The sequence below is a fragment of the Callithrix jacchus genome, chromosome 21 (assembly GCF_049354715.1).
Source record: "Callithrix jacchus isolate 240 chromosome 21, calJac240_pri, whole genome shotgun sequence".
Taxonomy (NCBI): domain Eukaryota; kingdom Metazoa; phylum Chordata; class Mammalia; order Primates; family Cebidae; genus Callithrix; species Callithrix jacchus.
Genome location: NC_133522.1, coordinates 44794386 through 44865041, shown reverse-complemented (window position 1 = coordinate 44865041; position 70656 = coordinate 44794386). Strand labels below are relative to the sequence as shown.

At 46.9% G+C, this 70656-nt stretch overlaps 1 protein-coding gene and 1 long non-coding RNA gene across 8 annotated transcripts; one reads left to right on the top strand and one right to left on the bottom strand.

Annotated features, from left to right (window-relative positions):
• The first annotated feature begins 10812 nt into the window (after positions 1-10812).
• Positions 10813-48662, top strand: LOC128930339 (uncharacterized). 5 transcript variants are annotated; one of them, XM_078358409.1, is made up of 6 exons: positions 10813-10938; positions 18758-18867; positions 42011-42064; positions 42189-42276; positions 44818-44907; positions 47037-48662. In XM_078358409.1, the coding sequence occupies exons 3-6, from the start codon at positions 42014-42016 to the stop codon at positions 47168-47170; spliced, it is 363 nt and encodes a 120-aa protein (XP_078214535.1). In that variant the 5' UTR covers positions 10813-10938; positions 18758-18867; positions 42011-42013; the 3' UTR covers positions 47171-48662. The 5 variants fall into 5 exon arrangements, 4 of the variants coding, with proteins under 4 accessions (XP_078214535.1, XP_078214536.1, XP_078214534.1 ...); XM_078358408.1 differs by lacking the exon at positions 10813-10938 and adding an exon at positions 16259-16733; XM_078358410.1 differs by lacking the exon at positions 18758-18867.
• Positions 48663-51638: 2976 nt separating this feature from the next.
• Positions 51639-55946, bottom strand: LOC118149939 (uncharacterized). Of its 3 annotated transcripts, none has more exons than XR_013530544.1 (3): positions 55796-55946; positions 52805-53507; positions 51639-52451 (listed from the first exon to the last, which is right to left on the bottom strand). It is a non-coding gene; the product is annotated as an uncharacterized LOC118149939 (long non-coding RNA). The 3 variants fall into 3 exon arrangements; XR_004737713.3 differs by having other exon boundaries at positions 53187-53507; XR_013530543.1 differs by having other exon boundaries at positions 51639-53507.
• Positions 55947-70656: the final 14710 nt, after the last annotated feature.

The following is a 70656-nucleotide window of genomic DNA, read 5'->3' as shown; positions in this document are numbered from 1 at the left end:
GAAAACTCAGCAGTGAGTGGTTGAAGTACGGCTGCTGGGATTGGCCAAGATTCAGCTATTGTTACAGATGCACACTCCTAAGTTAGGTTTTCAATCTCATCTACCTATTAAGCTAGGTTGCAGTTCATCCACAGGGACTCAGATATAGAAGTATGGAGTTCCTGCCAGGCATGGTGGCTCACGCCTGTAATTCTAGCACTTTGGGAGGCCGAGGCAGGTGGATTGCCTGAGGTCAAGAGTTCGAGACAAGCCTGGCTAACCTGTGAAACCCCATCTCTACTAAAAATACAAAAATTAGCTGGGCATGGTGGTGCGTGCCTGTAATCCCATCTATTCCAGGAGGCGGAGGCATGAGAATCACTGGAACCTGGGAGGTGGAGGTTGCAGTGAGCTGAGATGCCATATTTAGCTCTCTTTAACAGCTGTTAGGTTTCAGATTAAATGAATCAGTAAAATGCTTTAATCCACATTTTTTCATAAGATTGAGAATATCAATTCTTTATCAAGCAATGTTATTTTCATCATCTCAAGGGGTGGCTTTGAGGTTGCTGAAGGAAATGAAGGCAGGGACTAGCACGTCCCCAAGCCTCCTTGTCTGGATAGCAGGAGGTAACCTGCCACTTCTCTCCTGAAGTTGGTGAATGGCACACCTCAGACAGCTGCCCTTGTGTCTCTCAACCAGTCTCTTTGCAAGGACACATTGTCAATCTTCCGTGTTTTCTGACCTCCCTCCATACTCCATTAAAGGAGCCTGGAATTTTATCCAAGTTCTATCACTTGACAGCTGTGGGTGACCTTGAACAAGTCACTGACACTCTCTCAGCCTCAGGTTCCTTATTGATAAAATGAAAATCAGAATACTCTCTACCTCGTAGGGTGATGTTCAGATTAAATAAGATCATATCTGGAAAGAAGCTGCCACAGTGCCTGGCACATTTAAAACATTCTCACTACAGCCGTCATCATGGCAGCAGCAGCAGCAGAGTAGTAGGTATTCGTATGTGTTTTTGCAGCAGAGGCTAGAGTCTTGGAGAATGTTTAATGTGCTTAGAGGTACTAATGCATTGCCATATTTGCCAGAGAAAAGGGCCAATCTTAGCTGTGTTTTGTTATCTAGTTAAGTTCAAAAATGCCCATCTGAGATTTGGGGGGCAGTACACCCTTTTAAACTTTGAGAAGTGCAAATTAATGATTTCAGCAAAAAGACCACCATTGTAGTCAGAATGAGCTAGGCTCACCGTGCTCTAACAAACAACCCTAAAATCTCAGTGCCATAATATGCAACAGCTGATTTCTTGCTAGCTGCAAGAAATCATATGTCAGCAATGGCAGAGTCTGTGCTCTACCCCATGCAGGGGCTCTGGCTCTGCTCAATGGAATTTTGCTGGTTGCCATGGGGGAGAAAAGTGACACTGGGGAAAGGCCCAGTGAGTTTCACTGCTTCAGCGTCGAGGCGCAGGTCAGTTACACTTGCATTTCATTGGCCAGTACTAGTCACATGGGCTGAGAACTACAGGTTCCTATTGCTCCAGGAAGGAGCTGGAAACTGGACAGCTCTGAGCTCAGTTCATCCCTAGCGTATCAACAAAGAGCACAGCAAAGACCTTAGGCAGCGCCAGAAGCCATGTGGGCAGGAGTTTTGTTTAGAGAAGGAGCTGACAACATTTTCTTAAGGGGCCAGAGAGGAAGTATTTTGGGCTCTGAAGGCCACGTGGTCCCTGATGCAACAACTGAGCTCTAGAAAGCAGCCTGGGCAATATGTAAACAAATGGACCTGGCTGAGTGCCAACGAAACCTCATTTGCAGAAACAGGTGCGCCCTCCCTGCAGACCCTTGTTTAGAGCAGCCAGGAACATCCCTTAGAAAATCAAAATCATATTTTAAATAAAAACATAGTATTCCAAGTGACACCCCTCAATTTGCCAGATGAATAAGGCCGCTGTGAGAAGGAGAGGATAATGTGAAGGGTAATCAAAGAACCACAGTTACCATCTCAGCAACAGATGTGGACCCAAAAGTATCTGGGACATGTCTCAGTCAATTTAGAAAGTTTTATTTGGCCAAGGTTAAGGACATGCCCATGACAGCCTCAGGAGGTCCTGAGGACATGTCCCCAAGGTGGTAGGGGCACAGCTGGCTTTCATACATTTTAGGGAGACATGAGACATCAGTCAATAAGTGTAAGCTGCACATTGGTTTCGTCTGAAAGGGTGGGAAAATTGGAAGTTGGTGGTGGAGGCAGGGTGGCTTCCAGGTCATAAGTATGTGTAAAAATTTTTCCAATTGGCAATTGGTTGAAAGAATTGCTATCAATAGAAGGTCTGTGTGATGATGAGAGGTTGTGGAGACCAAGGGTTCATCATGCAGAGGAAGCCTCGAGGTAGCAGGCTTCAGAAAGAAGATATAGTACATGTTTCTTATCAGACTTAAGGTCTGTGTTGATGTTGGGGTGAGGAGGCACACCCGATCCCCACTTCCCGTGCTAGTCTGAACTAGATTTTCAGGTTAACTCTGGAATGCCCTTGGCCGAGAGGAGGGGTCCGTTCAGATAGCTGAGGGACCCTAGAATTTTATTTTTAGTTTATACAGACGGCGATGACTACTTTCTATCCTTGCCCCAGAGAGTCTTAAAGTACTTCTGTTATTCCACTGACTTTTTTTTTTTTTTTTTTTTAAAGAAAATGAAGTAAACTATTTCACTGTTTTGGAACTGTGAGTTTTTAGTTTGAAATAGCAGAACGGGATATTTAAGAGCAGAGGAGAAAAGTTAGCAACTGCAGAGTCTTCTTTAGCATAATTCATTTAACGTATAACCCAGGTAGCCCTTATTTTCACATATTTTAACTGTTCTAGAAACGCCTTTGGAAGCTTCCTCAAGGGGAAGCCAAACTTAGACGTTTCTTTTCTCTCTCTCTTCTGCCGTAAATACCCCAAAGCGGGCACCACACCGAGCCCTGTTCTATGCATGAGGATGTTGGAAGAGAGGCCCGGTGACAAGGTTGATGTTTCCAGGGAGGTCCCAATTCAGGCAGTAAGTGCACAAACAAGTAAACGCAGCACCTTTAAATACCAGTGAGCACAGCACAGAGCAGCTCAGCGAGAGCGGGGGTGGCGAGAGAGTGGACGACGCCCCTGGGGAAAGCATCATCTGCCTCGAAACGTGAGGCCGCCAGTGTCCCCCCGTGGAAAAGGAGTCCTGGCTAAGTTGAGCAGAAAAGGATTTCATGTAGGGTATTAGGTGCTTTCAGAATCCCTCAGAAAGCTGGGCCTCTGCAGCAGCTCCCCAGATCATATCCCAGTGGGCTGCTGGGAGCTGCGCTCACTACTGCTGTCAGGAAAGTCAGGAACCATTAGCTGGGGTGGCAGCCACAGTCTCAAGAACATGTGACAGGCCGGTCGCAGTGGCTCATGTCTGTAATCCCAGTACTTTGGGAGGCCGAGGTGGGAGGATAGGGGGATCACTTGAACCGCACGTGCATGCACACACACACACAAACATGTTACAGGCTGGATCCAGGGGTCTGGAAGTAGCCTGCTTGTAGCTATGCACTCACTCACAAAGTGAAGCCTCTGGACACTGTTGTAGGAACCCCCAGTGTTGCCACAACTGGGCCACCCAAGAGCAACACCCAAGCAGTAGCAACACAGCCGCCTGCCTCCACTCACCTCCACCCTCTGAACCTTACGCAAGGGCATTGAGTCAGGGGGCCTACTCTTCCAGAATCCCTGCAAGGGATCAGGAAATATGATAGCTTTCCCAGTATGTCAGCTCCCTAGAGCTGCCATAACAGACCGGGAGGCTTGAACAACAGACATTTATTGTCTCATTGTTCTGGAGACTGGAAGTCCAAGATCAAAGTGTCAGCAGGGTTGGTTTTCCTGAGGCTGCGAAGGAGAATCTCCTCCAGGCCTTCTCCTAGCGTCTGCTGGGTTGCTGGCCATCTTTGGTGCTCCTCGGCTTGTAGACACATGGCTCCGATTTCTGCCTTTGTCTTCACAGGGTGCTCTCCGTGTGTGTGTGTGTGTGTGTGTGTGTGTGTGTGTAGATTTCCCCTTTGCATAAGGATACCAGAATGTTGAATTAAAGCCCACTCTAATGACCTCATCTCACTTAATTACGTCTGCAATGACCCCATGTCCAAATAAGGTTTCATTCTAAGGTACTTGAGGTTAGGAGGCTGGCATGTGAAATCTGGGGGGATATGACATCCAGCTTCCCCAAGGCAGTGGGAAGTTGCCTTGGAGGAGGATAGAATGGCTCATGATCAAAGTCAACACACTCGACCCCAGCCCAGAAGGACAGCCCTGAGGATGGATTCAGCAGAGGGAACTGCTGGGTCCAGAGGCCTAAAGAACAGCCAGTGTCATATGAAGAACTGAAGAGAAAACCTTGGGCATACGGAGGATGAACTAAGGGGGTGAGGAGTGAGATGGGGTTGGAGAGGGAGCTAGGGTCATAGGATGAGGGCAGTGAGGCCACGTGAGCCTTGAATTTAACTCCGTATGTGCTGGGAAGCCAGTGATGGCTTCTGAGCTGGAACTGATGGGATTGGTGCACCTTCCGGGGAGGCCAGAAGGTGCATGGGCCAAGGGCTACAGCGGGCCCAGCAGGAAGTGGGAAGGTTGTTAAGGCAGCTGCTGTAGGTGTTCCGAGGAGGGACTATGGTGTCTTGGACTAGGAGGAGCTGTAGGAAAGAGAGAGGGGATGGATCTGGAATGTTTTGGTGATAGCTGTTTAGACTTGCAGTGGTAAGCACACAGGCCCACATAGACATGGTCGTTATTGAAGCTGGGCTCATGGCATCTGCAGACACCCTAGAACTTCTGAGCTGGCATTTGAATCCTGGGATGACACCCATAGTGCCGGTGGGCAGATTCCTGTCTGATTGCTGTGACCATACTTCTCAAATGCCAGATCAGGGTTCACGCTTGTGAGATGTCTCAGCTTTATGCCGGCCAAAATGCAGTGGGAGAGGAAGTAGACAGAGCAGCAGTCCCCAAAGCCACAGACGTGTCACCCGACACAGCAGAAGGGACTTTGCAGATGTGATTATGTGAAGGATCTTGAGAGGGGGAGATGGTCTTGTGTGATCTGGGTGGGTCCAGGGTAATCACAGCGACTTTATGAGAGGGACGTAGGAGTGTCCAAGTCAGAAAAGGTGATGTGACAATGGAACGAGAGAGAGAGAGAAGGTGGAGGAAACTGGGGTTTTGCTGCTGCCTTTGAAAGTGGATGAAGGGGCCATGAGCCAAGGAACATGGGCAGCCTCTGGAAGCTGGAAAGGCAAAGGAACGATTCACCCTTAGTTTCTCTGGAAGGAGCCAGCACCCCCAACACCTTAATTTTAGCCCAGTGAGGCGATTTTTGAGCTTCTGGCCTCCAGAGCTGTAGGATAGTATGTGTATGATTTTAAGCTGCTAAATTGTAGTGATTCGTAGGGAACTAATAAGGGTGGAGAAAAGGGAGATAATAAAATTCAATTCACCAAGAAACAGTAAAACAAATTGAGGAGTTTTGCTGGGGCCTGTGTGTTTCTTGAATGTACCAGTCACCTCGGTCAGTGACAGGTGTTGGGGAGAAGAATGGTGGGCAGGTGAGGTTAGGACCTCTGCCTGGAAGAACTTCATTGTGAGTTTCCCAGTGAGAGGGAGACAGAGGACTAAGCCAGTCATACACCACTGCATGATATATTATTATTTTTTTCTCTCTAGACAAACAGAATATAATTCTAGAAGCAGGTACGTGTTAGCCTAACTTCTTGTTAATCACACCAAGTAATATTGTCTTCGGCTTGCAAGCGCCGTTGCCATTCCTTATTAGAAAGGTCGGTGGCTCACGCCTATAACCCCAGCACTTTGGGAGGCTGAGGCGGGTGGATCACGAGGTCAAGAGATCGAGACCATCCTGGTCAACGAGGTGAAACCCCGTCTCTACTAAAAATACAAAAATTAGCTGGGCATGGTGGTGCGCGCCTGTAGTCCCAGCTACTCGGGAGGCTGAGTCAGGACAATTGCTTGAACCCAGAAGGCGGAGGTTGTGGTGAGCTGAGATCGTGCCATTGCACTCCAGACTGGGTAACAACAGCAAAACTCCGTCTCAAAAAAAAAGGAAAAAAAAAAAAGAAAGGTCATCTGAGTCGTGCACCTAGGCGGGTAGGTGTGAGGCCTTTGTGTCTCAGGTGTTGTGTTTCTAGTGAACTCTAATCTGCCTTCTCTGCATAATGGAGGGCTGGAAATGGAGCGAGAAGGAGAAAGAAGCAAGACAACGGGGAAAGGTCTTATTGTCACAGCAGGAGGAAACATGCCCTGTTCTTTGGCATAGAATAACGCTGATAATAGTTGAGTTTAACCTTCATCAAGGAGGCCTAGCTCTGCATGGTTGGAAAGATGTAATGAATTTGCAATGTATGAACTGGTCCACTGAGTTTTATTTTACAAATCTTCTTCAAATACATTTAGCAATTAAAAAATGTATTTGGAATATATCTGTGACCTGCCTGCGTACATTTCGGATTGACTGAAAAGGAATGCCCTTCCTGTCGGAGTCTCAGGATTCCTGTTAAATGCTGACATCCTCACTTTTTTTGCTTCCAGTTGATTTTTTTCTTAGATAAGCCATTCTCTAGTTTGGAGGAAGACTGTTTTATCTTTATGTGCACAGTCCCTCGGCCTTTGTTTGGCACTGAATGGGGCTCTCCTCTGACTGAGTGATGAGGCTGTGTCCCTCAGAGGTCCTTGGACCAGGGCTCTGCACAAGTCTGAGCTCACTTGCTGTCAGACAAATGCTGGGGCTTAGTGTGATTATCAGCATGGTAGGTATTTTTGAGAGCCGCCAATGTGTTTAATGTCACTGGAATCTGTTTTAAAACAAGCATTTCAACAGACTTGAATTTCCTTTGGAAAGAAAGTGGAGTGATATGGTTTTCTGGAGGGATTTATTCCTCTTGTGGAGATATCTGAAGGCCTGCGTCAGGCCTTATACTCTCCCCGAAATTCTCCAGGAAGGCAGGACCCCGCGTTAAAGAGCTGTTTGTTCACAGTGCACCCTGAGCTGGGACTTTCTGGACAACCTACCACCTCACCCTCAGCCTGGAGTCACTCATTAAAGGCCTTCCCTGGCTGTCTGGTTGGGCCACATGCCTTGCTGGTCACTCACATGACATCCTCACTGTCCTATCCGATTGCAATCCGAGTAGCTTAAAATGAGTGTGATAAGAGTTCTTGGTAAAACCCCTGGGAGGCTTTGAGTAGAGAGCTGTTAACAGTGACTACCCCAAGCAAGGCAGCTGGAGTGGGTTGAATGGTCACCCCCAAAAGGTCGTCCCTGTCCTCACTCTTGGACTCTGACCGTGACCTTAGTTGGAAAGAGAGCTTTTACAGATGTAACTAGGTTTGAGATCTCAAAGTGAGGTCACCCTGGATTACACAATGGGCCCTAAAGTCAATGACAAGCGTCCTTGTAAGAGACAGCAGAGAAGACACAGACACGGAAGGCAAGGCCGTGTGAAGGCGGAGAATGGAGTGACACAGGCACAAAGCAAGCAGCGCCTGGAGCCACCAGAAGCTGGAAGAGGCAAGGACAGGACTCTTTAGAGACAGCCGGGCCCTGCCCACACCTTAGCTTCAGACTTCCAGCCTCTGTGTATTCTCACAGTTCTGTAGGCAGAAACCCCTGGCGTGGTGGGCTCAGGGTCTTGCCTGTCTGAAATCAAGCTCTCATCAGAAGGGCTGTGTTCTCTTTTGGAGGCTGCATGCATTTTTTCCTGCTACTGTAATAAAGTGCCACAGCTGGGTGACTACAAACAACAGATATTTCTTCTCTCCCAGTTCTGGAAGCTGGAAGTCTGAAGCTAAGGTGTGGGCAGGGCCCGGCTGTCTCTAAAGAGTCCTGTCCTTGCCTCTTCCAGCTTCTGGTGGCTCCAGGCGCTGCTTGCTTTGTGCCTGTGTCACTCCATTCTCCGCCTTCACACGGCCTTGCCTTCCGTGTCTGTGTCTTCTCTGCTGTCTCTTACAAGGACGCTTGTCATTGACTTTAGGGCCCATTGTGTAATCCAGGGTGACCTCACTTTGAGATCTCAAACTTAGTTACATCTGTAAAAGCTCTCTTTCCAACTAAGGTCACGGTCAGAGTCCAAGAGTGAGGACAGGGATGACCTTTTGGGGACGACCATTCACCCCACCCCAGCTGCCTTGCTTGGGGTACTGTTAAAACCTCTCTACTCAAAGCCTCCCAGGGGTTTTACCAAGAAATCTTTTCACACTCAGTTTAACATGAGTCATGCCTGAAATAACTGCAGGGTAGAAAAGCAGCATCTTGAGAAACATAATCAAGAATTGTGTTCTGTCCAGTGGAAAATGGCTCAGGGCAGTGGTGCAAAACCCAGGTTAATCATCGCCGAGGTGAACTCCAGCAGCACCTCCTAGGATGTTTGCTTTGGAAGGTTTGCACTTGGGGGTTGAGCTTAAATTGCTTCTTCATCTCAGATCACTACATCGCTCGTTTAAAAGGCTCCATCAAGTTAGCTGGAATGGATTGAATTGTGGACCCCCAAAAAGATATGCCCGCATCCTAACCCTTGGACTCTGTTTGAAGTTTGGGAGTGAGGAGGGAAACCTTTATTCCATGTTGAGCTGTTGTAATTTCTACTTTTACTCTGATAAGCCCTGTGTAATAAGCCCCTGACGACTTTGAGACTTACCAGTTACTCATTCCTAATCATGGTCTGAAAAACAGACTGACTTTAGAGAAAGCAAGAATCAGTTTATAATGTGTCCTTCTACACATTGTTCTCCCACCTGGGAGCAAGGGGACTTGGCCAGCAGACAGGACTGGTGTGTGCTCTCATGACGGGCACAGAAGAAGAGACAGGTGGCAACCCACGGCTCCTGCATCAGCTCGAATCCTCCACTGAGCCTCCCTTCCTGATGGTAAACAGAGATAACAGCCTAATCCTGGGGCTGCTGGGAATGACACTGCCACAGCTCCAGGCACCTGTCAGCCCTGGCCAAGCACAGATGATGGCCGCTGCCACCCACAGGCTATCCCAGGGAGACTGTATGGTCAGACTCCTGGGTTCAGGAACACCCATCCATGGACTGATGTTGAGGGGATGCACCACCGGGGGGAATTGTAGAGTCCTTCTATTGTTCACACCTGCGGACACCTAGCTAGACCCTGGCCTCAGCTCCCACTCCACCATGTCCATCCTCTGCTCCATCATCTTACACCCCAATGTCAACATTCCTCTTCCTGCTCCCCCTTGGCCTCAGAGTGTGTCTGGCAAAAAGCAAGTCCAGTCATGAGTTTCCTCTGCACAGAGCCATGGCTGCCATTGCACCCAAAGGCAAAGCCAAGGTGCTCTTGGTGGCCACCTGGCCTCAGCATACCTGCCTCACCTCTCACCTGCTTGTCCTCATTTACTCCATGCCCGAGGCCACACGGCTCCCAGGCTCAAGCTGGCCCTACTTCCCCCTAGGGCCTTCCCACTCCTTCTGCCTGGAAAGACCACATTCTCCCCAGGTAACCACAGAGCTCCCTCTGCACCTGCTCTCCCCATTTGCTCTGAGGTCACCTTTCCACTAAGGCAGCCCCTCCTGCTGCCCCTCCCCAGCTGTCTTTACCTCGTAACTCTTAGAGTTTCCTTATCCGTTTCCTCTGTCTCCACCTGTAGAGTGGAAGTTCCAGGGAAGAAGTGGGGGTTTATTTTGTGCTTGGTCGCTATTTCCCCAGCGCCTACAGTGGTGCCTGGTGCTTCATAAGCCTGGGGGAATATTTGTTGAATGAATGAATGAGTGCAAGAATTAAAAGCAGCATTTTCTAAGTGTCCTGTCAACCCATCTGTTCAGAAATGGCTTTGTCATTTCTGTCTGAAATGAGTCACCTGCTTAGGGCCCTCACGATTCTTCTTTTCTCTTCGCCCACGGAATTTATTTTTTAATGATGAAAGGCTGGATCGTTTGAAATCACTGTGGGATGTGTGTTTTTCTAGCCCCGAGTGTGGCGCTGACCATGTAATTTTCCATGCACCAGTTTAAGAAGGCAGTAGATTTCCACCAAGAAAGAGGAAGGAGCTGGCGGCAAAGCCGGGAGTGGTGTTTTACTGGGGAAAAACAGGGGCAGCTGAAATACAAAGCAATCTGCAGGCTTGGTGCTGACACCATAGCCTTCCAGCGACCAGGTGCAGAGCTCAATATAGAAGGCTCCAAAAACAGAATGTTTATTACCTATTACCTGAGAAGTACGCACTTTCAATTTACCCTGCCCTGAAATGCATTTCTGGGAAAGCAGCCTTATCGCCAGTGTGGCTTGGTAGCAACAGCTCTGCTTAGTGTCATTATCTGGAGTGCAGCTGTCTACACTCACCTTCTAAAAAGGTGCTTCTAGCGAACACACCATCTAATTTGTTGAGCAAGCTGGCTTGGGCTGAGGGAGGAAGACAGGTGCTTTTATTCAGCTTGCTCACAGGGTATTGTTCTTATGCAGCTTCCCACTTGTTTGTTCTGTATCCCTTCAGTTCCCTGCTTGAGAGAGCTGTTTGCCCGGCATGCCGATTGACAGAGAGGAGAGCACTGGATTTATCTGTGGGTTCACTGGCCTCCCGCAGGGCTTATGGATGGTCTCGGTTTGAGCTGCATCACACGCTGCCTGATGAAACTGACAATATTCAGCCAAACACCAACTGCGTGTGGTTCAACCTAAGGGCATTTTACAGCGAAGGGCAAAGTTATAGATTTCAAAGCAAAAGAACGAAGTTCACATCTGATCACCTGCTGACTGGCTACATAACCTTGGGAAAGTTCCCTGGTTTCTCTGATCCTTCCTCGTCCTCACCTGTAAAACAGTTCCGTTAATAGCCAGCTAGGGAGCCATGATGGGAAACACTTGCAGCTACTTACATAAAGCACTCAGCCCAGTGCCTGGCGTGAAGGAAACTTTCAGTAAGTGGTGCTTATTTTCCAGCCACGACTTACCGAGACTGGAAGCTGCAGGGACTACGGTGCACGATGGTAGATGTTCCATGAATGCCGGAATAAGCGCGAGGGTGGGGGTGAGCCGCGAACTCAGAGCTCAGCTTCTTATGTGCCTGCTTTGTATATAGTTTTGCCCTGTCCTCAAGCTCAATGTGCACCGTGTTTTGCATCTTTCTGTTGTATGTGTTACTTGTCACTAGTCATGAGCTTGTGTATATCCAGCCACAGTCAGGAATTCTCCTCTCCCCTCCTCTGCAGGAAAATCCATGTCTGGTCTCTGGTGAAGAGGGTGGGGTGGGTGGTGGACGAGGAGGTTCTGGTACGTTTGGCCTCACCTTGCCCTGGGCATTCTGCAGCCTATGGCCTCCCCACAGCCACTTTGCCTTTTGTCTCTGGCTTCTCCAGGCCTAGAACAGGATCTGGCTTTGGTAGGTAGAACCAAATACACAATTTACAGGGCCCACAGTGCAAAAGGAAAATACAGGACTCTGTGTTCAAAAATTAAGAATTTCAAGATGGCAGCCGCCACTGAGTTAAACCAAGAGGAGGGCCTTCTGAGGGCACCCCCTGTGGTACTGGCAGCACGTGCCTGTGATTCCAGCCCTGTTGGTGGGCAAGAAATGTTTCTCGAGTTGAACTACATAAAAGCTACTTCAATGTACACAGATGCCTGGGCGCTCCCAATGTGTCCTGCTGTTTTGCAGCAGCATGAGTAAGTATCAGGCCTGAGGGACATGAGTCACCACAGTGACTGGAGCACTCCGCTTGTTAGGTGATGCTCTGCTGTGGTGCGGGCGTGACAGAGCCTCTAGAACATGCCTGTGCTCGGGCCCCATCCCAGGAGATCCTGGTCGGATTTGTCGGGGTGGACCTTGGGTGGTAGCAGTTTTACTTCTGCTTTCCCCACCCTCCCTCCCAGTGGATTCTAATGAGCACCAAAATTAGCAACAGACTTGAGTTGGTTGGGTCCACAATAGGAGGTGGTTTTTCTTTCTCCCCAGCAGCAATGACAGAATCATGGCAAACAGGTTATTTATTTATTTTTAGCATTATTTACATCATGATAAAATACACATAACATGAAATGCTCCAATGGAACTATTTTTACGGAGAGTTGGAACTAAGTACATTCACATCTCCACTCTCCGTCTCCAGGCTTCTGTCTTGCAAAAGTGAGATTTTCTATGCATGAAACCCTAATTCCCCATTCCCTACAGTCCCTGACAAACACCATCCTACTTTCTGTCTTTCTGGATTTCTTTCCTTTAGGTGCCTCACGTAAGTTGGAATCATGCAGTATTTGTCTCTGTGACTAGCTCATTTCGCTCGGCATTTCCCGTCAAGGTCTCTCCGAGGTTAGCCCGTGTCAGGAGCTCCTTCCTTTTTAAGGCTGAATGATACTGCATTGCCTGTAGAGCCCGCATTTTGGTTATCCACTCACCTGTTTGCTTCCACCTTTTGGCTACTTCGGGCAAACACATTCTTTGTTTTTTAATAGTGTTGTTTCATTGCCACCACCATCCACAGATAGAAAAATGGAGGCTAAGAGTGTTAGTAGCTTGTCCGCACAAGCAGAGAAGGCTCCCGACTCTAAGCTGTCTGCTTCCTGCGCCTCGCTCTTCACCTTTCCACACTTCCTTTTATTCCTGTAGAAGCTTGTTTTTTTTGCATTGAGATAAACAGTGACTATTTATCCAATGATTGGCTTAGTAGTTTTCCTCCCTTTCATACCCAATGGATGAGCTGCTGCTGGTAGGAAATTGGATACACACAGGTGTCCCTTTATTGGAGTCTTGTGTACACAACACCTGTGAGCACCTGGTTGCTTCAACGTCAGGGCTTGCTCGGCAGGTGAAGAGGTCACAGCGCCTTGTGCTTCTCCAGGGCCTGACATGAGGCGTGTGGAGAGCACAGATGCAGGGGAGGTTTCACAGCAAAGTGCAGCCCCACAGCAGATCTGGTGGCTGTTACATCTGTGAAGCTGTTAATTTCTACCAGTTCCTTTGAAGTGTGGTGGGCAAAGCAGAGCTTTGAGATTTCTAGCCTGATCTAGTGATTTCTAACATGGGAAGCTGGTGTTCATGACTTATTCTCCCCAGGCCTTAGTGTCCTGGTCTTCTCACCATTAGACAGATTACAGTGCACACGTTGCTGGGCTTTTGTGAATATTAAATCTGCAATGAGGATTAAGTTCCAGGATACACCAGCACCCACCATCAAGACACACACGTGTCTCCTGCTCTTATCTTTCTATTCTCCCTTGGAAGCATAAGTTTTTAATTTATTAATGTTTTAGTGTGTGCATTTTGAAGAAAGTGACCTGTTTTGTGGCCAAAAGAATGGAAACATCTCTTTATTCCTTATGTGAGGAAGAGATTGGCTCTGTGTGATAAACATCCGTGTCTTTTTTATTTGATATGAAAGACAGTGGGACATTATTGGGGGTGATGAAAATGTTTTGCAGGTAGCTAGAGGTGGTGGTTGCACAACGTTGTGAATGCCACTGAATGATTCTTTTTAAAATGGCTAATTTTATGTTCACCTCAGTTTTAAAAAAATGGGGCACTGTATTAAATCCAAGCATTTCAGCTTTCCTCTGTGGATCCTGAGGAATTCTGGGGAGAGGCCCCCACAGGGCGGGGGAAAGGTTTTAATTACCCCTGTCCTCTCTCTCCTTCGATGAGCACAGCTCTACTTTAAGTATGTGGTACCCTGGGAAGCCAGTAAAATTTCACGGGAAGAAAAGCTTCACGAGAACGTTTTCCTTTGTTAAAAAGGATGAAAGGTGAGCTCAGCTTTCTGGTGTCTTTGCTAGATGGAAAATTGTATCTTTTCTTGGGGTGGGGGATCGGCCACGTGTCATTTTCAGCATTACCTAGACCTCTTTGGGCTGTGGCCCTTCGAAAACAGAGCCTTCTATAACCTCATTTGGCAGATGAAAATGGCAAGTGCCCCTGGCTTGGTATCTTTGGAGAAATTTTGGTTGAGGAACTCTCTAGGCATGTGGGGCTTAGGTTCCAATGGGAAGGCTGTGGGCAGATGGGATTAATTCCCCTTTGCCTCCTCTCACCCTCAGCCTGCTGAACCAGAGTCTGCATTCTCCTAAGATTCCCCAGGTGTTGGTCACAGTGTTGAAGTTTGAAAAATGCTGGTAGCCAGGAAAGTTCAAAGGCCTGAAGGTCAGCACCTGATTCCATTTCCTTATGGTAACAAGAAGAAGAAAAAACAAAAACAACAACAAAAAACCCCTTGTAGAATCTAGCAGAATTTAAGAAAGATGCTACCTCCAGCCGAGTCCTGAGAACAGGGGAATCAATCACTCCTTGAAGGATCAGTTGACTCTCGCTCCAACATCTGTAGTTCTTAGGGCTTCATAGAATCTCTAGGAGTTGCCCTGGATATAAGTTTCAATGCTGGGAAAGTTCCCATTTCACTTTATGTTCAGAGTTGAAATCCAACTTTTGGGTCTAAAGATACTCAACTGGGTTTCTCTTAAGCAAACACAATTAGGAAATTGAAAACTACACACACAGACTTATGAATAGAGAGATTTTTTAGTTGATGTTTCCGGATAGTCTTTAAAGGGCTCTTTGCAGCTGTGTGTAGATAACACTCATGGACAATGTACTCTAACTGTCCCATAAACCAGGAGGGCCGGGCATGTTGTACAGTACATCACCCCATCACTTGACCATAATAAAATGATTACTTCCTTGATGAATGCATACCAGTCCTTTCATATGTTATTGAGTTAATGATAAAAGTGGCAATTAAGTTTTAATAGAATATGTTTCCAAATCTTTTTTTAAACCATTGCCAACATAAACAACCAACAATCTGTATATTTACATGCTCCGAGGTGGAGTCTATGTTACTTTTATGGTAAACATACGGAAATTTGCTGTACTTAGGATATTTTTTTTCTCCTGCCAATGAAGTTTTTCATTAACCAAAGCTTTTGTTTTGGTTACTCCATTTCTGTTCTCCGAATTAGAAATAAAATATCCCCTCTTAGTGCCAGCAGAAAGGCTAAAACCCTGGCATGCTATCTCTGAGACTGTTTGAGTGTTGTATTAGTCTGTTTTCACACTGCCAATAAAGACATACCCAAGACTGTTTAATTGACTCAGTTCTGCAGGGCTGGAGAAGCCTCAGGAAACTTACAATGATGGCTGACAGGGAAGCAAACATGTCCTTCTTCACATGTCAGCAGCAAGGAGAAGTGCTGAGAAACGGGGGAATAGCCCCTTATAAAACCATCAGATCTTGTGAGAGTTCGCTATCATGAGAACAGCAGCATGGGGGTAAATACCCCCATGATTCACTATCTCCCACTGGGTCCCTCCCATGAGGGGATTATGGGAACTACAAGTCAAGGTGAGATTTGGGTGAGGACATAGCCAAGCCATAACAAGTGTTTGAAAAGAAAGCAAGGTTTCTGAGATCCTAAGTACATTCACCTTTCTGAACCATCCTGCATTTCTGGAACACAAATGAGCTGATTAAAAATTGCTGATATTATGTGGATTACAAATGAGAAGTTTTCCTTCCATTATAAGATTTTGATCATTTGCACTTTTTGAGTTTTCTCTGCTGTAACTTGAGTTGTCTCATATACAGCAGATTTTTATAACAAATACAAAACGGTTATTCTTCAGCTTAAAATGTGAAACTAAGAATTGCTTATAACCAGCAGGTTTACGATGGATACTCGTGGTTAATAATACACGGTTAAATATCAAAGAGCAATCTCATATAACTGACACTTGTTACCTATGCTCTTTCAATCAATCAATGCTACTTCTTGAGCATGTGCGCTATCAGCCCTGAGTCAGATCTTGCCACGGTGCTGAAAATGCAAAGGTCATTGAGAGCTTCATCAATCTTACTATCTAAATGCTTTCTCTGAAGCCATGAAAATGAAATGAGCCATATGTTCTGTGTTGAATCAATGGAGTGAATGAGGCCCTCCTCTGTCATTCAGAACAAGCACAGAGCACTGATGCTTGGGGTGAAGATGCCACGAAGCCCATCTTTCATGCTAAAGTCAATAAGGCATTTTTTTCCCCCAGAAGCCAAACATGTCTTGAGATTCCATTTCGAAATAAGGTTGGCACTTGCTTTTGTTCATGTTCATGCCAAGGAGATTAAAAGAGCATCTCACTCAATTAATAGAAATTAAATCAAGACCATTTTGGTCCATAGATACTAGGCCTTTATAGAGTCAACGAATACTATCTAGATACTTGTTGAAATGGTCAGGACTTATTCAGGTGCAAGTGACAAGAACTGAGCTCAGACTGGCTTAAGAAAAAAGGGAAGGAAGAAGGGAAGGAGGGGCTTTGGGTCCAGCTGGATCCGGAGTTTCAGATGACATCATCAGGACAACTATCTCACTCCCATCTCTCAGCTCTAGCTGCCTATGCTTAACTTTGATCTTACAGATTTTCTTCATATGGCTTCAAGATGGTCCCTAGTAGCTTCTCTGACTACATAGTAGGACCTCCAGACCAAGTGTGACCTCTTACCTTAAGCTCAGTTCTGATTGGTCCAGCGCTGGGCCAATCACTGTGTGTGTGTGTCTGTGTGTGTGTGTGTGAGAGAGAGAGAGAGAGGAGAGACTGGGGTGGGACAATTTCAAAGGTCAGAGTGACTGCCCCCTCCTAGGGTGGGCGAAGTGGGTCACATGGCAATGACATCCAGTGGAGAGACCTGTGTGGAAGGAAGGGAGAGCAGTTTGGGAAGGAAAGGAGGAGAGGCAGGTAACACATGTCAGCATTGTACTATTCTTTGAGGAAAAGCAGTATTGCAGAGTAAATATTGAAATATCAGCATAATCTGGGAGTAAAATGGTTGATCTGGGCTCTATCCTGGCTCTACCACTTACTGGCGATATGGCCTTGAACAAATGAACAAGTTACTTGGCTTTTGTGTCTCAGTTTCCTTCCTGGGGGGAGGTAAGAATAGAACCCCACCTCATTGGATTGCTTTAAGAATGAAATGAGCTACTTCATACAATGCCCTTGGATTAGTGCCTGGCATATGGAAATGTTACATAGTTGACTGGCTTCTGCCTGGTGTTTAAACCACTTATTTTTGATATGAAACAGTTCCCTTAGTGGGGAAATAAGTATCCACCCATTGATTCATTAGATACTTATCAAGCACCAGTGAATGGTCAAGTACTTGCCTTGGATTAGGGATGCAGCAGTGACCTAGACCCAGACCTGCCCGAGGAGCTTGTAACTGTAGAGGCAGAAGATGCTGAGGAAAAGAGATTATAATGCAACGTGGCAAGTGCCATGAGGGGTGCCTCACCTGTGCCACGTGCATCTCACGGTAGCCATGGCTCTAGTCTGAGGTCTCTAAATGAGCATGTCTCTAATGGCACTCTCTCTTGACATCTGCCTGTCTCTCTCCCCAGTTTCCCACCTCTTCCTTTGTAATCCTGTGCCACCCTTGCCACAGAGAGAGGAGGTTCCAGCCCTGTCCCCATTTTTTGTGTGTCTTATGAAAATGGGTGCTTCAGCTGGAGATGGAGATGTAATTGATCTCGGGTTTGGGGCCGTGATTCTCACTGGAGAAGGGTGTGTGTGTATTTTACTCCCCATGGGATATCTGGCACTGTCTGGAGACAGTTTTGGTTGTCATACTGAGGGGTGCTCTTGGCGTCTTGTAGGTAGAGGACAGGGATGCTGTGCACAGGGCAGCTCCCTCAACAAAGACCCACACAGCCCCGAATGCCATGGACGCTCTTCAGTGCAGGGGGCTTGCAGAGGGAGCTTGCTGAGAGGAGGGATTGGAGATGAAGCCCCACAGGGCTCAGATTGTGAAAAATGGAGAAGACAGACTCTTTTTCTTGAGGCTGGCTATAGGCACCCAATGTAGAGGGGAGAGGGCTGACCATCTGCCTGTCTTGGCCTCTCCAGAGGTGTGGTGAGACGCACTGGCCACCAGGAAGGGTAGATGCAGGGAGGTGACCCCGGCACCAACACCCCTTGGCCAGGCTCTCTTGCTGCTCTCCCCTTCCTATGGAGCTGCCAGAGCTTATGAAACCATTCCAGGTATTTTTGTTTTCTGGAAATAGAACTACCACTTTCCTGCACCCTAAAGTGAAGGGCAGAATTTGCTGTTTCCCCCAAATCTTCTCCCATAGAGAGGAATTTTTGGCTCTGCACATGGCTGCCTAGAAGAAATCACTATGTTTCCTGGCTTCCCCTGAAACTAGGTGAAGACATGTGGCTGGTTCTGGCCAATGAGGTGACAGCAACAGACCCCACGGTAGATGTGGATGTGGATGTGGATGCGGTGGGTGGGAGCCACCTTGGGCCATAAGGCAAGGACCTCACCTTAGGGGTGGCCAAGTGGAAGAATGAAGAAGCCAGGCCCTGCAGGCTCAGTGAAGAGGAGCTGGATCACTTCTGCCACACTTTGCAGGGACAAGGAAACCCCGTCCCACGTTGTTTAAGCCACTGTGATTTGGTGTCTATGATTCTTGCAGCCAACCCGATCCTAACTGGTAAAACAGGCAAATTCATTCTTGGACTTTCAGACTTTTACCTTTTAAAAGTGTTGGGGGCCAAAGTCAAGGGCTGCCTGGTTAGTGACTGGAGACTGGTGGCCCTCCCAGCATGCTGCCTCTGAGAGCACGTGCCGTGGTGCCCACACCCAGGAAGGGGAGGGCTTCCACACATGCCCCAAGATTTCATTAGACTCTGGAAAGGAAAATCCCTTCAGTTACTCCCGAGAACGTTACTGACCTGTATCGTGTCTCTCTCATGTGCAGGGAGCTGCCTGAGAACACTGCACTGATGCCCAGAGCCCCTCAATAAAAAGGGAAAGCAGAACATCATCGTGATAAACCTGGCTCACAGGTGACAAGGGGCTGTTCTAAGTGTAAGTGACAAGCCAAATTAGAGGAGCAGAAAAAGCAAAACGGGAGGAACACTGTCCGGGGATCTCAGGGCACTCCGTCCTAGGCACCTCCCAGCACTTCATAAGCAGGGTTCTTTTCTGACCTGCTAACTCGTTTGAGGGGGTGTGCATTTCCATCATGGCTCCTGCAGGCTCATGCCCTGCCCTCCCCCGGGGGGCGGGGTGGTGTCTGAGCTGGGACAGAGGATGCAGCAGAGCACAGAGCCAGTGCTGGGCCATCTGTCCCCCTTCTCAGGTGTCTGGTTTTCTGAAAGGTCTGGGAGGAAGAGAGAGAGAAGGAAGAGGCTTTCCTTTTCCAATCTAAAGAGACCTTCAGCATTCTTTAATTCCCAGCACTCTTCCTATCTGTAGCCTTTTCTACCCACTCTCTGCCTCTTCCCTCCCACTGGTGGATGCCACTAGACAGAGCAGGCTGGGGAGGTGCTCTGTCCCTGGTCTGCCTCCTGGGACACGCCTGGCCGGGTACTGCCTTGTCCTGGTACGCCTGGCCGGGTACTGCCTTGTCCTGGTGCACCTGCCCTACAGGAGTGCTTGGTGCGCCCTGCTAGACCCCTGCCTTGTCCCAGCTCTCCTTCCTCCTCTTTTCCTTCTCAAGTCATTCTTCCCTACCCCTGGGGACAGGGCTGCCCGCATACCTTGTGGTCCCAGCAGATCCTCCCCACAGAGAAGAAGAAATGGTCTCAGAGGCTGAGGAATGTTCTGCAGACATAGATGGTAGATGGACGAGCTGGGACTTAAATCCAAGGCTTTTGGTTCCAGGGTGTACGCTCTCTTCTCTCTCTCACTCTCTCATGCTCTCTCTTGCTCTCTCATGCTCTCTCTCTCTCCCCCTCTCCCTCTCCTCTCTCTCTCCCTTTCTCCCTCCCCCTCCCTCTCCCCCTTTCTCCCTCCTTTCCTCCTCTCTCTCCCTCCCTCCCCCTCCCTCTCCCCCCTCCCCCCTCCCTTCCCCCCTCTCCCCCTTCCTCTCCCCCTCCCTCTCCCCCCTCTCCCCCCCTCCCTTCCCCCCTCTCCCCCTCCCTCTCCCGCTCCCTCCCCCTCCCTCCTCCTTCCCCCCTCCCCCCTACAGTTCTCTTGTCCATAAATATATGAGTAATATAGAAATATAGAAAGTTTAGATCAATATATCATAGTCAAACTTTAAGATGGATTATTTTTAATGGAGAATAGAGGTTTTTGTAATGACAGTATCATCAAATGCTATGATTAAGTGCTGAATCATAGTTGTTTAAAATAAATGTCTTTATCGAGCCAATTAGCAATGCTAAAATTACCCCAGTGTTCTACCTGAATGACCAAGAGGTTCCAAACGCAAAGTTCCGGAGCAGGAGAATTAGACTGACTTACACAATAAATTATTCTTTAGGAGGAAAATCCATTTTCAAAAAATGTATTCCCAAGAAGTGAGAAACGAAAATCAGCCTGAATGATGAAATGTTTTTTTCACATTGCTGGAAAAATGCAAGTCTCAGGAGTTGGCTTCAATGTCGGAGCCAGCGTTTCCATAGGGCCGAGGACTGGGCTGGTGGATGGCGCTGCCTGAGGGCCTGAGTGGGGACAGTTCCAGAGCTGCTCACGCTCTGCCTGGCTGAGTGGGTGCATTACCTCGCTCTCTAGAAATAATGGGAATTACCCACTTAATGCTTGGCACACGGTGCTGATAATATACCAATTAATGAGTAATTAGGTAGATTTTTCCAGAACATTAGGTTCTGGGAGAGTCTCATTTGAGAATGAGGCTTGCATGCCTTCTCTCCTTTTCCTGCAGTTTTCAGCTCAGCGGGTGACAAGTGAGTCTGGGTTTGTTTACAGTGACTCTAGGGCTGTTCCATTCATTGATTTGGTTCAAGTGCTGTGTCTAAATCATGCTACTCTGAACATGGTCATCCCACAGCCCACGTGATTAGGCATTGCTCTCCCACTGTGAGACACACTGGCATGGGACTCCTGCAGTGCAGAATTCTGGAATGTCGGCGAACATCAGGTAAGCCAGGGAAGGAAAGGAAGCCAATAGTCGGAAGGGAAGGGAGAGAAATGGCCCTGCCTTGGTTTCTTTCTCTTCCCTCCCTCCCTTCCTCTCCCCTTTCCTCTCCTCTCCTCTCCTCTTCTCTCCTTTCCTCTCCTCTCCTCTCCTCTCCTCTCCTCTCCTCTCCTCTCCTCTCCTCTCCTCTCCTCTCCTCTCCTCTCCTCTCCTTTCTCCTTCCTTCCGTTTCTTCTCTTCTTTTTCTTTTGGAGTCTTCATCTGTTGCCCAGGCTGGAGTGCAGTGGCACAATCTTGGCTCACTGCAACATCTGCCTCCTGGATTCAAGCGATTCTTCTGCCTCCACCTTCTGCGTAGCTGGGACTACAGGTACACACCACCACGCCCAGCTAATTTTTGTATTTTTAATAGAGATGTGGTTTCACCATATTGGCCAGGCTGGTCTTGAACTCCTGACCTTGTGATCCACCCGTCTATGCCTCCCAAAGTGCTGGGATTACAGGCGTGAGCCACTGCGCCCAGCCTCTTCCCTTCTGTTCTCCTTCTCCTTCTCCTTCCTTTCTCCTCTCCTCTCCTTTCAACAGAGTCTCACTCTGTCACCCAAACTGGAGTGTAGTGGTGCCCTCTTGGTTCACTGCAACCTCTGCCTCCCACGTTCAAGTCATTCTCCTGCTTCAGCCTCCCAGGTAGCTGGGATTACAGGCACCCACCACCACACCTGGCTAATTTTTGTATTTTTAGTAGAGACAGGGTTTCACCACGTTGGCCAGGATGGTCTTGAACTTCTAACCTCAGGTGATCTGCCCTCTTTGGCCTCCCAAAGTGCTGGGATTACAGGCATGAGCCACTGCACCTAGCCCCCTACCTTGGTTTCTTTCCTCCACTTCCTGCAGTAGAGACAGTGGGAATCCCACCATGTTCCACAGAAGATTCCTCGCTGGGGTGACAGAGGTGGGCAGAGGAGGATGGAGGAGCCCTGAGGCCTCTGCCCAGCAGCCAGGTGCCCCTGTGGAACCTGGAGGGGAAGCAGAAGAGGAAACATTGAAAGTGGTTCCAGCTTTCTGACTCTGGGGAAGAAAGCGACAGAGACGAGTAACCTCTGAGTGGCCAGTTCCGGGGGGACTGGCATTTACTGTGGCCTAGAGCACGCCCCAGTCCAGGTCCACTCCTTCAGTCCCATCCGTGCAGCCTCTGGTCCGGGGACCAGGACGCAGTCGTGACAAACACATCCCCGCTCTCACAGAGTTGATGGCGTGGGAGGTGATGTTTCTGCTGTGGCGCTAGCGGAGGTTTGCGCTGGACCATGCTTGGTGGCAGGGCCTCCTCTGCAGTGAAGGATGTTGAACAGCATATCTGGCCTCTGCTCATCAGATGCCAGGGGCCTCCTGCAGAAATGCCCACTGTCACCTGGGGGGAGTGAGGAACGATGTCACTGCCAGTTGAGAATCATCTGCTTAATAGAAAAGCCAGGCGATGAATAATATGTCAGTGAATAGATGCATGTGGGACCATAAGGAGAAGTAAGGCCGGGGAGGGTGGAGAGGGTCCTGACAGGGTCACGGTGGGTCCCACCGAGAGGCGGTCTGGGAATCAAGTCCCGAGGAGGGGAGAAGAGAAGCAGTGCAGAGCCAGTGTTGCATCTGTGGGAGGAGCGGCGGGAGGGGAGACCTTGGGGAGAAGACAGAGGCACGGGCTGGCTGTGAGGGACTTTGCAGAGGGTGTGGAAGGAGGACCCTGAGTGCACTGCAGTAACAGGGCAGTGGGCAGAGGCAGGTGAGTCCCTCTCACCACTGTCCTCTCACACGGGCCTGTAGGGCTGAAGGCCGGCTGGGCGCGGCTGGTTTCTCTGCTCCGGCTCTCACGGACTGTAGTCCTGGGGTTGACCAATTAGACTTTCGTCAGGAGGCTCTGGGAAATCCACTTCTAAACCATTCCAGGCCACTGGCAGCCTCCGGTTCCCTGTGGCTGCAGGGCTGAGGCCTTGTTTCCTTCCTGGCTGTCGGAGCTGGGAGCCGTCCTGAGCTCGCGGGCCTCTGGTCCTTGCACGTGGCGCCTGCACCGCAGAACCACAAGGGCCGGGGGAATCCTCCTCACGCTTGGAATCTCTCCCACCTTCCTTTTGCCTCCAGCCTGAGGAAGTTCTCTGCTTTTTTTTTTTTTTTTTTTTTTTTTTTTTTGTAGGCAGAGTTTCACAATTATTGTCTGGGCTGGAGTGTAATGGTGCGATCTCAGTTCACTGCAACCTCTGCCTTCCCAGTTCAAGTGATTCTCCTGCTTCAGCCTCCTCAGTAGCTGGGATTACAGGCATGTAGCACCAAGCCTGGCTAATTTTTTGTTTTTAGTAGAGACAGGGTTTCTCCATGTTGGTCAGGCTGGTCTTGAACTCCCGACCTCAGGTGATTGGCCCACCTTAGCCTCCTAAAGTGCTGGGATTACAGACATGAGCCAAGTTCTCTGCTTTTAAGGCCTCATGAGATCAGGTTGGGTCCACGTGGTGAATACCGATGATCACCCTTTCAAAAGGGAGATGAAGAAATTGCCTTCGTCTTACCAGCACAGTCTCTTTTGCTGTGTGACAGTGTATTCATGGGTTCCGGGGATTAGGATGTGAACATCTTTGGGGACTATTATGCCTACCAAAGTCTGAAACAAAAGACATGGTGTTATTTTTCTGAGCATGATACTTTAATTTATTTATTTTAATTTTTATTAGACAGAGTCTTGCTCTGTTGCCCAGGCTGGAGTGCAGTAGCATAATCACAGCCCACTGCAGCCTCTGCCTGCCAGGTGCAAGGATTCTCCCATCTCAGCCCTTCAAGTAGCTGGGAACACAGTTGGGCGCCACCACACTCGCCGTTTTTGTTTTTTTTTGTAGAGAAGGGGTGTCATTATGTTACCCAGACTGGTCTCAAACTTTTGAGCTCTAGTAATCCTCCTACCTTGGCCTCCCAGAGCGCTGGGATGAGGGGCCGGAGCCACCCCCCCAGGCCAGCACGATCCTTTTATAAAGGGGATGTTGGGTTGAGCTTGACAAGGGCAGATTCTTCACACTGACCTTCACTGATGCCACCTGTAGGCATGTGAGGCGGGTGTTGACAGCAGTAAATCCTGACTGGGCACCCATGCCATCTGCAAGGCATGGGCGTGATGGTCTCCGCACAGTTACTGGAGGTAGGGACCATTCTTAGCCTGAGTTTTTTATGGGGGAAGCCAGGCTCAGGAAGGCAAGCCTCTCTCATCTGACAGTGGGAGACGCAGGGTTCAGTGCATGCCCGCCTACGCGCTAAACCAAGATGTTCTGTGAGATTCTTCTCTCCCACTGCAGCCCCCGCGCATTTCATTCATGCTCACTTAAAAAGAAGCAAGAGGAGCCACCAGCTCTTGCTCCTCTAGCAGGAATGTGATTTACTGGGAGCCCCGGGAGGGGTGAGGGCTGAGAAGGGAGAAATGAGACGGAGGCGACAGTAGCTGACTTTGGGGGCTCAGGAAAATACGGCTTGTCTTCTGTAAAGACGAAATGGAGTGAACGTTTCCTAGCAACCAGACTGCTAAGGGACAGGCATATGTAGGTGGGAGAAACTGTGTGTGGAAGTCTGTGCTGAGTTCTCAGTGCATGGAGGACTAATGACACTATCTTGTCATTCCTGTGTCAACCAGACTCTTTGAGAGGTAGCTCGTGAGACGTGCACCTAGTTAGGGTAGAGAAACGCCTTCAAGCGGCATTGATGTAAATATCCTCGCAACCTCCCTGGAGCGCAGCAGATAGTCAATGCGCAGACAGCACTGTTTCTACCTTCCATGTTTATGAAGTTTTATCTGATTCCATTTCTACAAAGTTCTAGCAGAGGGAAGTCAAATCTCCCGTGTTGCTTCGGGCCAGGAGTGGGAATGATGGCAAAGGCCTGTAGAAAACCTTTGGGGGTAATGGGACCATTCTATATTGTTGTGATGGTCAAGTATGTTTACCTTTGTCACAGCTCACTGGGCTGTGCAAACGATGAATGCATTTTATTGTATGTCAGAAAGGAGTGCCGCAGACTTTGCGTGGAAGAAGGAAGCATTGCAGGACTGATTCAGATCTTGCTGAGCCAGGGCTAAGTCACTCGAACTCCACATTCCTCTTCTCCATCATCAGAATGAAGGGGTGGCTTAGGCCCAATTCCATGGGGCTGTGCGGATGGGCTTGCTGGTCACCATGTAGCTCTCAGAACTAAACACTGAGTGGGCGAGAGTGCTGAGCAGCAGCCTTACTTGCAAATGAAAGACCGGTCAGGGCAGGTGGCTGTTAAGTAGCCACGCGGGTCAAGATGGCTGATTAGATGCTGCTCCCGTTCTTTCATCTGATGCTGATTTGGGATCTGCACAACGGCTGTCCTTTGAAGGATGAAAATAAGCAAAGTCAGGAAAGTGGGAGTTTCCTCTTTGCCTCGCATTAATGGACAGGGTGGTGAGGCACACAGAGGGTTTCCCGAGGAGCCCAGGGCAGGATCTCACCAATCTCCCTGAACTCTGCTGCCTGCTTCCCCACCTGAACAGCGCCTTGGTGAGTTAGAGCTGAGAGTTAGAGTTCATGCCTGTATTAGTCCATTTTCATGCTTTTGATAAAGACATACCCAAGACTGGGCAATTTCCATAAGAAAGAGGTTTAATGGACTTACAGTTCCGTGTGGCTGGGGAGGCCTCACAATCATGGTGGAAGGCAAGGAGGAGAAACTCACGTCTTACATGGATGGCAGCAGGCAAAGAGAGAGGGAAGCAAAAAGTGAAATCCTCTTATGGAACCATCAGATCTCATGAGACTTATTCACTCCTGAGAACAGTATGGGGGAAACTGCCACCATGATTCAGTTATCTCCCTCCATGTGGGAATTATGGGAGCTACAAGATGGGAGATTTGGGTGGGGACACAGAGCCAAACCATATCAGTGTGCTCATTCAGACCACCTAGGTTTGAATCCTACCATTAGCTGTTGAAGACTAAGGGGAGCCAGAAGCAGGAAGGCCAGTGTGACAAGCCTCCCAAAATACCCACTGTGGGTGGGCTTAGGGGCTGAATGCTGGCTCCATCAATTGCTTGCTGTGGGAACTTCTCACAAGTTACTGAACCCTCGGTGCTTCAGTTCTTCATCTGATAATCTAGCACAGTAAGACTACCTTCCTCATGGTATTGTTATAAGGGTGTATTAGTCCATTCTCACACAGCTATAATGAAATACCTGAGACTGGGTAATTTATGAAGGAAAGATGTTTAGTTGAATCACAGTTTCACATGGCTGGGAGGCCTCAGGAAACTTACAATCATGGTGAAAGGCAAAGAGGCACATCTTATATGACGGCAGGCGCGAGAGAGAATGTGTGCATGGGAGGAACTGTCAAACACTTATAAAACCATTGGATCTTGTGAGAACTCACTCACTATCATGAGAACAGCACTGGGGAAACCACCCCTGTGATCCAATCATCTCCCACCAGGTCCCGCCCTCAACACATGGGGATTATGGGTATTACAATTCAAGATGAACTTTGGGTGGGGACACAGACCCAAACCACATCAAAGGATTATAGAAGGTAAGGCTTTTGAAGCACTTAGAATAGTGCCTGCCACAGGGGAAGTACTGTCTGCACATTTGTCAAATAAAATAAACCAATGATGGAATGAATGAATTAATGAATGCAAAACTCTTGGCACTGGATCTGGGCCTTCATGAGTGTCCGTTTATGTTAAAGAGCAGTATTCCTGCTTCAGTGTCTACTTGGGTAGAATGAATTGAAACAGGCCTAGGTTTTAACCAATAAGCATAATGGCTTCTGTGGTCTGTAATGAGCCTTGTGTTCTCTCTCTCGTATCTTGGGTCATAATTTTTAAAACATTTTTTCCCACTAGAAATCCCAGGCTAGCTTCACAAGTTCTTACTCTGTATGTCATATTGGCATCACTTTTGAGGCCTTCAATGGGAAAAAAATTAGAGATAAATAAACGTTGAAATCCTCAATTTTCTTGGCAAATAAATTATATCTACAGGTTTAGATACCTGTATATCTATATATTCTATAAATATCTTCAGAATTTTATGTCTGATTGATTGATATAGATATATATTCTTTTTATCGAGGGGCCAATGACTAACATCTTTGAATGGAAAAAACACCAGTAATAATGGACTATTAGATTCTTTTTTCTGGAGCCGTTTATGCCCTTGGACCTCTTTGGCAGTCTGTGAAAACTGTGGGCCACTTTTCAGAATCAGAGTTTTGAATGCGCAAAATAAAACACACAGGTTATAAAGAAACCACTTATATTAAGATACCATTATAAAACAATGAAGGAGGTAGCAACACATGTGCTGTTAATATCCCATCACCAGGTCTGTAACAGGCCTGGGGGTGGGACTAAAACCATGGGAATTCTGAAGCAGTGATGGGGTAAGCGGTGGGCAGGCGTAACATGGTATGAGACGATCCCTGATTTTTACTGGTGTCGAAGGCACAAGGACTGCTAACACGCCCCTGTGGTTGTTGTCTAGGTACCTGCCGGAAGGAAATGATACATTTCAGTTAAAGGCTGGTGAAAATGAAAATGTGATTTTTACCCTGTAAGTTCCTGGATCCAGATTCAGAGGCCCCTGCCTGCCTCAGTAGGGTCCTTTCCATTACCTCCCCCGTCCCCTCTTTCCTGTATCCTTCCTGCCTGCTTCTAAGGTGAGAACTGGGAAGGCAGGCCTGCCTCCCTAGCACCAGAGCCCCTGGATCTAAAAGAACCACAGTCGATTCTCCCTGGGCGTGCCTATAATGCACTGATTTTTGCAATGATCTGAGTATCTGTGTTCCCACAAAATTCGGAAACCCACAGCCCCAGGGTGATGGTATTAGGAGGTAGAGCCTTTTGGAGATACCTGGGTAGTCAGGGGAGAACCATCACGACTGGGATTAGTGAGCCCGCGAAAGGGACCCCCGAGACACCCCTCACCCCTTCCCACGTGAGGTTAGAGTGAGCAGAGCCCATCCTGAGGAGGCCCCCTCACCAGAACTGACTCCGCCGGCGCCTCGATCTCAGACTTCCAGCTTCTAGAACTGCAGAAAATATATTTCTGTTGTTTATAAGTCACTTGCTGGATGGTATTTTGTGACAGCAGCCTGAGCAGACTAAGACATTTTCATCTCAAAGACATTATTATTTACATTAAGTTAATGTGTCTCCACAGATGAAGGGAGCTCCTGCCTTGTGGGTGGAGTAGGAGGTGGCTTGCGGCTTTGCCTTAGAATCTCATCAAGTGCTACTTGGACGTAAATTTCCTATGGCCCAAATTGTGAGAAACGGCCGGTGTGTGTTCACAAGCTGCCTCTGAGAGGGGCACATGTAGCCCCAAGGGTTTACAAACGCCTGTTCTTAGCAGCAATGATGAAGACCCCCTCGCCAAAGCCAAGTTAATTAAAGTGCTTTATTTAATAATCTGTGGTGTTGCCGAGGGAGATGAAGGTGATGCTGAACACAGGGAGCCTGGGTGAGGCAGGAAGTGGAGAGTCACGTTACCATGGCAACGTTGTCCCTGGCCTGCCGTGTGAATGAAGCTCTTGCTCTGAAGACCTCCGTGGTTTTGAGACACCATCTGTGTGAATATGACATCGATTTGTCGCAATAAATCTAAATAGAACCTACTGGGGAGAGACAGAGACCCGGAGACACAGAGAGAGTGACAGAGAGAGAGAGAGAGAGAGAGAGAGAGAGAGAGAGAGAGAGAGACAAAGTCACAGAGATAGATGGAGGGGGAAGAAGGGAGGAGGGAGAGAGACAGAAGAGAAAAACAGAGAGAGGGTTGGATAGACAGATTAGGAGAGGTGTTTCTGGCGCTGCTGGTGGTGCTGGGAGAAGTCATGTTTCTCTTTGGACATGTGCTGCCAGTGCTAGAGTAGGCTGACTCTGTGTCTCTCTCCCTGCTCTGAGCCTGGCACCAGATTTGGCAAAACCAGGCAGAGCAAAAGCTGCTTCCAGCCCACAGCACCCAAGGCTGGTCTCCTCTTTCATCACAGAGCAGCTATGTACAGTTGCACAGGTTGTGGCCTGCACCAAGCACCCAGAAGGGGTACAAGAGCCTGCCTGTGCTCCCTACAGTATCCCTGAGCCCTGATGTGCACCTGTGTCTACCTGGAGAGAGGGAAGCCTCTGCTCACATGAGCAAAGGCAACAGGGGGACTGCATGGGCCTGTTCCCTCCCACAGTCTCCATTTTGCAATAGGGTGGGTGGGAGGCGCTTCCAAATGTATTTACATGCAACAAAAACCTCTTACCCCTACCTCCTTACCTTTGATGCAGACAGTAAAGGTGAGGGAGGGGTAAGAGGTTATCCCTGAAATATAGAAATACATGGCAGTTGGAAGGGAGTCTTGGGATCTGTGTAGACTTGAGGCGTGTCCTTGATGTTCCTGTCTTGGGGTTGCTGTGAGGAGCCTGTGGTTTCTTCATGGGAGAGGAACATCAGCTTCGCTGTCATGAGCTGACTGCTGGGAGATGAGTATTTAGCTCATGGAGCATCAGTGCACTCATCTATACAATGGGGTGAGTTGGTGATCTCCAATTCGTAGCAAAGGTTGTTGTGAGGATTCAAAGAGATACATCATGTGAAGTGTGTGTGTGTGTGCGTGCGTGCGCAGAGCCCTGATATCCCAGGGCTGGTCACCTTAACCACACACAGCTGTGTGCATGTTTCATGCCTGAGACTGTGCACACTCATGTGACTGGCTTCAGCCTTGGCACCAGGAGAGTGGGTGCATATTTCATGCCCGAGACTGTGCACACTCATGGGACTGGCTTCAGCCTTGGCACCGGGAGAGTGGGTGCATGTTTCATGCCCGAGACTGTGCACACTCATGGGACTGGCTTCAGCCTTGGCACCAGGAGAGTGGGTGCTACAAGGTGCTGTCCAGACATGAGAAAACCTGGATTTGCTAAAATGCCTGCTGCCTCAAGCTGACTTGACCCCTGGCTCCCAGGAAGAGGGGTTTGCCCTTTCCTTCCTCCTGGGGGTGTCTGGTCTCCCTCCTGTGCAGGAAGTGCCAGCCTGAGGGGGGAAGCACAGATCTGATGCTCTGACTGGCAGGACTTCTGATGCCACGTGTCCATGTGGGAGGGTCAGACTGACATGGGCTCCTGCGCCAGGTCAGACAAGGCCAGGTGCAGGATCTGCTCTGCCAGCCATGTGCCCAGAGTTAAAGTCACCTGCTCTGAGTCCCTGCTTCCACATCTGTGAAATACAGAACCAAACACCCTTGATACCTGAGGCAGAGACGAGACAGAGAAACCATGTTGGGGACAGAAGTTCCTACCATAGCTCTAAGAAACGATCATTCCATGTTACTATATTGGTTCCACGTCAACCCGTGTGATGGGTATGGGTGTGCTGAGGGGAGGAGCTTGCCCTTCCCTGAGGCTCAGTTTCCTCTGTGGCCCAAGTATTGGAGGGGCCTTGGCTACTGTGAACCCTGACATAGAGTTCAAAAAAATGAATCCCAGAAAATGGCATGCACCATGATAAACTTTTGTAAAAATATGAAACAACTAAAATGATAAAATGACAGTGTTCAGAAGAAAGGCCAAACACAGGTTCAGCATGAGTGGATCCTCTACAGGAAGAGGGGGCCGAAAGTGGGTGTGAATTGGCGGTAATGCTCGGGTCACACGGTGCTGGTGACCTCACCGGGCTGAATGTGTGCGAATGCATGTGGACGTGCACATACTTAGATGTGCTTCCAACAAGGAGAGGGTGGTAAGCTATTTCTGTGAACCTGACACTGGGGAGAGACTGAGAGAGACAGAGAGAGAGAGAGAGGGAGGGAGGACAGAGACAGAGAGAGACAGAGGGAGGAGAGAGGTGTTTGGAACTGTTTTTTTCCAAGCAGTCTTTCAGGAGTGGCTTGCATCTCACCTGTGCTTCCATGCAAGGGAGCGCTGTCCCTGTACTCAGCAGCCGAGATGCACATAACAAGGGTCCACGTGTGCTAAGCAGAGTTTGGAGGACGGGTCATGGAGATCGTGCACTTTAACTGGGCAGTAAGAGAACATAAGTAGCGGCAAATGTTTCAGCAAGGTTTTAAAAGAAATATGATTTACAAAAATATGATTTGGCGTCTCTATGGTTCAAAGCTGCTTATTTTTCAGATGAAGGAACTCCATTTATTTAGTAAAAGGAACAGAAAGGACTCTTCTGGTGCATTAAGCAGGTGGGTACCTGGAGCTTTGCTGGGTGCTTTCTGGAGGTCATCTCACTTCAACCTCACAGCAAACTCCGTGGAAGCTTAAACCTCATTGTGTACAGTGCTCAAGAGTGCAGGGGCCCGATAGTGAGTGCTGCGGAGGACATGAAGTTAGGGGAGCCCCTCACTGCAGGGGCGCCGTCAACTGGTAGGCGCTTAGGAAGACCAGCATGGCCCTTCCCTGTAAAATGAAACACACGCCACTCCTATGACCCAGCAATGCCACTCCTAGGAAGAGATTGCTCAAGAGAAATGAAGACACGTGTCCACAGAAAGACCTGTCCAAGAGTGTTCACAGCAGCTTCATGCGTCATAGCCAAAAACTGGAACCCAAGAGTTAATCCACAGTCAAACAATAGCAATCTGTGGAATAGTCAAGCCATCAATAGGAGAAGAGGAGGAAAGGAGCAATGCATGATTTTATTTGTATGATATTCAAGAACAGGCACATCCGATGGATGGTGATGGGAATCAGGACGGTGGCTGTCGCAGGACAGGGACTGCATCCACTAGAAAGGGGCAGGAGGGATTTTCTTGGGAATGATCTGTTCCATATCTTGATTCAGGTGGCACTACACTGGTGTTTAAATTTGTCAAATCATATTGTGTATTTCACTTAATGAAACTTTGCCTCATTAAGAATGTTTTAAATATGAAAATCTTTATTAATAAGTGCAAGTTCTGAAGACAGGTGGCCTGGCTTAAATCCTTTCTCCTCCATCTGCAGGAGTTGGCTGCCGCTGCTTTAGCAAATGACCACAAACCTGATACCTTCAAACAACACAGCTTTATTCTGTTATGGGTCTGGAGGGCAGAAATTCTAAGTTAGTGTTGCTGGGCTAAAGCATTGGCAGGGCCGTGCTGCTCTGGAGGGTCTAGGGGAGAATCTCTTCTTGCCTTTTCTGGCCCCCCGGTTTCTGCCAGCATTCCCTGGCTCATGGCCCCTCCCTCCGTCTTTAAAGCAACCTTGTAGCTTCTTGCTCTGTGGGAATAGCCGTTCTGCTCCTGTGGCATAGCTTCCTCTGTGTTCTTCTTTAGGGTCTCTTGTCATTGCATTTAGGACATGCCAGGACAACCTCTTCATCTGAAAATCCTTAAACCTAACTTGGTGTGGTGGTTTATGCATGTAATCCCAGCACTTTGGGGGGCCGAGGCAGGTGGATCACCTCAGGTCAGGAGTTCGAGACCACCTGGCCAATGTGGTGAAACACCATCTCTACTAAAAATACAAAAATCAGCCAGGTGTGGTGGCATGTACCTGTAATCCCAGCTACTCAGGAGGTGGAGGCAGGAGAATCCCTTAAACCTGGGAGGTAGAGGCTACAGTGAGCTGAGATCAGACCACTGCACTCTAGCCTGGGTGAGAGAGCAAGACTCTGTCTCAAAAAAAAAAAAATTCTTAAACCCATCATTTCTGAAAAGCCTCTAGCCATATAAGAAACTTCTGGCCCTGGGACAGTCACACTTAACCTTAATCACCTCTTTAAAGACCTGTCTCCAAATACAGTCACAGTCCGGGCTACTGGGGAACAGGGCTTCAAGAGATGAGTTTTGTTTTGTTTTGAGACAGAGACTTACTCTGTCGCCCAGAATGGAGTGCAGTGGCAGGACCTGGGCCCACAGCAACCTCCACCTCCCGGGCTCAAGCAATTCTCCTGCCTCAGCTTCCCGGGTAGCTGGGACTACACGTACGCAGCACTACCACCTGGCTAATTTTTGTATTTTTAGTAGGAACAAGGTTTTACCATGTTGGCCAGGTTGGTCTCGAATTCTTGACACCAAATGGTCCACCCGCCTTGGCCTCTCAAAGTGCTGGGATTACAGGTGTGAGTCACCGTGCTAGGCCAAGAGATAAATTTTGAGGGGGCCACAGCCCAGTTCATAACACAATATGTAGCAAAACAAATCCAAAAGGGAAGAACAGAGTAAACAGTGAAAGGTGGGGAAAGAAATGGCAGCTCCGGTGGGTGTGTCTGCTCATGCGAACGCAAGCTCAGGGACGTTCCCTCCACGTGAATGAACCGTGAACAGAGGGAAGTGGGGAAATGGACTCTGGGCACAGGAAGGATGGAGGGTGTGAGTGGCAGCACTCAGGCTACCACCTGGCAGAGGCAGCTAGCAAACAGGACCTTCTGGCAGAGGCAGCTAGCAAACAGGGCCTCCTGGCAGAGGCAGCTAGCAAACAGGACCACCTGTGGGTGGAGGGGGCTGAGGAAGGAGGGCCCCTGTATCTCCTCCATCCGTCATTTGAGGGCGCAGACACCAGGACTTGGCTCATACCCCATACCATCCCATGTTTACGCTAAGTGACAGGTCTCAAACTGTGGAACCTGGACTGACCTCTCACTGTTGCCTGGAAACGTGTTGGCAATGCAGATTCTCAGGCCCTACCCAGATCCCTGGAATCAGGAACTGTAGGGCGAGGAACAGCGGGTGTTACACCAAGCCCTTTGGGTGATTCTGCTGCCCCTGGAAGTTTGAGAACTGCTGCTGTAATTTTGCTGAACTGAGCTTGAACTGAGTGGCCCTGCACAGAACCTGGGCATAGAAGGCTGCCATAACACCAGGTCGTGGGGCAAATCTTCATGTGATCTTCAGAATTGGATCCCAGCCCAGACACTCTGCACCTATATAGAATGGGGACCTTTAGGGTGGAACTTAGTGTGTGAGCTTCCTGGAGCTGCTATAACAAAGAACCACAAACTCGGTGGCTTCACACAGCAAATGCCTCCTATCACGTGGTGTCCTCCCTGTGTGTCTTTACATCATCTTACATCTGTGCCTGTGTCCACATTTCCCTCGTAGAAGGACAGAGCTTTCAGATTTAAGGCACACCCTGCTCCAGCATGACCCCATCTTCTTATATCTGCAAAGACCCTTTTTCCAAATAAAGTCACATTCCCAGGAACCAGGGATTGGGACTTTAAGATATCTTTTCAGGGGGCACAATTCAAGCCTCCGCACTCAGCATTTCTGTAGCAGTGCCAGGAATGACGGCAGCTCTTTGAGCAGCCTTTGCTCTGCAGTGGCAGATGGGTAGGCCACAGGATCTGCCCAGTGATGAGTTTCTCAGAAAGCATTTGTTCCTCCAAGAAGGGGGACTTCACTCTGGAGAAACTGGCTGGACTCTCAAACCCTTGAGAGGTAAATGGCAGCTTCTCAGCACCTGCAAAATAGAGAAAATGAGGAAATACCTTAAGTCGTTTGAACCAACTATTGCCTGTTGAACTTCACTGAATGGAATAAAGAAAAAGGAGAAGCAGAAGTTAGATCTTAATGACTTTTTTATTTTGCCTGCAGGCAATTTAATAAAATGAGAGGTGGGTGGGAGCATTGGTGAGGGTGGTCTGAAAATAAATGTGGTAACTGTCCTTTGCATCTGGACGGAATGTACTGAAAGGAAGTCATATATGTTTAATGATGTGTTTGTTAGTATCTGAGTTCCTTGTGACTAGTTGGGGGCCATTCCTTTAAGAGCATGCTTTTAGGGGAAAAATCTGCTCTTGGGGAAGAAAAATGAATGAATCCAAACCTCCACAAACACTTTGCATATTGCACTGTGCTGCACTTTGGCTAAAGCGATGGTGAAGCGGGTGACCTCACTTCCCACAAGCAATATCTTGTACAACTTCAGAAGGAAGAATGGGGTCAGTCTGGGGGATGTTGCCCCATCTGGAGTTTTCTGAGTTTCTGGCTGCTTGAACATTGCTTGTCTGTTTCCTTTTACAGAGTGAGTGACTGCTGTCTCAAGGCAAAGGCTTTCTCCTTAATACTCCCCTTACCATTTGACTTTTAACTATTTAATCCAAAGCTATCTTCAAAAATATAAGTCGTCTTGGAAAGATATTCAGGGTAGGCAGGCCTTGCAGACATGGCCCAGCAGAGCATCTACAACAACTCAGTTTCTTGGGGTGCCTCCTGGTCCACAGGTTGCAAGTTAAGCTGTGTTCTGTGATTTAACCACTCTATCCAACACTAAGAAGGCCTGTCTTCCAGGCAGGCTGTCAGTCAGCAAACCGTCCCGGCATAAGAACTCTGTCTTAAGGCACGAAGTAGCCTGAACAATGTCCCCTCTCTTCCGCCAAAAAGCCTGGGTCCAAATCCCTGTGAACATGTTACTCTATATTGCTGATGTGATTAAATAAAGTATCCTGTGATGGGAAATGATGCTGGGTTATCTGAGTGGGCCCTGAAGCATAGAAGAATAACATGCCTCCCCAGTATATGCCATGTTGCCAACAGGATTATTTTAAGCTGAAGGCAATTGCAAAGAAGTATATCTAAGAAAAGCTCTCCGTCTTCCCCATTTGTTGAAAAGCAGAATATAAACTGGTAAAGGTATCCCCCTCCTTTCTCTTCTTAAGGAAGGACAGATGTTAATTGCCTGTCTTCCCCAGGACGGGCAGATGTTAATCTCCAGAGACAGCTCTAGACTCTTATTTGCCTGTGATGGCACCAGGGGAATCAACACATTTTATTAACTAGCCTTTATCTACTATTTGTTTTTCCATATGTTTGTCTTCCCATAATGGATCCTCCCCCTTGAAACTCAAAGTTTTTTTTCATTGTCTTGTCACTTCTCTACAAAATTGATTGTTCCTTTATTAAAATTCTGTGTAAGCCCAAGCTCTATCCACCCCTCTGAGTACTCATCACTGAGTGCTCTCATGCATAGCTAAGATGCACACATTCATAAACTTCTGTCTGCTTTTCTCTTGTTAATCTGTCCTTCATCAGTGCCTTAGTCCATTTCCCACTGCTATAACAGAATGCCACAGACAGATAATTTGTTTCCAAAAAGAGAGATTGGTTTAGGTCACAGTTCTGGAGGCTGGGAAGTCCAAGCACTTGGCCCTTGCAGCTGGTGAGGTTCGCCCCATGGCAGAAGGCAGAAGTGAGCATATGAGATAGGGAGAGGAAATCAGGCTGAACTCGTTTTTTTCATCAGGATCCTACTTCTGAGATAACTAACCCACTCCCACAATAATGTCACTAATGTATTAATCACCTCGTCAAGGCCCCACCTCCTGTTGTTAATGTTACATCACATCACATCACATTGGCAATTAAATTTCAACGTGAGTTTTGGAAGAGATATTCAAACCATTAGCAATTAGTCTCACTCATGGGGCTATAGTGGGGAACGTAGGAGGGCGAGAGCAGATGTTTCTTCCTCCTTCATGGCCCCAAATGTTGTGTTTGTAAAGCCACTAAGTCTATGGTAGTTTATTACAGCAGCTGCAAGGAAAATAACACAAGGGATATTGGAAACTGGATAATGACTGATCAACCCACCCTGTCACCCTTTTGGGAAGCATGAGGAAAAGACTAACCAAGAGTTGGCGAGGGCGGAGCAGCTTGCCACAGGAGGAGGCCACATGTGGGGCCTGTGACTAACAGAAGCCATATGTCATAGGAAAAGAGAAAACAGCCTCTATCCTTGAGGAGCGAGGAAGATGGTGCTAGCAGCCCACTGCGTCGGCTCCTCCATGCATGCTCACACCTCTGTGCCGCATGGCTGGTGGCTGGCGGGAAAGGTTCCATCCATCAGGCATCCTAGTCAAACACTTAGGACCAAGTGAGAATGTGCTTCAGACTCTCCTCGGCGCACAGGGCGGCTAATGCCAGGGTGGGTTGGGGCCATGTTGTACGACCTTTCCATCCTTATCACCCCCCAGAAAGAAAAACTAATAAATTTAAACTTAATTTAATTTCTTCCCAACAAAGGAGATTCAATACCAAAGAGTAAGGCTGTGCTATTGAAGATGAAGATTTAAAAGGCCACAAACCATTATGATATCTAAGATTTCTTGGCCACTCAAGGACCAGTTTCCTGCCCTCTGGGGACAGCATCACCCCCATTAAGGCTGCGGGGTGGAGGGAAGGTGAGGCTGCCAGTGAAGAGCTGAGTACACACAGCAGACACTGGCTGCAGACGGCTGTCTGGGCTGGCCCATGGCTGCAGTAGCATCTTTCCTGCTCACGTGAAAACAGGATTGTGTTGGGAGGTCCACTTTTTCCTCCACTCAAATGTGTACAAGTTTAGCTGCTATAACGAAATTGAGATTGTTCTTTTATAACAGCTGATAATATTCGGGCCTCATCAGACTTCACTCTTATTTTTTGAACTCTGCAGTGTTTGATGTGGGAAATTATTTTATTTCCTTTTAGACTCTCCATCATCCCATAAATGTTCCTCTCCCTCTCTTTCTCTCTCCCCTACTTCCTAACAGAAGTGGGAGGAAGAGGGGTCTTTGTCACTTCTTTTCACACTCCCAACCTGCAAAGTACTAGCTAGTGTCTTAGAATCTTAAAGGGTTAGAGCTTCTCTGGCTGGGCTCCCTCTGTTTGTTGAAAACCCTTTTTTGTTTTCCTGGAAACTATTGTTTATATGAGACAAAAAATGTTTTATATTCGTGGCAGAGTTGAAATCTTGAAAGATTAAAGATAAATATCTACTCATAGGTCTGGCAAGTAGAGTTGATGCTACATTTGTTTTGTCAACAGATATTTTCTGAGCCCCAGTTAGGGGTGTGGGCTAGCGTTCCCAGGAACTGGAACTCCATGGCAGACAAGGTGGAAGATTTCTGCTCTTGTGCTTTTCCAGTGCTGGGGCCTCAGTGCCTTGCAGGTGAAGTGCAGATACCCGAAGCAAGCTGAAGCCAGCTCCATGGCCTATGGCACTGAAGGGCAGGCACCTGCTGCTCTCTGGGCTGTGGAGTCATTTTGGAGCATCTCACCCATTCTTGTTGCCACATTTTTTGAGAGACATTGACCAGCTCCAGTCTGTTGGAGAGGAAACAGGCTGGGAAGGCCTTAGGAAGCCATAGCCCATAAGGAGGGAGAGAAATCGTGGGGCAGTCAGTCTGGAAATGCGCACCCCTGAAGGTGCATCTGAACTGTTCTCAGAGGCTCAGGAAGATCTCAAATAGGAAGAGTTAGACATGGGTTATCTGCTGCAGAGTTCAGGACAAGGAGTGATGGCTTGGAAGCTCTGGAGAGGTGACTTTCAGCTTTGGAGAGGAGGCCAATATATGTGAGGTTGAAGAATTCCCCACTCCCGACAAAGATAACCACATTCTAATCTCTGGAACCTGTGAAGACATCACTTTATATGGCAGAGACTTTGCAAATGTGATTAACTTAAGGGTCTTGGATGGGAGTTTGTCCTGGGTCATCCAGGTGGGCTCTAAATGCTCTCTCCAGTGTTCTTCTAAGAGGTGGGCAGAATGAGATTTTACATAGACAGAAGAGAAGAGGGCTGTCTGATTGAGGAAGGAAGATGCTACACTGTGGGCTTTGAAGATGGAGGAAGGAAGGGAGGAGGAGCCAAGAAATGCAACAAATGTAGCTCCAGATGCTGGGAAAGGCAAGGAAACAGATTCTCCCCCGCAGCCCCTAGAGGGAGCTGGCCCAGGGAAACTCGTTTTGGACGAGTTTCCAAACTCGTCCAAACATTGGACATAGATTCCAGAACTATGAGAGGATAAATTGCTATTTTCTTAAACTCCCAAGATTAAAATAATTTGTTACAGCAACAAGAGAAAGCTAATCTACCATGCTAAACAAGTTCTTTGGGATGTAGTGAGGTCTCCATCTCCAATAGTGATCTGAGTTGGATGGCTTCTCAGAGTGTGTCCATAAAAGAGATGGTGACCCCGGGGGGAAGGTTGCACAGGAGAGTGACTGAGCCCCTCGTAGCTCTAAGGATGTGGGATTAGTTTGCCAAGGCTGCCATAACAAAGAACCACAGACTGGGTGTCTTAAACAGCAGAAATTTATTGTCTCCCAGTCCTGGAGGCTGGAGTCCAAGACCAAGGTGTGGCAGGGTTGGTCTCTCTTGACTTGTAAATTTCCCCTGAGGTCTCTCTCCTCGACTCAGAGATGCCTGTGTCTTCTCCCTGTGTCCTCACAGGGTCATCCCTCTGTGTGTGTTTCTGTCTCCTCTTCTTCTGAGGACACCAATCAGACTGAATTAGGGCCTTACTCAAATAGCCTCACTTTACCTTAATTACCCCTCTGCAGACCCCATGTCTAAACAGAGTTGCATTCTGAGCTACCAAGGGTTCAGGCTTCAACATATCAGCTTTGGGAGACACACTTCCACCCTGACAGCCATGTTGTACAATGACATCACTGTCAGACCTATTTAAGGTATTTCTACACACACCTCTGCTTTGGATTTGAGCACTTAATTTATTTATTTTGTAGAGACGAAATGTTTGAACCCCTCATAGCTCTAAGGATGTGGATTAGTTTGCCAAGGCTGCCATAACAAAGAACCACAGACTGGGTATCTTAAACAGCAGAAATTTATTATCTCCCAGTTCTGGAGGGGATCTTGCTATGTTGCCCAGACTGGTCTCCAACTCTTGGCCTCAAGCAATCTGCCTGCCTCCGCTTCCCAAAGTGCTGGCATTATAGGCATGAGCCACTGTGCCTGGCCGTGAATTTGGGAGCTTCATAAGGCAAGTAAAAAGAGGGGGGAACAAGTTCAGAAGTGAAAATCCACCATGCCAGGAAGTCCGTACAGCTTTACGCTTCACATTTAGCCACTTCCCACAGGAAGGAGCAGGCTGGGTGTGCTCCAGCCTCTGGAAGCTCCAATGCCACGGAGATGAGGGTGGTCTGCCCCGCACACTCGCTGCCCTAGCCCCTCCTGAGCCTTCTGACACACAGCAAACCACACTTAGCTGTCCATGATGAATCGGAGCCTCCGCCAGCCAGCCAGCCAAGCCGACGCTAACCCACCCCACAGCCTGAAATAGAAACTTGCTCGGTTTCCAGTGTGTGACAGAGAAGGAAGGTATTTAATTTTGAAAGGAGCTGAGCCAGCTTTATTGTGGGTCATTTTTTTCTGGAGCAAAATCCTCTCGAGTTCTCTCCCCAGGCTCATCTTCCTTCTGATCTACGGACTGGCATTTTGGATGGGATGATTTTCTGGTGTTGAGGGCTGTCGCATGTGCTGCAGGATGTTAGCAGCACCCCTGCCTCTACCGCCGGATACCAGCAGCACCCCTGCTCCTTTAGTGCCAACCAAAAATTGCCAGTGTCCCCTGGGGGAAACAGCACCCCGCCATTGAGAAGAACTGGTCTAATTAAACAGTAGAGGAAGCAGATTAAGTAGAAAGAATGGGCTGGCGTCCTGGCTCCGCCTCCTCTGTTGGGAATACAACAGGCTGAGATGTGTACTTGGCATCGTCTGCTGCTGGATGCAGATGAAGGGACTGCCAGGGAAGGCAGGAGCCTCTTCAGCGGTGTGCGAGGAGGACAGATGTCCACAGTTGATTTTCTTTATTTAATTGTATTGTTTTGTGACAGACAGGGACTCTCTATTTTGCCCAGGTTGGCCTTGAACTCCTTGGCTTGAGCCTCTACCTTAGCCTCCTAAGTAGCTGACACTACAGGCACATGCCAACACGCCTGCCTTCTTCACTGGGTTTTGAATCAGACGTTTTTTTTTCCACTGGTCCCCTGAGTGGTTTAGCAGCCCATGCTTGGGGCCCCAGAGGAGACTAGAGAGTGTCCTCAGAAGACACATGGGACCATCTTCACACCTCCCCCATGATGCCCTGTGTGAAGGGCCCCACTCACTTCTGTAAGCTGATATCTCTGTATATCCCTCCTTCCTTCCCCTCCAGCTGCAAAACACTGGTCATTCCTTAAATACTCCAGACCACCTACCCCAGGGCCTTTGCACGTTTTCCCCACACAAAGCTTTTCCCCTGTATTTTTGCTTACCTGGCTCCCTTTCCTCACCGAGGTCTTAGCTTGGCATTCCCTGAGCCCCGCTCAGTTGCTCTTCAGTGCATAACCCCTGGTGTTCTTTATAGCACCCCTGGTGTTCTTTATAGCTGTGATTTGAAAGCTGGGTTTCCTGGCTTAGAGCTGTAGGTCTCAAGGTCCTCAGCACCATGAGAGCAGAGTCTGTTTGTCTCATTTGCTGCCGATTCCCAACCTTGAGAACACAGAGCAGAAACTCCGCGAACAGTTATTGAATAAAAAGGAATGAATGATGCAGTCTGTAGTCCTCCTGAAGGATGTGAGTCCAAAGATCAGAGGGGCCCCTTCCAGCCCACTGTTTTTCCCACAACCCTTTGGGCCTGGACTGGCTCCCATTAAAAGGCAGACATTCTTGGGGCTCATTACCCCTTTCTTGGGATTGGTGGAGTGCCATCTGAGAGAGGCGTGGGCCTCGGCTGCAGGCAGAGGTCTGGGTGATACCATCCGCAGTGGATCTGCAGGAAGGCTGGGGAAGGCATATGGAAGCCCCAGCTGGCAGCTACACTGGGGCCGGCCCTGCCTGTGTCCTCCCATCTTGCTCTCTATAGCCAAGGGAGTTTTCAAAGGCGAGGGAAGGGCTAGCACCAGCCCCTGGCCTCCAATCCAGAGCAAGAGATGCCACCCAAGAGCACTGATCTCACCAGCTCCCACCCTTCATTCCAGATCAAGAGACACCCACCCAAGGGAACCAACCTTTGCCTGCCTTCCATGATCACAAGGGGGGCTTTGTGGAGAGGCGCTCTTATGAGGTGTATCTTGCCCTCCAGAAGAAATCTCTTCCTTCTTTCTGCCCAGACTACAGAGGGAGGGCAGAAAAGGAATGGAGGTGGGAAGGTCAATCGTGGCGTTGAAGATAGTCATGCCCAAGTGATCTCTCTACCCCATTAGAGGTGTCACCACTGGGGAACTATGGTGCCCAGCCTCGTATCTCAGGTGGGGTAACTCAGCCCTGCTAAACTTCACTGCCTTTCCTCTCGTGTACATTATGTTATATGGTATCTCCCCCAGGTCTGGCCAAAAACAGAGCTTCCTAATGAGGCATCTGGAAACTGATGGGAATTGCATTCTTATCTCCCCCACCTCTTGTGCCCCAGGACATGAACTCAGTGACCCAGACAACTGAAGCAGAGGGGATGAAGCTCACTGGGGTAAGTTAGCGTCACTCCAGATCGGCCCCGGTGAAGACAGCGAGAATTGCCTACACGTGAAAAAATGTGGCAAACTTATCTGTAAAGCCTATCTGACGATTTTGTCTATATTTGATCTATTCAGTCCTCAACAGTTTCTACTTTACCACAATCCATGCGGGTGCATCATAAAGAGGGAAGACTGATGACCAAGTGGTTCTGGACAAATCAAGGTAAAAAGATCATACTATATTTCACAGGGATTCGTTTTGGAATGTAATGGCTGGTCACTCCCTTGACTGTGTGTATCTCTTAACACATAATTCTGAAATGTGGCCTGCACCATGAAGATATACATGAGATGGGCGTTCATTACTTCTTCAGTCATGCCGGAGACTCTCAAAAATAACACTTTTGAAAGATCTTTATTCTTGACACTTTATTTTTCATTTAAAACTCAAAAAGCAGCATATTTCTTTTGAGGTTTGAGTTTAGGCAGTTCCTTTTCAAAAGAATACATACACATGGCCAGCATATGAAAAAAAATCACTTATGATTAGAGAAATGCACATCAAAACCACAATGAGACACCATCTTACACCAATCAGAATGGCTGTTACTAAAAAGTAAAAAAATAACAGATGCTGGTGAGGTTACGGAGAGAAAGGAGTGCTTCCACACTGTTGGTGGGAGTGTGAATTAGGCAGCCACTGAAGAAGGCAGTGTGGTGGTTCCTCAAAGAGCTGAAAACAGAGCTACCATTCAACACAGCAATCCCAACACTGGGTATATAACCAAAGAAATAGAAATCGTTCTGTCATAAAGACATATGCACGTGTATGTTCATTGCAGCAGTAGTCACAATAGCAAAGATACAGAATCAACCTAAATGCCCATCACTGGATAAAAACATATATACCATGGAATACTATGCAGCCGTAAAGAAGAATGAGATCATATTATTTGCAGGAACGTAGATGGAACTGGAGGCCATTATTTTTAGCAAGCTAATACAGGAAGAGAAAACCAAATAACTGCATGTTTTCACTTATAGGTGGGAGCTAAATGATGAGAACACATGGACACATAGAGAGGAACAACACACACTGGGGCCTACTTGGGGGTGGAGGGTGGGAGGAGGGAGAGGATCAGGAAAAATAACTAATGGATACCAGGCCTGATACCTGGGTGATGAAATAATCTGTACAATAAATGTCTGTAACTCAAGTTTACATACATAACAAACCTGCACATGTACCCCCGAACTTAAAAGTTAAAAAGAAGCAGTGCCGCTCGTTGTTCTGGAAGAGGCGCACACGATGTCCTTTATCTCGAGCCGCGCTGCTTTATAGGTCCTATCAAAAGTACCGAACAACAAAACGCTTCTTAAAAACTTGGGCTTGCCATGCAATTAAAAATGAAAGAGTGGTTTTTAGATTAGGATTAATTTTATGACCAAAGAGAGGGTCGAGCTACTTTGAACATGCTGCAGTTGACAGTTTATTACACAAGAACAAAGGCGTCGGTGCGTAAAACTTATATAACTTAAAACAAATCTCGGGGCCATCACATTTCTACAGTTGAGACTTTTTTCCCAAGACGAAGGCTGCACCTGCCCCTGCAAAGACAGATCGTTGCATGGCCCTAAGGAAGCCGCCTAACTCAGTTGGAACGGCGCCAGTTTTGTGATTGAAGGAGGGCTTGGGTCAAGCCAAGCTTCAGTTTTGAGAGTAACTTGGCTGTTTTGGGAGCAGCAGTGTTCGTATAATCAAAGACAGGATGGGGAAGACCCAGGCCACTGGTATTTCTAAAAGTGTGCTCCCAGAGTCCTCAAGATATATTCCTACTTGGAACAAGTATCAGAATTTTATTCCTTTTTAAGGCTGAATACTATTCCACATTTTTTTTATTCATTCATTGGTCATCGGACATTTGGGTGAAAACAGAGTTTTTAATCTTACTAGCTCATATGTGCACAAGACGTGAGCTTGTTCGTAGGAGCTAGGAATATTTTTATAAGTCAGTTTCTTCTTTAGAATAAGAGCATTTTAAGCAACTTTACTGAAGAAAATTGCCCAAGCTCTTTAATCATGTGGGAAAAATAGATGATAAAATTCAAAAGTCTAAGTAGGCGCCAGCGTGTATTTAAATCACAGCAAACATGTAAATAGAGTATCGTTCCTCCCCCACCTCCATCTCAGGTTTTTTTTGTTGTTGTTGTTGTTCTGGAAAAATATTCGGGGTACAAAGACTGCATTTCAAAAATAGAATTTATGAGCTTAATCATCTTAACAGGGAACATAAATGCCAAAACAGCCTCTATGAGTCATTTCTTGGATTCTAAAAGGAATTCATTTCAAACAGGAGTTTTCTCGTCTTTGAGGTTCGTTTTAAGAAGTTCCAAAAGCAAATAGCAAAATAACAAAATGCCTGGAGCTGCAGATCTCGAAGCACCCTTCAAAATAGCAGCCCCAGTGTCAGACGTGGGAGGCTGGCTCGGGGCTGGAGGGGTCTCCATTCCTCTCCTAGGACTGTGGACCATGAGAAGATCATTCCATTTAAGAAACCATGATGCTAAGGAAGGGGTGGGGGTGGGGGGGGCTCTGAGGAATGGGAGTGTAAGAAAGCAAACGAAAGGATCTTTGAGCTTTTTAAAAGCCATGAGTAGTTTTTGGAAAGGAATCCCATGCAGTAGCAACAAAATGATTCTGCTGATTTTTCTTTTTAAACGTTCTGTGTTTACACAACTGTCCATCCCTGAATTGTCTCCCTAGCTTATCTTTTCCTAGCCTCTGTTCCTGGGGAGGAAAACGTCCTGCAAGAATCATCAAGCTACACCACCACAAACAACCCAGTAAATCAGGGTGAGTGCCTGCCCAGGGCTCCAGAGCCAACACAAATGAACATCTGCACTTTGATGACTCCCATCCTGAAGATCCATGTCGGCCAGGGGTGATGCTGACATTAGCTGCTTCTTTTTCCATGATCAAGTATGTTTGGTGATCAAATAAGTTTGTCGCCTGGGCAATAGAGTGAGACACCGTCACTACAAATAATACAAAAATCAGCCATGGGTGGTGGAGTGCACCTGTAGTCCCAGTTAATTGGGAGGATGAGGCAGGAGGAGCACTGGAGCCCAAGAAGCAGAGGTTGCAGTGAGCTTAGCCTGTCTCAAAAAAAAAAAAAAAAAGTGAGGGAAATACTGGGTTAACCAATGACAAATAAGTATATCTATTGCTGGAATTATCAAAAATGTAATGTGTACTGGGAGTCTTCAGAGGATGAATAAGAGATGACACATTTTCCGAATGTATTTAACCATCAAATGTTCTTAGTAAGAAGCATTTCCCTAGAAGAGTGTCCTCAGAATGCACTTAGAAAAGCCCAATGTAGACACCTGTTCAACTCAGTAATTTAATATGGCGGCCAACACATTGCAGGCCGTCAACACGATATTCATAGTGTTCCAGGAACCACGTATTTTGTGCACCGATAATCCCAGTCTCTTTCTGACTCCACTCTCCAGGTCCCCCATTCTATAATGCCAGTTTGGTCTTGATCTTTTGGTATAGGGAAAGGAAAGGAGAGGGTCCTAGGAAGGAAGAAACTGGTGGGATTTTCCATGGGAAGGTTTGAGAACTACTGCTACATTAACAGGAAGAGAGCAAGCAAGAGGGTGTCCCTGGGGAATGGGAGAGAAGAGTGTGAGAACTAAACTGTGAGATCCAGAGAGAAGGACGAAGAAGAAAGGTGGGAAGAGGCTGAGCTGGGTGTGGGATGGCATCTTCCTCTGGTCTATCTGAGCAGCTTCAGTGGAGGCTTAGTCTGTCTTTTGCTTTCCTCTTTGGCTGCTGTGTATTTCGTTTCTGAGTCAGACGGTGTGCCATGGCTGGCTTCACGGTGCCAGCGAACCAACCTGACTTAACGCAGGTTCGTGGGTGGTAATGTCAACTGTTTGCCATATTTTTGTCGTTATCTACCCATAGATCTTGTTTGCTATCCCTGGGAGGGAATGTTGAAATTGGAACCATAGCACTTGGGTATATCAGGTTGGAAGAGACAGTTTCACCAGATGGCTGGTCACCTTGATTGAGTCAAATGCCACCGGAAGACCCAGAATCTCTAAACCATAGTGAAGAATTAGCCAAGGGAAGCAAAACCCAACCAATTCAAGGGGTTCCCCTTTCCAGGGTCGTGGACCGCAAGGTGAGTGTGTGTTTCTAGCAGGTAAAGCTGACATGTGGCGCCCAGGAGGTCTTCTCTGCTCAACTTGAAGAAATCCAATGAGTGCGTCTTGTTTCCTGCTTATAATTTCCACTTAAACCACCTCTGCAGTTGACCTCAAGGCCTGCTGTGATATCAATCTCCAAAGCACAAAGGGAATCATTTTGCACTTTTTTTCTTCAAGGGACTTACAAGTCAAGGATCTGATAAGCACGGTTGATGATTAAACCTAATAAGCTGGCAGCCGGGAGCTTTGATTTGTTTCCACAAAGGCTCTTTGAGCTTGGTTGAAAACCAGAATCATTGGTTTTTGTTTGTCTCAGGCTTTTCTGTTGAAGACCTTGATTTAAGTCTTAAAAGCACTGATTTTCTTTCTTTCTTTTTTTTTTTAAACCAGAAAGTTCTTTAGGTTGAGAGGGCTGTCCTTGGTGTAGCCTGCTGAGGGGTCTCAATGGAACCTTCTGTGATCACTAGCCACCTTGGGGAGCTCCTGGGTGATGGCGCCAGCCAAGGACATTTGGGGAAATGGTTTATGTATGATGTAACTTTTGATACTTTTATTATTTCCTTATTGTGAAATTAGAATAGGTTAAAAAAATAAAAGGGTGCAGGAGAGGAAGAGGAACCTTGAGGTGAAGGCACAGTCAGTTTTACCTTTCTATTTGGGTCACTGGGCAAGACTGGCACAGCCGTGTGCATACTAAACAGCCAGCGTTGGCTTCTCTGATTCTTCTCTCATTATTTATTCATTTGTTCATTCACTTTGCAGAGGTACCTGGTGCCAGGTTCAGCACCAGCTCAGAGACTTATTTGGGACCTTCTGGAGTCACCTTCATGGGCTACCAGCCCCAACCCCAGAGACTGACTCAACCAGCCCAGATGCTTTCCAGACACAAACCCTAACTTTCTTCTGTGATTTAAGAATGGCTGGGGGAAAAAAATCAACCCATATAAAAATATTTTATTGTGGAAAACAAGAGTTCCCTGCCCTGGCCACCCCACTCCAGGCTAGCTTCACAGAAATCACTGTTGTAAGTGAAATCTTGTAACTATTTCTGCTTTTAGTTCTAATGGCAATCCACCCCAGGTTGCTAAGTAATGTATGTATACCGCTTCAAAAATACTCATTTTTGGCATTATCGGTAGAGTTCTGCCATGAGAAGTGAAGGTTGGTTTCCTCCTCCCTCCTGCTAATACAGCACTGAGGCTGTCACTGTTTTGGTCTCTTAGCGGGCTGTTTTATCAGTTTAAATAATAAGCCTTTATTTGAAGCTTCTTAAACAGTGTCTCTTAGACCCTCAGGTTGAAAGAGAATAATGATCGTGCCCCTGGCTCCCCACTGTCCTCACCCCAGGGTGCAGGCTGACTGGGGCCCCAGGTCAGCACTCCCTGGTCCCCTCTGTAGAAACCAGACATTTCCCCTCACCTAAAGAAGCCAATTTAGTGCCAATCACATACTGAACTACTGATCTTCAGAACCCCTGGCCTTTGGCGTTTGGAAAGACCTGGAATATGCCTCTTTAGCAGATGACTGTGATACAGGTGGTCTGAGAATGTGCTGTGAATCCTATAAAACAGGGGACATGAGATGGTGGGTCTGGTCTGTGCAGTGGCAGCGTGAACACAGAAAGCTGAAATGGAGGAACAGTTTTGCAGCCAAGAGACATTACAGCTCAAAGGTATCAGCGGAGGCTAGAATTCATCCCTTCAACAAATATTGACTGAGCAAGCTCTTACTGTGTGTAATGCCTTTTTTAGTATAGTTTTTGCACCCTCCCAGCCCTTTTCAGGTGCTTTGACAGATTTCTAACTCCAGGGGTATTTATTCAGTGTATTGTTTCAAGAAAAGGAAGGTCTTTGCAAACAGGTGCAACATGCCGCAGCCTGCCCAGGCAGAGGCTTGCGAGCATGTCTGGTAAAGAAGCAAAAATCGGGGGGACATTTGTTTCTTTCTGATTTTCGTGTAGAGATGGGGAACAAATAGAGTTAGTGCCATTCTAAGTTCTTTGTGTTTGTTTGGTTAAAATAGGCTCAATTCCTTCCCTCCCTCCTTCCTTCTTCCTTTCCTCTTTCCTTCCTGTCTTCCTTCTTCCTTCCTTCCCTCCTTCCTTCCCTCCTTTCTTCCTTTCCTTTCATCCTTTATTCCTCTCTCCCCTCCTCTCCTTCTCTCTCCCTCTCTCCCTTCCTTCCCTTCGTATCCCCTCCCTCCCTTCCATTCCTTGGTCTCTCCCTCCTCCCTCCCTCCATTCCTTCTCCCTTTCCTTCTCCCTCTCTCCTTCCATCCCTCCCTTCCCCCTTTTTTCTTACATCAATCCTTATTTCTAAGTAAAAGACCCAGAAAACAAAAAAATATTAATTTCAATAACCTTATAGGCACCCCTTCAATGTGCTCAATAAATAAGCAGATCATCATTTGATTTTTCTAAGATACATAGACTTTGTATTGTGGAAAAACAAATCCAAGGGCAAAGAGAATGCCTACTGTGGGTCAGTGTTTTGTGGCAACATCTCATTTAATCGTTACAGCAAGCCTCCCAGGGAGGTGCCATTACTATTGTTTGTTTAGAGTTGGGAACCAGAGTCCAGAAGGGGTTAATCAGCCTGAGGTCCTTTGGTGCCTAGATGGCAGAAGCAGATTTGAACTCCTGGGCTCGATACTACAGGCAGCTGCCACTAATTAAAAATACCAATCCACACCTTCTAACAAGAACGCAGGATTGACGTGGCTGTGCAAAATATGCGGATGAAGAGTTTGTGTAAGTCGTCCCACCCGGCATTTTAGGTCACGTGACCTAAATACAACGTGCCCAGTTAAACTGTCCTTGAAGATGACTTGTCTACCCTGAGTTTGCGCCTGCTGCTAAAATGTCCATGGTACCAATTAGGAAACGATTTTAGTTAAAAATTCCAGTTTTAGCAAAGATGAAGATGGATACGCTTTCCAATGAAGGGCTCAGAACGAAGTTCAGGGTCATGCTCATTCTCTCTTCCGAAGTTGTTCCATTCTGAGGTTGGGTTTCTTGGAGCTGTTCCTGTTGTTCTGTGTCTTTTCGGCTTCAAATTCTTTAAATCTTCTCTTTAATCTCTGAAAACAAAAGGTGAGCGTCCGTCTCTTTGCTTCTCAGCATGTGCCCAACCAATCACCGCGACTAAGACGAGCCGCTCGCCCAGGCTGTGCGTGAGGAAGCCAGGCTCCACGGTTCCTCTTTTCAGCTGCTTCCTAGGTGCTGGGATCGGAGGCAGCGATGGGGGCACAGAAAGCTGCCCCTAGGAGCCAGGTTCTTCTCTACCTCGACAATGAGTGAAGCAAATCTTTCTAGTTCCAAAGGCCAAGCTTTCAGAAACAAAGTAGTGCTGTGTGTGAGCCATTTCACAAGGGGAGGAATGCCGGCCCCCAAATAGGGCTGTGGAGAGGACAGAGATTCAGCCCTGGACCAGCAATTTTTGGGGTGGGGGGTGGGAAATACACACACACACACACACACACACACACACACACACACTCTGTCTCTCTCTCTCTCTCTCTCACACACACACACACACAGAAATACAGAATATCAAAGCTCTTTCATTTGAGAAGAATTTTCCCTTTGCCATTGTATTAGCATGAAAACAAGCTCCCTGTTGGCTGGTATGTGAACTTTGAGATATAGAAAGATTCATCCACGTGATACATTAAAGAGTCTCGCCTGGGAGTGAGGACTGTTGATGCCGTGAAAATGCAATCCCTCCTAGCAGGGCAGAATGAAGGAACTCGGTCCTAGAGCCTCTCTGAGACCTCTTCTCCCTTCTTTGTCAGCACAGGAAAAGAGGGTGAAGGGGCTGCTGCGCCAGGAAGGCTGGCCCCACCCCTCCTCACAGGCACGCTGCTGCCTGTTCAGCTTGGCTCTCTGGGGTGACAGGCAGAAGGTGACATGATGTCAGCAGCCACTGGCCACCCTCTCTTCCTCCTTCCTTAACGCTGCAGTACCTGAGAGCTGGTCCTTGACTTCAGGCCTACTTGACTCCTTCCATGAGACAGGAGCAGGTTCCCTGGCCAGGTCACCTGGGACATTGGCTCTTGCCCGCTCTTGAATTTGCTCTGTGCCCTGGGGCGAGCATTGACCTTTCTCCTCTCTGGCAAGTAGAACCAGGGTGCCTCAGAGGTGTGGGTGGCCTAATGAGTCGATGTTGGTGAAGTTCTTTGAAGACACAAAGTGCTCCGTAAAGCTGGTTCCCATCTTGCTGACAGTGGCGCTCCCCGAGCTCTGGCCCTTCTGGTAGAGAGCCGGCTTCTGTGTTCCCTCCTTCTTTATGGATACCTCATTGGCTCCGCGACTTAAACAGCTCCTCTCGCCTACATTCTCCATGGTGGAGAACCCATGAGGAGAGACAGAGACAGGGAGAGAGAGAGGGGTGTGGGGTATGTGTGTGCGAAGTGTGGTGTGTATGTGGGTGTATATGTAGTGCATGTGTTGTGTGTGATGTGTGGTTTGTGCTGTGGTGATTTTGCTTTGTGTAGTGTGTGTGCTTTGTGTAATGTGTATTTGTGTGGTATGTGCAGTGTGTGATTTGTGTTGTGTGTTGTATATGTGGTGTGTGCTGTGTGTGTGGTTTGTGTGGTAAGTGGCTTGTGTTTGTGCTATGTGGTATGCATTTGTATGTGTTGTGTGTGGTATGTGTTACATGTTGTGTGTGGTATGTGGTGTATTTGTGTATATTGGGTGTAGTATGTGGTGTATATTGTGTAGTTGTGGTTTGTTGTATGTGTTGTATATTGTGTGTTGTGTGTATTGTGTTGTATATTGTGTGTTGTATGTGTTGTGTTGTGTATTGTGTGTGTCTGTACTGTTGCGTGTATGTGTTGTGAGTTATGTGTTGTATATGGCCTGTGTTGTGTGCTTGTGTGGTTTATATTGAATGTGGTTTGTTGTATGTGTTGTGGTTCATCTGTTGTGTGTCTGTTGTATGTATGTTTTGTGTGTGTTATGTGTTGTATATGGTGTGTGTTGTGTGTGGTATGTTTGGTATATTGTGTGTGTTGTGTGTTTGTATTTTTTTGTGTGTTGTGTGTGCTGTGTGTTATGTGCTGTATATGGTGTATGCTGTGTGTGGGTTGTGTGTGGCCTGTGTGTGGCCTGTGGTGTGTGTTGCCTGTTGTCTGTAGTGTGTTTTGAGTATTATGCGTAGTCTGTTGTGTGTCGTGTGGCTTGTGTGGTGTATATTGTGTGTTGTGTGTGATCTGTTGTGTGTGTTGTATGTGGCTTGTGCGTTGTATATTGTGTGTGGTCTGTTGTGTGTGTTGTTCCTGCTGTTTTGTGTGTTGTGTATGTAGTGTGTGGTTTGTGTGGTATATGTTTGTGTGTTGTGTGGTTCATGTGTGTGGTGTATGCTGTGTGTTGCGTGTGGTGTATGTTGTGTAGTGTGTGGTTTGTGTATTGTTTGTTGTGTTTTGTGATGTGCGTGGTTTGTTATGTGTGGTGTCTGTAGTGTGTGTTGTGTTGTATATTATATGTTGTGTTGTGTGTAGTATATTGTGTGTTGTTTGTAGTGTGTGTTGTGTGTATTGTCTGCTGTGTGTATTGTGTGTGTCTGTTTGTGTTGTGTGTATATTGTGTTTGTAGTGTGTACTGTCTGTTGTATGTTGTGTTGTCTGTTGTGTGTTTGCGTTATGTTTTGTCTGTTGTCTGTTGTGTGTGTGTTGGGGAAGTGCATGTTTGCCCCCTCTCTCTCTGGCAGCAGGGCTACCGGGCTGCGGCTGCGGAGCTCACTGCCCTGCGCGGTGGGCGGCGCGGTCCCTGGTGGGAGGGGCCGGGGCTCTCCCACGGGTGACTCTTGCGCAGCCTGAACTTTTGTTCTGGGAACGCCACCCACGCTCCCCAGCAGGTCGCCAGAGCCAGAGCCGCGCGCCCACGCGGGAATCAGCCAGGCTGACTTGAAAGCAATGCGCTTCCAACTGGCAGAGGATTTATTTATTTTTTTTCTGAAACAGCCCCAGTTGCTTCTCTTCTCCTCGGTGATTTTTGCACACTTTATTCGAACCCCCTCCCCACCGCTGTACAGTTTCTGGCTCCTCTTCCCGCCCACGCTCTGAGGCCAGCTCGGGGTCCCCCCAGGTGACTCCTGCTGCTGATGTCACTGGGTCCTGACGCTGTGCCGCGCCCGAATTCCTCCGAATGGAGCCTGGGCCAGAGGAAGGCGTGCCCTGTAGAGGAGGGGACCTGAGCCAGGCAGGAGATCGCTAAAGCCTTTGCCCTGCACACAGACACAGGACGGGTGCTGAAGAGCCAAGCTCGTGTTCCCCACCTCCTTCCAAGGCAGAGCAGCAGCCCAGGGAGGCCCAGTTCCCATCGCGGCTCCAGGTGAAGGGCAGAAGAGTGGGTGAGGTCCCAGGACCGCAGCCCAGGGGAAGCTCAGGATGCGCCAGGAGGGACATGGGGAACAGGCCCTTTAGGTGGAAAAGCAACCCCCGGCCGCCCAGAGAGCGCCCCCCCCAGGCCCTCCCCGCCCTCGGCAAAGCTCCTCAGCTGGGAACCCAGGAAAGGATTTGTTGTTGACCTTCTTCCTTTCCTTTCTTCTCCACTGTCCAGGAGTGAGCAGGAAGACAGGCTACTGCTCTTTTTCAAAATGAAGGTATAATTAACATACCATAACATCCACTATTTTAACCATCTTAAGGTGTCCAGTTCAGTGGTTTTGAGTTCATTCATTGTATTGTTGGGCAACCATCACCATGGTCTAATTCCTGAACATCTCTGTCACTCGAAAAATAAATCTTGTACCCATTAGCAGTCACTCCCCATTCCCCCTACCCCCAGCCCCTGGCACCCACACCCACTGAAGGTGCTTTCTCTGTTTCTAGGGATTTCCCTATTGTGGCAAATCCTCTACATGGAATCATAAAATATGTGCTCTTCTGCCACTGGCTTCTTTCACCCACCGTAACTTTTCAAGGCTCGCCAGGCTGTAGCATGCGTAGGTGCTTCGTTCCTTTTCATGGCTGGACTGTATTTCATGGTATGTCTGGACCACGTTCTGTTTCTCTGGTCATCGGTTGATGACTTGGTTTTCAGGGCTCACTTAGCCCTTCTTCCCAAGGACAGGAGCTCTGTTGTCCACTGATTTGGAATCTTCCAGCACACATGCTGCAGTGTGCCAGTGGTTTCCTTGCTGGGCAGATATTCAAAGGGTCCCCGGGTATAGGAACGTGTGAGTCCTGATCTTTGGCCGGTGTGGTCTTTTAGCAGCCGCTTTACCTTACCTGGATCAATCGACAGAAGGCACTTTTAACAGGTTTCCAAATGACAGAAAACCATAGGAATGACAGGGAAGGAATGATGGGCCAGATTAAAAAGGAGAAATTTAACAGGGACAAATGTAAAAGTCGGGCATTTCGCTCCAAAACTCAACAAATGTGTCCAGACAGTGTCCTCTATAAGAGTTTTGGTTGACTCTAAATGAATCTCATTATGAGTCACCATTGGGACAAGCTGCCAAAAAGCCAGTGTGACTTTAGATTAAATAATGGCTGAAACGAGGGAGGCTGAGTCCACCCCTGGTGTGGCTGCTACACTCTGAGAAGGAGGCCTCCAACAGAACAAGCCTGAGGGAGGATGGATAAGACTAGAAGAGCTTCGGAACTGCGGTTTGGTAGCCCCTGGAGGGGTTCAGGGCTTGGGTCTTTAAAAGACAAGGCAGAGAGAGCTGTTCACATCTGTGAAGGAACATCCCGTGAGAAGCGGAGTTGACTTTCACCATGAAAGGTGACTGGGGCTGGAAGGTGGTCAGTTGTGACCCAGGACCAGGAAGAACTTCACAGCAACAAAAGTCGCAGGAAACGGAAAAAAATTCCTGGTGAAGAAGAACACAGACAGACATGGGGCTCCATTCATTAGGGGCGGGACTGAGGAGACCAAGTCACGATTTCGAGGGTCCTTTTCATCTATGAAATGAAATGAATTATGCTCAGAGGGGCTGGGGCAGGGAAGTGGGAAGGGACCAATCACAGAAGAGTCAGGTGCCTGGGGTCAGCCTTCACTGGGTCCTACCAGCAAGGGAAAGTCTGCCCCTGCCCCAGTTTGGAGTTTAATGCAAATACTTTGTTCTCTTTAGTACCTGAAACTCCCAGAGGTAAAGTACTTTCTGAGGCAATTGTGCATTAATCTGAGGCAATCAGCTATCTCTAAATCCACCTAAGCCCTCATTTGAATCAGATCAGGTGAGTCACAGCAATTTGCTGTCACTTTGAAAGCTGGTTTGTTGCCTAAACACCAGCCTGGTGCCCTCGATGACAGCCAGGCACAGGGCTGGGTCCTGCCTGGAATTGAAGAGGCTGGTGGGTGGGGGTGTCTTTTGCATCCTACGAATTTTGCAGAGAGGGAAGGGAGCCCTGTGGCTACTTTTTGGCCTTAGGTCTGTAAACCACCTAATTTAGCATAAATGCCATTTCTCCATTCAAGTAGCCTTGGGCTTTCTTCCCCAGGCAAAGTGTGTGGCCAGTGAGTCAGATGACCTGCCCCTTCTGGAGATGGCCAGTGCCATCTTCAATGTCAGTGGTCACTTCTTACAGATCCCAGTGGATTCTGGTCTCAGGTGGCCAAACAGGGCATCCCATGGCCCTGGCCAGGTTCTGTAGAGGCGAATGTTCAAAAGGGAGAAGTTCTGACACCATTGTCCATGCTCTCCTTGCCTTGCTGGATGTGAACAGAAGACAGGACCCAGTGGGGCTTGGGCAACAAGTGTGGCCGCTTTTAGGAAGGAGGGCTCGCTTTGGGAGAACTGCCTCTCTAAGGAGTTATACCTATAATTCCCCACCGTTGTTTCTAGAAGTCTGGAGCTGCATGGTCTTTACGGTAAAAAGCAGCTTGGGAAGCGGGAACCACACATTCCAAAGCGCTTCATGGACAAAGCACCGTCAATTTAGGAAACAAGAGACAGGCGCAGGAGGAAGCATCCAGCAACCCCCTTGTAATCCCCAAAACTGACTCATGGCTGTGCCGGCCATAGGACTGCTGGGGTATATGGCTCAAGGTAGCCCAGGCTCTCCTGGGAGGTTCTAGGCATTGTCCAGCCGGTGGAGGAAATGTGTCAGGCCAGCCCTTCCTCATTGTCTTGGCTTAGCAGGCTGTAGCTAGCTGTAAATGCTGATTGATTCCAGTTGCCAGACATGGGCCTCCCTGGGCTTGAGGCAGAGGCCTGGGTGATCTCAGAGCCCCGTCCCCTCATCTGTCACAGAGGAGCTTGGCCCTGGAGCACACTCCAGATATCTCGCTCAGAGTGTAGTTCCCATGGGCATCAAATGCACTTCATGTTCCTGACTGTTGGCTTTGTGACATTCTACTGGCTTTGGGACACTTTCAGGATGCTTTTGCAAGCTACTCACTGTGGGCCTCAGAGTCTGACCTGTCCAGACCTGATGGTCTCAGGGGGGCTGTTCTTGGGGGTTCCTGGGGACCACCCAGTGGTTGGGGGAGGGAGAATTGCTCACGAACTATGGATGATGCCAGCTCAACGTCAGAGGTCATCACCCCACATGACCTAGGTACTCACCTAAACAGACATCAGCACAGACTTTGGGGTGAGGGAGTCTCCCTGACTACCCTTCACTCCTCAGAAACCTCCACTGCCTGGTGCTTCTTCCTCAACTTGCCGCAGAAATGGTGGTGTCAACTAAAGGCAAAGCAGGAAGGCAGGTCCTTCTGCAGGGATCTGGCATTGGAACCTCTGCCCGGAACGTCGAAGAGCTGCTGTCACAATCACCTCGTTCTGTCCCAGCACTTCCTCCCCAGCCTTCCCCCAGCCTGAGCTTTGTACTGTTCCCACCTCCCATAGCCTTTTCCCTCCTGCTGAGATAGGAGAATCGCCAGGAATGTAGATTCAGTCTTCTCCTCTGGGGACCTACGCTGTCTGCAGCCAACAGCGGGCATCCCAGGACATGGGATTTTCAGTGCTGAAACCAGGACAGTGATTCTTAAACTTGTTCTGATCCCCGGTCTCTGAAAATCTGAAGGCCATGGGTCCTCTCCGCAGCACGGCCTTCATAAGCACATGACACACACCATTGTGCATGCAGTTCCAGAGGTGCTGGGATCCGTTTCCCAATAAAAGAGAGAACCTAGGGACCCGTGGACCTGTCCGGAGACCTAGGCCGAGCATGTAGCATGTAGGGAGGGGAGGTGGATGCCATGGTTAATTGTATGAGCTCTGGTAGTAGACTCACCATGCTTCCTAGCCAAGTTCTCCCACTGTATAGCGGAGAACCCCTGGCAAAGTTTCCTAACCTCCCCAAGCCTCCCTTTCTGCATCTGTAAAATGGGAATCACTTGTTTCATGCGGTGTAAAAGACTTAATAATGACACACAGACAGTGTGAAATACAGTGTCAGGCAGAACAGCATCATGCATTCACTTGCCTGCACAAAACATGCACTGAGCTGCCACATGCCAAGGCCTGTCTTGGGCTACAGATCCCTTTGGGAACAAGACAGACTCCTTGCCTTCTGCGTGCTTACATTTTAGTGGGTTAAGGCTGCGGGGGCCACAGACTCTGGGCCCCTAAAGTTTTGCTGAGGGGCATGAGGCAGATGGATCAGTGGAAGAAAAGTCATGAAACTTATTTCACATGTATGCACAGGAGCCTTCGGAATGAAGCCCCAACTTCCCAATGAGCTACAGAAACTTACGCACCATTTTGGGGTTACAGAAAGTATGGGGGCTTGGATTGTGATGAAACATTATGGGAATGGGAAGAAGCGGAATTCTACTGAGGGGCAATAAATGATTGCTAGAGAGAACAGACACAACCTTATAAGTAGCTTCTCTGGAATTCAGATGATCCTTGGCGTCCTCTCGGGTCAGTCACGTCTCCATCTTCTTTTCCGCCCTGGATGAGAAGATAAGCGCGAAGAGGAAGGAAGGATAATTACTCTCCTTGGAAGGTCTGGGTCTTAGGCAGATAAAGAAACTTCATCTTCTTTGGGAAAGACAGTGTGTTTAGGGGAAGGTCAGAGAGACCTGAGGCTTCCTCATTTCAGAATTGTTAAAACCGTCTATTTTGGGGTATCAGTTCCGAGTCTCAGCAAGGCTAAATGAATAGTGATTGTTACGATGACTTGTTATTTATCGTTGGTGGTTTGATTCGAAATTCCCCTTCAGGTCCTTCTTAGTGGCCCATTTCCCACCAGCATGATCCTCTGCAGGGCTGAAGGATGGGGAACTTTTTGATAAAAGGGAGAAGGCTCCTTTCATCCTTTATCCAAACTTTGTCGTCGCCTCAATGCTTAGGTATCATCATTTTCCTTCTCACTCATATTTTAAAGAAACCAATTTGGGCGCCCATCCTCACATTTCTAAGGAAGAGTTTTCACTTCTTTCTCTCAATAAACTATTTAGTCCTCCTGCGGGCTGTGGCTGAACTGTGATTGTGCAAGCAAATCATTTTTATTTGTCATGAGTTGGCAGGGAGATCCTAAATGGGCCCAGTGTGGATGGCAGACCTGTGTTACCGAGGCAGGAAACAAATGTCTCGGCCGCCATTCATGCAATTTCAGTTTAGAGTCTTGGTTTTCTGCATCTTTATTTGTATTCTGCCTCCATTTTTCTGCACAGCCCTGAAGGGAATGTGATCACCTGGGAGAACAACTCCCAGGTGCCAGTTTTGAGTGTGGCAGCTCCAGAAGCCAGCAGGCAGGCGGGGTTGGCCCAGGGACAGGAGGGCTGCTGGAAAGCGCCTTGGCCCCGCCTTTACTGCCACTGGAGTCCTGAATGAAGCAGTGCTGCTGCACCGCCTGGGCGGGCCGGCTGTTTACCCGATTGTTCGTTAAGGGCTGTATTTCCAGTAAGACTTAAGAACACACCATGACATCCTCATTTACAGCACTGAACGTGTCACTCGGGCAGCAAGTGGGCGGAGAAAGGGAGAGTCTAGGAAAGGCGAGGTTAGCTGGCTGTGGGGTAAATCACCTGACACGAAAAGCCTGAAGAGCCTGGGGTTAACCCAATCACCGTGGAGCGTGGGCGGTGGGGGGCTGCCCTGGAGCACATGGCAGGGTGTACTTGGGAAAAGTCTGTTTGACAAGAACTTCTTGAGAAAGTCCAAGTAGCCAAGGGACCTTGATGTAGGAGTAGGAAGCGGTCTCAGGTCACTGACTGCCAGGGTGGTCTGGGGAAATCATTTCTCCTCTTGGAGGCTCAGTGTCCCCACCTGTGCAGTGAGGAGGTTCGTGCATTGGTGCCTTCATGAGGGGCAGCACAGCACTGTATCAGGCATGGGGGCTCCTGGGCCTAGTCCTTTGTCTTCCTGGCCTTGGGGATGTGGAAAAGGCCTTACCCTGCCAAGATGTAGTCTTCCCAAGTAAGTGGGGGCATTTATGTGCCTGGGACTGCTCCGGGCTGCAGTGGGGTTTTGTGTGATGAAGCACGTAGACTTCTCAGCAGAACCGCAGATGCCCAGGGAGGAACAGCACAGAAGCTCTTAGTGATACAGGCCACCACTGAACACTTGTGGGGGTTCACTGGTGGATAACCAGAGCTGTATGTGGGGCAGAGGGCTTCTGTGGAGCCTTCCCTCAAACATTCGCTTATCTGTGATCCCATAAACAAAAGGCCACTGGCTCTCTTCTTCCCCCTCCTGATGCAAGTTACCCAAGTCTCCATGTCAATTTTGCTAAGGCTCCAAAACATAATCATTTTTTATTTGAAAGCATTTCCCTAAGGGAAAGATCAAGCTGTCCTTCTGGGGTGAAAGAGAACAACAATAATAGCAATAAATTTCTCTCTACCCAGTACTGTGGACTTGCAGCATTTTTTTAGTGTGTTACCTCGTGGAGATGCCTCTGACATCCCCACGGCGGGAGGACAAGAAAACTGAGGACCAGGAAGGTTGCCAAGGGTCACATGGATAACAAGGGGCAGAGAGGTTGCTAAAGCACTCCAGCTGGTACTAAATCCAGTGTCTTTCAAAAGCAAAACAATATAGCTTATAGTTGGCTCTTCAAACCTGAAGAAAACACAAAGAAGTTTGCGAGTTTTCTTTTCACTCTCCCATGTGGTTGATTGAGAAGCCAAACCCAAACATAATAGGTGCACTTTGGGGGTGTGTGTGTGTGTGTGTGTGTGTGTGTATGTGTGTGTGCGTGCGTGCTTAACAGCAACATGGCCGCCCCCACATAGCCCCATGTGTGCAGAACATCATGGCGCCCTGCATTTGCATATTAAAAGACTAGGGTGGGAGGGCCAGTGTTTCTGCAGGCTATGTGAGTGACATGCCTGTTCAAGCCAATCCCCTGAGCCCTATGCAAATTAGACACCACCTCCTCCAGCCTATTCATTTAAGCAGCCATTTTTCCATGGCATGTGGGGTCTCCTTTCCTGGCATTGGAGCCTCCTCCCTCTGTCTCTGTACAAGGGAGCTTCTTCCTTCTTTCTTCTCCCTTCTTTCTTGCCTATTAAACTCTCTGCTCCTTAAAACCACTACACGTGTGTCCATGTTGTTTTATCTAATTTGACTGGAGATGAAGAACCCTGGTGTTCCTCCACTCAGCAGAGCCGAACAACCTGCAGGGGACAGACAGGGTCCAGCACTAGGGCTTCCCTTTATGTTCATGCACCCTCCTCCAGGAAGACCCTCCCCAGTTGCCACCTACTATAAAGGGATCTATCTAGGTATATATTCATCCATTCATCCTTCTATCTCCCTATCCATTTATCTCCCAAGATAAACAGAGACAGAGAGAAGTTTATTGTAAGGAATTGACTCAGGTGATGATGGAGGCTGAGAAGTTCCACAATCTTTTGTCTGCAATCTGGAGACCCAGGAAAGCTGGTGATGCCATTCTAGTTTGATTCTGAGGCCTGAGAACCAGAACTGATGATATGCGTTCTAGTCCAAGTCCACAGGACTGGACAACCAAAGGTGTGAGTCTCAGTCTGAGGGCGGGAGAGCCCAGTGCCCAGCTCCAGCAGTTAGACAGAGGAAAGAATTTTCTCTCCCTCCAGTTTTTTTGTTTGTTTGTTGTATTGAGGCCTTTGGTGGATTGAAGGAGTTCCACTCATTAAGTCAATTAACTGCTGAAATCCATTACTGTCATTGCCTCCCCAGGGAGGGAAAATGAGAAGCTTACAGTGGAGTGTGAGGCTTACAGTGGAGTGTGCCTCTTTTTATTCTCTTGACCAGGCTCCTTCCTTCTGCCAAGGTGCAGGTGGTCCAGGTGTCTGCTTCCAGAAGGTCAGGTGGTGGAAGGTAAAGAAGGAAAGATTGCTTAGGAGGATGCTTGCTCCCGTTCCTACCTGCACCTTCTGGAGAGGTCTTCCCTCTTTACGTTCCCCTCAGTTCAACATCAGAATCTCTACTCTTTCACTGCACACACACTGACCACCCGCTGCAGGTGGAGGGTCTTAGGGGCTGTCTCCAGTAGAGGAGGTCCTGCTACAGCGCTGGCTCCGTTAGTCCTTTCTGGGCCGTGCTCTGTGAGCCCCTGAGAGGACAAGGAATCAGTGTCAAAGCCTAGGAATGATCCCAGTCAATTCTCATCAAGGAATAGCGAAGACATAAAATTCAGCAAATGAAGGAGGGAAATTTGCTTATTAAAAGTATTTGTGATGAGTGGAATAGACATAAAAAAATACAGCTGAGCTTTAACTGGAAATTATGAAGCAAAAAAGGGCAGGACAGCACCACGTGAGAGGGAGGCTGGTGGCTCAGAGGGCTCTGTCCTGACGCGCATGCAGGTAACAGGACCTCGGGAGGCAAGAGGTTGCTGGTACAAGTCCCATCAGGCTGCGAGGAGCCCTTCCCGGACGCTGCTGGCTCCTGGAACTGACTTGCCTCCTCATGCACACGTAGGCAGCTTATCTCGGGTTTTGTTTTGGCTTCGAAATCTTTTAATCTCCCAGGATCTTTGAGTGGATCAGCTCCTATTTTTACTCTTGGATAGAGAAGTGAATCAGAGACACGGCCAACTCCGTTGGACTTGTGGAGGCCTGTCCCCGAGCACTGAATTCCTTGCAGCTTCAAGACAGAGCTGAGACTGAATTAAAAAACACCAACAGGATTGGGCCTGCTCATGATCATGGAGTTTGGTGCGTAGTAGGCATTCAGCAGGTATTCGTTGAAAATAAATATCAATGAATCCTGTTAATTCTAAGTAGCTTTCTTCCCCTGCCCCCACTGCACAGAGTGTAGTACACAAGGCAATGGCAGCCAATAGGTTGTTACCTGAATTGGCAGAGCCCTCTGCCTGTAATTTTACCAAAGCAAAAATATTTGTGGATGTGGCTACACACAGTGGCACTTTCTAGGCTTCATGCAGGCTTGGAAACCTTCCTTTTTCTTTTCTTATACGCGGCCACTGCATTTACCCTCCACCTTCTTTCTAAGGGAAGACCCAGTAAGTATAAGTGTCCTGTGGAGCCTACAAGCATGATCTTTCAGTGTTGCTTGTGGAAATTCTGAGTTTTGTGAAAATGGGAGTTTGTCCCGAATGCCTTAGTCTGGGAGCTGAGGAGTTTCTGGAAACCAGCCGGGTTGTTTCGTAGTGATATTGTTTTGTATTAAGCTATCCACACCTCCCCATGGTGAAGGCTGGTAAGAAAAGATCAGGGGTAGTGTGTTCTGAGTGGGGATAGAGAAACAGTGACTGGCGTTCTGGGTACCTGGGGCAATGTATCGAGCTTGATGCAATCCCAGAGGTCCTGTAGGGAGGGAATGGTCTCAAAGAAGGGTTGGCCATGATTATGGTGAAACACAAGCCCACTGGGTTCCCCTGTGTGGCTCACACAGCAGTGTGGACTATGCTCAAGTCATGATCCACCCACCTGCTATGGCTGCCCTATTTGAAGGAATTGCTCAGCCTGCAGCTATACTGTGGGAAGCACCCTTCATCTGTTCTCTGTTCAGGGGTGACCGTGTCTCTAGTAGAGTTCTCCAGAGAAACAGGACCAATAGAATGTGTATTGATATAAAGAGATCAATAGAATCTATCCATCCATCAATTATCTGTCTATTCATTCATCCACCCATCCATCTATCCATCCATCCATCCATCATCCATCATCCATCCATCCATTCATCATCTATCCATCCATCTATCCATCTATCATCCATCCATCCATCCATCATCTATCCATCCATCTATTCATTCATCTATCTATCCATCCGTCTATTATCTGTTTGTCTATGTATCTATGTATCTATCTTCTATCTATCAAAGGAGAGAAAGAGAGAGATTTGATATAAGCAATTGGCTCACGTGGTTATGGAGACTGATAGGCCTCAAAATCTGCAGCTGGCAAGCTGGAGGCCCAAAAAGACCTAATATCTGAGTCTGAAGGCTGGAAAAAACTGATGTGCAGGTCAAGCAGACAGGCAGAAGGAGTTCCGTATTACTCAGCCTTTTCATTCTGTTCAGGCCTTCGACTAACTAGATGAGACCCACCTACGTTAGGGAGGGAGCAATCTGCTTTTCTCAGCCCACCAATTCCAATATTAATCTTATCCAGAAACACCCTCACAGACACCTCCAGAATAATGTTTGACCAAATGTCTGGGCATCCTGTTGCCCAGTCAAGTTGACACACAAAACTAACCATCTCAGTACCGCATATCATAAGCTCATCCTTGGAGAGATCAGGTCTGATTAATGGTCCTACCCAAACCAAAGGCAGCCACTTTGTGGGTTGACTGATGACCTACAGGGGGCTGTGGGGTAAAAGCCCTAAGCATGGATCCTGGTAATTAGCAAGTATGGTCACATTCCTTCTCCTGGAGACACAGCTGGAGTTAGTCAGATGGTACAAGAGGAGAAAAAAAGGCGATGCCTAGAGAGAAGCAGAAATCTACAGACAGTAGGGGATCCACGCCAATAGGGGATCCAAGCCATAGTGAAGATGTAGGAATTCCTGAAGCTAGCGGTGCAGCAATCCAATATGGAGCCCAGAGCCATCTTCAGTCCTAAACAACCTCCCATGTCTATCCTCTATGGAGCCTGTAATACATAAGGTTCTGTCCTACCTGTCTATACCTTATGACTCAATGGCTCCTTAAGTAAATCAGAAAACCCAGTTCTTAAGGTGACGTGAATGTGCCTATTCCATATCAAATGAGATGAACCAATGTATTTACCATACATGAACAACTAATGCCAGTGACATCATCCCACTTGACTTTTCAGCTTGATCGATGTCCAGGTTCGCTAAAAGTTCACTCGAAAGCTTTCTAATCTATTTCCTTACTTGTTGGCTGGGTGTTACCTTTGGGAAATAGAGGAAGAAGGTGATTAGAGGATAGAGCGGGCACCTTTGGCCTTGTGTAGACACAGCTATTCACAGACTTCATAGGATAGGAAAATGTAGGGTCAAGGGCTGCTTTCCAAGTTATTTTCCGCTGTTTGCCATTGCAGCTTTTCCAGACCACTTAATTTGATTTTTGGTTTTCAAAATCTTACTTATAAATCTCCCCTAAGAGAAGAGTCGGGCAGGTGGAAAGAAGAGATGAAGAGGGAATGTTCACAATGCTAATATCCTAGTTATTACAATTGACCTTTGAACAACACAGGTTTGAACTGTGTTGAAACTGTGTTGAAGTGGATCCACTTCTAGGCAGATTTTTTTCACCTCTGCCACTCTAGAGACAGCAAGACCAAATCCTTCTCCTCCTCCTCTTCCTCAGCCCACTCAGCATGAAGATGACAAGAATGAAGACCTTTTTGGTGATCCACTCCCACTTACTGAATAGTAAATATGTTTTCTCTTCCTTATGATTTTCTTAACAATATTTTCTGTCCTTAGGCTTACTTTACTATAAGAATACAGTGTATTATATATATGACATATAATATATGTATCAATTGATTGTTCACGTTATTGGTAAGCCTACTTGAAGGCTATTAGTAGTCAAATTTGAAAGAGTCAAAAGTTATATGGATTTTTTACCGTGTTGGGGGTTAGCACTCCTAACCTCAGCATTGTTCAAGGGTCAGCTGTATTTATCTAGAGAAGCATAGAAGAGAATATATTTATTCACTTGATAAACATTTGTTGAACACCTACTATGTGATAGGTTGAGTTGTAGGTACTTAGGAGAAGTTAATAAAATGAGCAAAGACACCTGCTATGGAGAACTTATCTTGTAACAGGAGGAGCAGGCAATAAAAAAAAGCAATGAATAATAATATAATAGGTAATACACATAACACAATAAGGCAATACACACAATAAGATACAATAAAGTCACAGTATGTCAAACGTGATGAGGTCACTGAAAGAAAGGAGTGCAGAGACAGGAAGGAGGACGTAGGCATTGCTTGTGAGAGGACATACTGAAATTTTAAATGGGAATGGTCAATTGGCCCTTGTAAGAGAATGATCTTTACGAGAAAGCTTGCAGGAGGTAAGGGAATTAGTTGTTGGGGTGTCTGGGAAAGAGGGTTCAGGCAGGTGAAATAGCCACTGCAAAGGTGTTAAGGCAGGAGCATCTGACATGTTCAAGAAATAGCAATGAGGCCAGTGTGGCTGGAGTCTTAGGGGAGGGGGGCAAGTAGGAGGCTGGGGCAAAGGAGGAATGTGGGGGCCAGACCATATAGGGTCTTGGGAAGAATGAGAAGAATCAAAGATGCCCTTGAACCTGAGCAAAAAAAACAAAAACAAAAGCCATAACAGGTATATTGGCATTTTACCGATTTAATTCCTTATTGAATTAGTAATTCTCATGGTGAGGAAGGGAAACTATGTATCATATCCACTACCCCTGCCACCAACCAGGGAACATTTTTACACCATTCCCCTGCTTTTAACACCACTGCTTTATGAAGGCATCTGTGCTAATGGGCAAATACTTACTGTGCTCCTTGCAAATATTAGGGCAGGGAAAACGTTGAAGACCAATGTAAATGCATGAAAATTAACTGACATAATTATTGCCTAATATGTGTGTCTTCATTCATTTCGGCTGCCATAGCATAATACCTTAGATTAGGTAACTTATAAACAACAGAAATGTATTGCTCACGGTCCTGGAGGTTGGGAAGTCCAAGATCAAGGCAGGTTTGTGTCTGGCAAGGGCTTGTTCTCTGCCTTGTTGCTGTGTCCTCACATGGCAGAAAGGGCGAGGAGGTCCCCTCAGGCCTCTTTTATGAGGGCACTAATCCCATTCATGAGGGCAAAGCCTTCAAGAGTGAATCACCTCCCAAAGGCCCCATTTCTTAATACTATCACGTTGGACATTGTATTAGTTTATTTCCACCTGCTGATAAAGATATACCTGATACTGGATAATTTATAAGGAAAAAGAGGTTTAATGGACTCAGTTCCATGTGGTGGGGAGGCCTCACAATCATGGTGGAAGGCAAAAGGCAGATCTTACATGGCAGCAGGCAAGAGAGAGAATCAGTCAAGCAAAAGGGGTTTCCCCTTATAAAACCATCAGGTCTTGTGAGACTTCTTCTCTACCACGAGAACAGTATGGGGGAAACCATCCCTATGATTCTCATATCTCCCAATGGGTCCCTTCCACAACATGTGGTAATTATGGGAGCTACAATTCAAGGTGAGGACACAGCCACACCGTATCAGGCATTAAGTTCCAACATATGAATTTTGGGAGGATACCAATGTTTGGATCATAACAACGTGAAAACTTTTTTCTAAGGCAATTTAAAATTTTTGTCATTTATATTCCCACAAGATGTCCTGAGCAGAACTATGCCAGATAACATGGTAGAGTTTCTTAAAGGCTCTTAAGGGCTGTATCTCAATGTAGCTTCTAAATATCCCAGTACAGTTTTCCACATGTTTGTTTCAGGTCACAGAACCAGTTTAAACTGCATCCCTTTTGAATGGGGCCAGACTCACACGAGGAGTGGTGACTGTACGAGTTAATGTGGTTTTACTACCCAGAAGGTGAGATTTAGCTGTCATTTTAGAGCTCATTTAAAACATTCTCTATAACTTCCTTCTAGTGTTTCTAAGATTCTATTTTGTAGAGTAGTTACAATTTTGGATTTAAGATCCTCCCTTTTGAGCCTTTGTAAGCTAGTGTAGAGGTTCATGATGTGTGATGAGTTATAATTTTTCTGAGGCCCAAATTTGAGCCTCACGTGCTGTTGGAATGGGCCCCCGAGGTGAGTTCCTGTTTTCACCCAGCGCCTGTGCTCACTGTGGCTTCATCATCCTATGCTCACCCCGACCTCGTCCCTTTCATACCAAAGTGAACATTTGATTGTGAAGTCCTTGTTCTGTGGTGATATTAACAAACTTGAGGATTTCTGTAGTCGTTGCAATGCAAACTCGCAACTGCCAAATGTCTACTATTTCTATTTTTACCTTTTCTGAGTATTAAAAAAAATGAAGTATAATTTAAGTACAACAAAATGCACAGGTGTGGCATGTTTAGTTTGATAAGTTTGGACAATTGTACACCTGTGTAACCATCAAGATTCAGAACACATCCACCACCCCAGAACTTCCTCTTCTGTTCCTTTCCGGTGAATTGTTGATCCACCCCTATAATCTTGGAAGCAGCCACTTTTTGACTTCCATCACCATAGCTCTGAGCTCATAGAACAGTTTTGCCTGTTCTAGAGTTTCAAACAAATGAATTCTTCCAATATGTATTCTTTGTGTGTGTGACTTCCGTCACTCAATGTGCAGTTTTTGAGGTGTGCCCATGTCATTGCACCTATTAGTAATTTGTACTTTTTAACGGCTCAGTAGTATTCTACTTATGGCCATTCCACGGTTTGTTTACCCATCCTCCCGTTGATGGACATTTGTCTTGTGGGGAAAGGAGGCTATTGTAAACAAAGCAGCTATAAACACTCTTGCTTTCTGTAGACATAGGTTTTCATTTCTTTTGGGTAACTGTTAATACCTAGAAACGGAATTGCTGGGCCATATTCTTCAGGAGAATTGCCAAACAGATTTTCAACATGGTTGTACCATTACTCTCCCCTAGTAATATAAGAGAGTTCTGGTTTCTCTACATCCTGGCCAACATTTGGTGCTGTCGATCATTTTTATCTGAGCTACTCTAGTGGGTGCGAAAGGGCATCTTGCTGTAGTTTTAATTTCCGCTTCTCTGATGACTAATAGTGCTGAGCAAACTGTCATGTGCTTCCTGACCATTCCTAGATGTTCTTCAGTTAAATGTCTGTTCAAGTCTTTTGTTCATGTTTAAAATCGGGTTATGGCCGGGAGCAGCCTATAATCCCAGCACTCTGGGAGGCTAAGGAGGACAGATCACCTGAGGTCAGGAGTTCAAGACCAGCCTGGCTAACGTGGTGAAACCTCATCTCCACTAAAAATAAAAATGAGCTGGGCATGATGGTGGGTGCCTGTAATCCCAGCTACTCGGGAGACTGAGGCAGAAGAATCGCTTGAACCTGGGAGGTGGAGGTTGCAGTGAGCTGAGATCGTGCCATTACACTGCAGCCTGGGTGACAGAGTGAGACTCCAACTCAAAAAAATAAAAAAAATTAAAAAAATCAGGTAATTTACTCGTGTTAATTGGTAAGAGTTCTATTATTTATTTTTGTACTTTCCCTTTTCTACGGTTACTTTTCTGTTACCTTCCAAATTCCTTGAGATATTTTATCAGTTCTCTCAACAGCATCCACTATGGTGGTTTGTAAATAGTGGGTGCTTAATAAACACTTACTGGTTTAATAGCAGAAAGCATTCAGGCTGTTCATTTCTAAATGCCTTAAGCCGATCTGGCATATACTACTTGCTTTTGGAAACTGTCATAAACTTCATAGTTAATTTTACAACACTGACTTAGGAAGATCTGAAGCTTTCATGATAGGTGGTCTCTTAGAGAAGTTGAAATATTTATAGCCTTGAAAATAGAACATTCTGTACCATCACCTGTTTTCTTCTTCTTCTGAAATTTATGAGACATTTCTTAACCAAAAACCAGAGCCCAAGGGGCAGACAGAAGAAATATAAATACTTTTATTTGAAGATAAAGATGGTGAGCATCGACAAAGAGACTATGTGAGGCTTTTTAAACCTTGTATCCTTTCCAATTTTGTCAGCCAGAAGCGTTATAAATGTACGCTCCACTTTGAAAGAACACCTGCAATGATGTCACTTTTTGTTCTTAAATTAGTTTCTAGGCAGACTAGCCAGCTTGGGAAAGCCAGAGCAATGTTTCCGTTCTCATCCACTTGAACTTCGTCTCAGACCTGTGGCTCCTGTGTGCTAACCCCATGCTTTAGAAAAGCTGTCATCCCCAGGTTAATTCAGATGTAGCCAGTGAATTTATTGGTTAATTTTTATCTCAAGTCAGCTAGACAAATTAAAATTCTTTTCCGATCTCAAAAGTAAAACTTGCTTGTTGTAGATAATGTAGCATAAATACATAGAGAAAATAAAGATGATTTAAAAATTGATCTCGCAAAAATAATTACTATTAAAATCTCATAGGTTTACTTGCAATTTTGTTTGTATTTTTCTAACATTATATCTAATCTGTAGTCTATAAAAAAAATCATAGTGAATATATTCATGGATACTGGGCTTTGTTTATTCTGTTTTTTTTTCCAGAATGATTTTCACTCATTGTTACAGATTTTCACCAGCTGTGTAACATTTCATTTTATTCTGTTTGTTGATTATGTTTGTATTGTGTCTCAATCAAGTTTTTTTTTCTTCATGTTCCGAATAAGAATAGAATATTTTTCACCAATGAGAGTATGTTTTTGTTTGCTTCGTGTTGGTATATGGAAAAGCAATAGACTCTTGTACATTTATTATTATTTTTTAATGTGGTCCTTTTACTGTGTTTCTTTTAAATTCAAAGTGCTTACAGTTGATTCCCTTGGGTGTTTAGGTTATCCAATCATATTGTTAGTTTATAATGAACTTTTAATCACCTCCTTTCTCAGAGTTGTGGTTCGTGTTTCTACTTCCAATCTTACTACATGACTCTGATCTTCTTAGGCAATGTGAAATAGTAGACACACCTGCCTTGTTTCCGCTTTTAACAGGAATACTTGGAATGTTTCACATGCTGCCCGCTTGTTTACATAATTATTATGTAAAGGAAGTATCCTTGAGTTCTCATTTTCCCTAAGGATTTTTAACACTGTGAGAATGTGTTTTAGGTGTTATTTAATGCCCTTTAAACCACTAATAAATATGGGGACCGCTGACCTAAAGTATTATGATGTTGCATTTTCTAATATCAAACTCTTTTATTCCAAGATAAGATACACTTTCTTTGATTGTGCTAGAAAATTCTTTTCGGATACTATTTATTTTGCAGCTACTTTATTTAGGATTTTAAAAATTACTCCTAAGTGAGATTGACTCATGATTTTCTTTTCTTTATTGCATTATCTTTGTTAGCTACAGAAATCAGAATTAATTTGGCTTCAGGAAATTGATTGTGTAGCTTTCCATCTTTTTCTGTGTTCTGAAAGAGTTGATATGACCTAATTCCTTAAACTTGTGAAACTTTTAACATATGTTAATTGTATTTTACATTTATTTTGTGGCTGGTAATGTGTTTAAATTTTTCTCTTATGTCAATTTTGGTAACATGCCCAGAAAAGTGTCCTTAATTTAAAAATTTTAAATTATATTTTGCAACGTAGAATATCATAATCTCCTATCACTTTTGTTCTCAGCTCAGTTTAATTTTAAAAACCTTTTATTATATAAAATTAGAGAAGAGAGTACAAAGAACTATCGTCCCGTCCACGCTGCAGCAACAGTCAGTTCGTGATAACTTCATTCTACTTGTCTCCCCATTCACTCTGTCATTCACAGCCACGCCCTCTTCCATTATTTTGAACAAATTCCACCATCATAATTTCATCTTTAAATATTTCATCATAGAGCTCTAAAGTATATGGACTCTAAAAATAATGAAAATATCACTATCTACCTAAAACATTAACAATAATTTCTTGCTGTCATCAAATATTCATTCAATATTCATGTTTTCCAATGATCTTTTGCTTTTATATGGTTTGAGTACATACATTGCAATCAGTTGATATGTCACTTACATTTCTGTTATTATACATTTCTCCCTCCAACTCTTTTTCCCCTTGACATTTCTTATTTCTAATTTCCTATTTGCCCATTTTTCTTGCTTATGTTTATCAGAAGCATATCATTTTGTCTCTCATTTTTTATTTGTTCATTATTTTCTGTTTTTAAATTATATTTGCTTAGAGTTTATTATATTTTTTAAAGAACCAAATATTGCATTACATCAAATTTGACACTATCCTTCCAGCCTCCTCTAAAACATATTTCTCTTATCAATTGTTGTTTTCTTTGAATCCTTTCTTATCTCACCACCCTTGTTTATCTCCTCATCTGGTTGTGTTGGCTCATCTTACTTTTAAAAAAACTGATGTTAATTTTCCATTCACATTTTTTCTGTTTTCTGTGTAAGAGTCTGTG

Bases quoted from the DNA above. Each gene is read 5' to 3' on its own strand.
- LOC128930339 (XM_078358407.1), top strand. From the start codon at position 41,969: ATGGGAATTGCATTCTTATCTCCCCCACCTCTTGTGCCCCAGGACATG. The intron at 42,065-42,188 runs GTAAGTTAGCGT...TGATCTATTCAG, and splicing joins AGGGGATGAAGCTCACTGGG to TCCTCAACAGTTTCTACTTT. The intron at 42,277-44,817 runs GTAAAAAGATCA...TTGTCTCCCTAG, and splicing joins GTGGTTCTGGACAAATCAAG to CTTATCTTTTCCTAGCCTCT.